The 53196-nt window shown below is 42.1% G+C and overlaps 4 protein-coding genes across 8 annotated transcripts in view; 2 read left to right on the forward strand and 2 right to left on the reverse strand.

Annotated features, from left to right (window-relative positions):
- Positions 1-16579: 16579 nt before the first annotated feature.
- LOC115162441 (gap junction beta-3 protein) lies at positions 16580-22467 on the forward strand. 2 transcript variants are annotated; one of them, XM_029713744.1, is made up of 2 exons: positions 16580-16658; positions 20250-22467. In XM_029713744.1, the coding sequence occupies exon 2, from the start codon at positions 20328-20330 to the stop codon at positions 21165-21167; it is 840 nt and encodes a 279-aa protein (XP_029569604.1). In that variant the 5' UTR covers positions 16580-16658; positions 20250-20327; the 3' UTR covers positions 21168-22467. The 2 variants fall into 2 exon arrangements, with proteins under 2 accessions (XP_029569604.1, XP_029569603.1); XM_029713743.1 differs by lacking the exon at positions 16580-16658 and adding an exon at positions 18791-19029.
- Positions 22468-25776: 3309 nt separating this feature from the next.
- Positions 25777-37524, reverse strand: LOC115162442 (hydroxymethylglutaryl-CoA lyase, mitochondrial). Its single transcript, XM_029713745.1, has 9 exons — positions 37373-37524; positions 36894-36983; positions 36573-36680; positions 30300-30395; positions 29957-30105; positions 29681-29744; positions 29323-29511; positions 27096-27221; positions 25777-26843 (listed from the first exon to the last, which is right to left on the reverse strand). Exons 1-9 carry the CDS (start codon positions 37469-37471, stop codon positions 26742-26744), a joined length of 1023 nt encoding a protein of 340 aa, XP_029569605.1. The 5' UTR covers positions 37472-37524; the 3' UTR covers positions 25777-26741.
- Positions 37525-47067: 9543 nt separating this feature from the next.
- Positions 47068-52429, reverse strand: LOC115162443 (UDP-glucose 4-epimerase). Of its 3 annotated transcripts, none has more exons than XM_029713748.1 (11): positions 52239-52429; positions 50000-50133; positions 49707-49825; positions 49428-49541; positions 48919-49095; positions 48663-48776; positions 48450-48516; positions 48189-48274; positions 47945-48022; positions 47618-47732; positions 47068-47447 (listed from the first exon to the last, which is right to left on the reverse strand). In XM_029713748.1, the coding sequence occupies exons 2-11, from the start codon at positions 50118-50120 to the stop codon at positions 47377-47379; spliced, it is 1062 nt and encodes a 353-aa protein (XP_029569608.1). In that variant the 5' UTR covers positions 50121-50133; positions 52239-52429; the 3' UTR covers positions 47068-47376. The 3 variants fall into 3 exon arrangements, with proteins under 3 accessions (XP_029569608.1, XP_029569607.1, XP_029569606.1); XM_029713747.1 differs by having other exon boundaries at positions 49707-49819; positions 52347-52402; XM_029713746.1 differs by having other exon boundaries at positions 49707-49822; positions 52347-52402.
- A 632-nt stretch (positions 52430-53061) lies between these two features.
- The window catches only part of LOC115162444 (kazal-type serine protease inhibitor domain-containing protein 1), a 2622-nt gene continuing 2487 nt past the window's right edge, over positions 53062-53196 (forward strand). Inside the window, exon 1 of one of the 2 annotated variants that reach the window (XM_029713751.1) lies at positions 53062-53196. This exon is cut by the window's right edge and continues 1316 nt beyond it. The gene's annotated coding sequence lies outside the window, so the exon portion shown is untranslated. The other variant, XM_029713750.1, reaches the window with a different exon arrangement.

Here is a 53196-nt window from a genome sequence, read left to right on the forward strand (position 1 = left end):
CATGACTAACCCACCGCCAAACCGGTCATGCTGGAGGATGTTGCAGGCAGCAGAACGTTCTCCACGGCGTCTCCAGACTCTGTCACGTCTGTCACATGTGCTCAGTGTGAACCTGCTTTCATCTGTGAAGAGCACAGGGCGCCAGTGGCGAATTTGCCAATCTTGGTGTTCTCTGGCAAATGCCAAACGTCCTGCACGGTGTTGGGCTGTAAGCACAACCCCCACCTGTGGACGTCGGGCCCTCATACCACACTCATGGAGTCTGTTTCTGACCGTTTGAGCAGACACATGCACATTTGTGGCCTGCTGGAGGTCATTTTGCAGTGCTCTGGCAGTGTTCCTCCTGCTCCTCCTTGCACAAAGGCGGAGGTAGCGGTCCTGCTGCTGGGTTGTTGCCCTCCTACGGCCTCCTCCACGTCTCCTGATGTACTGGCCTGTCTCCTGGTAGCGCCTCCATGCTCTGGACACTATGCTGACAGACACAGCAAACCTTCTTGCCACAGCTCGCATTGATGTGCCATCCTGGATGAGCTGCACTACCTGAGCCACTTGTGTGGGTTGTAGACTCCGTCTCATGCTACCACTAGAGTGAAAGCACCGCCAGCATTCAAAAGTTACCAAAACATCAGCCAGGAAGCATAGCAACTGAGAAGTGGTCTGTGTTCTCCACCTGCAGAACCACTCCTTTATTGGGGGTGTCTTGCTAATTGCCTATAATTTCCACCTGTTGTCTATTCCATTTGCACAACAGCATGTGAAATTTATTGTCAATCAGTGTTGCTTCCTAAGTGGACAGTTTGATTTCACAGAAGTGTGATTGACTTGGAGTTACATTGTGTTGTTTAAGTGTTCCCTTTATTTTTTTGAGCAGTATATAAGAGGACCTGTCCATTTGTCAGTGGTGTAAAAATACTTTAAAGTAATACTTAAGTAGTTTTTTGGGGTATCTATACATTAGTATTTATGTTTTGACTACTTGTACTTTTACCTCACTACATTCCTAAAGAAAATAATGTACTTTTTACTCCATCAATTTTCCATGACACCCAAAACTACTCGTTACATGTTGAATGATTTAGCAGGACAGAAAAATGGTCCAATTCACACACTTATCAAAAGAACATCCCTGGTCATCTCTACTACCTCTGATCTGGCGGACTCACTAAACACACGTTTCGTTTGTAAATTATGTCTGAGTGTTGGAGTGTGCAGCTGGGTATCCGTAAATAAAATAAAAGAAAATCGTGCTGTCTGGTTTCCTTAATATAAGGAATTAGAAATTATTTCTACTTTTACTTTTGATAAGTATATTTTAGCAATTACATTTACTTTTGATATTTAAGTATATTTAAAACCAAATACCTTTAGATTTTTACTCCCAAGTAGTATTTTACTGGGTGATTCACTTTTGCGTGAATCCTTTTCTATTTAGGTATCTTTACTTTTACTCAAGTATGACAACTGTGTACTTTTTCCACCACTGCCATTTGTATGGACAGAGGTTGGGTCCCCAGTTTAACACGTCAGCCAGAACTGTAGATCCACCCGGTGGAGGAATTTGACCATCTCTGGGACAGGTTCTGGGTTGGTGACTCCTCTGTTTACATGGAAATGAGAGAAAAGAAAAGGGATGATATGTGTAATAAAGGTGAACACAGGGCTGTGAGGTGAAATCAAACAAGTTACTCTCACTTGGTATTCCAGAAAGAGGCATTTAAGTTGTTCAATGATGTGTATGTTTTTGTCTTCTGGAATAGTCAACTAGGAATCAAGGACGGACCTTGTCTGTTGACACAGTTAATGTAATCTGCTTGTATCCTTTCTCTCTACTCAGCCTCTTGAATCAGGACTTGTGGGTCTACTGCGTAGACAAAGAAAACAACACACCTTTGCAGCAGCAAGACTGTACAGGATTCTCTGTTAGTTCTGCCCCAGCTCCTCCTCTTCTCTGTTAGTACTTGTCTTATAGGGCGGTGTACAGACACAGAACATTGTAGTAGTTTTCCTGTTCTATTCTCTCAGCGTGTGGAGACATGCGCTGCACAGCGGTTGAGTCATGGGCTGCATTCCATTAGGTGTGCCCGTCCAACTGCCTGGATCAGTTCTCATTAAACTGGAGCCAAAAAGGAACTTTCCACACCATCCCTGTCTCCTAGACCTAGTACATAAATTACAGTAAGTGTTGCCAGGGAAGATGTTGACGTGTCTTTTAAGAGGCCTATGACCATTGTAAAGATTCCTGAAGTGTGATATCTGGGAGGATCTTCTCTTACAATACCTGATGATGATTTTTAGCCTAGTGGTGAACAATTACCATCATGCCTCATTCTCAAAAGCTAGACAGAAGTCACATCCTTTGTCTATGTAGTTACATTGAGCCTAACTGGCATTGGCTGCATTTACACAGCCCAATTCTGATATTTGATTCCTTAATTGGTAATAAGCTCTTTTGACAATCATTTTGGCAGAATATCAGAATTGGTGTAAAACGCAGCCCTTGATTGAGCAACTAAAGGATTGCATTGATCTATTGGATGAGTCATTGGGAATAGCCTGTGGAATGTGAATAGAGGTAGAATACTTCTCCTTGGTGGATGAGAACACAAGACAGAGAAATGGAAAACAGCTCAAGGGCAGGAATGTATGTGGGGGAGATTGCCCGTTCACTGAGCTGAGACCTCTGATGCGCGGGCAAAGTGGATGAACAGTAAACACTAGTTGAGAGAGGTTTTATATGAAATGAAGAAAGTGTTTGATGTCATTGAAAGTTCACATCCCATGGACACATACCTGTGATCCCAGTGTGTTACAATCCCGCAGCATTGGTACGTATCAGCCTGTATGAAATATAAAATATGTCAATAGGTGTGTTTGTGTGTCTGTTTGAGAACATGCATGCTCAAATACATACTAGTCACACACGATAACGTGGAACTGTACGTTCATATTACATAAGCCTTCTTGCCTTTGTTATTGTGTCATGCGGTGGGGACATACAGTAACGTGATCGCGTTGAATAGAGGCAATCGTCCTCATAGAGCTGATATGTTCTGACATGTTTGGGGAATTATCACAAGTAGATATTTGATGTTCTTTTCCATACACCACACATCTGGGAGTTTTTCTTTGTTGCCCACAAATATTCTCCCAACAAAGATGTTCTTATGGCCATCTGAAAAGATACTGATACTCTTTGTCCTGGGAACATCAACACAGCCATCCAGTAAAAGACTCTGTGAACATCTTCTATGAAAGCTTATCTCCAAAGTTTGCTCATAAAAGTGGGTGGTTGCTGGTCGTATCAAGGAGAAATGAGCCTCAGTCCATTTCCTTGGAGATTTAGATTTGGGATGATCTCCAGAGTAAGCAAAGACCTAGTTCAGTCCATCCCTGGCCTCTCAATAACCATGAAGGATAAGAATAAGGGAATAAAGAGACAACAAAGGAAGGTCTCTGCATGTCAGTGCAACAAACAAAAGTAAAAAGAACATTTGTTCAATGAAAAGAGGGTAGAGAAACACAATGAAAAGTCAGGTAACTTAAAAAAACAGGTAATATAATAAGGAATTGCTGTGCCTTTATTAAAAAAGTTGAAAGGATGAATTCTCTTGCTGATTTGAAAGTGCCCCCCTCCCTCTCACCCAGTGCCTCCCCTTCCACTGGCCCACCTCTCCATTCAATAATAGAGAGTTGCCTTGCACCAGGTAAGCCTTTGATGCTTTCCACCAATCAGGTGTGAGGAACAGCAGCCAAACAAAAACTCGCATTCACCTCTGGGTGTGGTGGCCTCTTATGTTAGTGGAGGGCTGGAAGCATTCCGGAACAAGTTTCAACTGGAAGAAAGGAATGTGCATAGAAACACGAGCTGGAAATCAAGATCAACACACAAACGAAACATGCTCAATCTGCAGTTTCCTTATATCCATTTGTCCTGAGTTTAGTTAATGGAGAGATGGCCTACCAATAATATGATAACACCAATTTATTGTGTATGTAACTTAACATGTGTAGGTAGTATATATATATATATATATATATACACTACATAACCAAAAGTATGTGGACGCCTGCTAGTCCAACATCTTATTCCAAAATAATCAGGGGCATTAATATGGAGTTGGTCCTCCCTTTGTTGCTATAACAGCCTCCACTCTTCTGGGAAGGCTTTCCACTAGATGTTGTAACATTTCTGCAGGGACTTGTTTCCATTCAGCCACATCAGCATAAGTGAGGTCGGCATTGATGTTGGGTGATTAGGCCTGGCTCGCAGTCGGCGTTCCAATTCATCACAAAGGTGTTCGATGGGGTTGAGGTCAGGGCTCTGTGCAGGCCAGTCAAGGTCTTCCACACCGATCTCGACAAACCATTTCTGTATGGACCTCGCTTTGTGCATGAGGGCATTGTCATGCTGGAACAGGAAAGGGCCTTCCTCAAACTTTTGCCACAAAGTTGGAAGCACAGAATCGTCTAGAATGTCATTGTATGCTGTAGAGTTAAGATTTACCTTCACTGGAACTAAGGGGCCTAGTCCGAACCATGAAAAACAGCCCCAGACCATTATTCCTCCTCCACCAAACTTTACAGTTGACACTATGCATTGGGGCAGGTAGCGTTCTCTTGGCATCCGCCAAACCAAGATTAGTCCGTCAGACTGCCAGATGGTGAAGCGTGATTCATTACTCCAGAGAACACGTTTCCACTGCTCCAGAGTCCAAAGGTGGCGAGCATTACACCACTCCAGCCGACGCTTGGCATTGCGCACGGTGATCTTTTGTGCGGCTGCTCGGCCATGGAAACCCATTTCATGAAGCTCACGACGAACAGTTCTTGTGCTGACATTGCTTCCAGAGGTAGTTTAGAAATCGGTAGTGAGTGTTGCAACCGAGGTCAGACGATTTTTACTGCTTCGGCACTCGGCGGGCCCGTTCTGTGTGCTTGTGTGGCCTACCACTTTGCGGCTGAGCCGTTGTTGCTCCTAGACATTTCCACTTCACAATAACAGCACTTACAGTTGACGGGGGCAGCTCTAGCAGGGCATAAATCTGACAAACTGACTTGTTGAAAAGGTGACATCCTATGACGGTGCCACATTGAAAGTCACTGAAAATCACATCACATTTTATTTGTCACATGCGCTGAATACAACAGGTGTAGACCTTACAGTGAAATGCTTACTTACAAGCCCTTAACCAACAATGCAGATTTAAGAAAAAAAAGTGTTAAGAAAGTATTTACTAAAATAAACGGAAGTAAAAAAAAAATAAACGTAAAAAAAAAAATACATGCCGAAAAACATAATACGAAAATGTTTAAAATAACACATTATTAAGGAGCAACAATAAAATAACAGTAGCGAGGCTATATGCAGCGGGTACCAGTACAGAGTCAATGTGGTAATTGAGGTAAAATATACAGTAGGTAGAGATAAAGTGACTATGCAAGGATAATAAACCGAGAGTAGCAGCAACGTAAAAATGGGGTTGGGGTGGGGACAATGCAAATAGTCCGGGTAGCCATTTGATTAGCTGTTCAGGAGTCTTATGGCTTGGGGGTAGAAGCTGTTAAGAAGCCTTTTGGACCTAGACTTGGCGCTCCGGTACCGTTTTCCGTGCGGTAGCAGAGAGAACAGGCTATGTGTCACGTGTGCTCCCTCTTCGGCCTCTAGGTCACTTGGCTGCTCGTTATGGCGCACACCTGTCACCATCGTTACGCACACCTGCGCATCATCAGACTCACCTGGACTCCATCACTTTCCTGATTACCTTCCCTATATATGTCACTCCCTTTGGTTCCTTCCCCAGGCATCATTTTTTCTGTTTCAGTTTCATGTTTGTGCGTTGTTTGTGTTTCTTGTTTTGTATTATGTTTTAATTTATTTATTCAATGATTCACTCCCTGAACTTGCTTCCCGACTTACAGAATTACGCCTCACCAAAGAGAAGCATCAGGGATTTTTTTTTGGTTTTCGTGTTGGAGGGGATGTCGGGTCCGGGTGTCAGAACCGGAGCTACTGGGGAGGCCTAGGCCAGTTTGTCAGATTCCCATGACTCAGCGGGTTCGACGGGTTCCCCTGCCTTAGCTGGCTCGACGGATTTCTATACCTCAGTGGGATCGATAGGCTCCCATGTCTCAGCGGGCTCGACAGGCTGCCATGTCTCAGCGGGCTCGACAGGCTGCCATGCCTCAGCAGGCTCGACAGGCTCCCATGCCTCAGCTGGGTTCGGAAGGCTGCCAAGCCTCAGCTGGCTCAACAGGCTGCCATGCCTCAGCGGGCTCGACAGGCTGCCATGCCTCAGCTGGGTGAACAGGTTCCCGTGCCTCGACCGAGGTAACCGGGGAGGTCTCAGCCGACTCATCAGGCTCTCACGCCTCAGCCGGTTTGTCAGGTTCCCGCGCAACAGCAGGGGTGACCGGTCCACTCCTGATCCCCAGGATCGTCCCATTAAATCGTTCACTCCCTGAACTTGCTTCCCGACTCCCAGTCAGGATGCTCTCGATGGTGCAGCTGAGCAACGTTTTGAGGATCTGAGGACCCATGTCAAATCTTTTCAGTCTCCAGAGGGGGAATAGGTGTTGTTGTGCCCTCTTCACAACTCCCTATAGGCTGTCTCACCTTTGACAGTGATCAGGCCGACCACTGTTGTGTCGTCGGCAAACTTAATGATGGTGTTGGAGTCGTGCTTGGCCATGCAGTCATGGGTGAACAGGGAGTACAAGAGGGGACTGAGCACGCACCCTTGAGGGGCCCCCGTGTTAAGGATCAGCGTGGCAGGTGTGTTGTTACCTAGCCTTACCCTTGAATGTTAACCTATTTAACCTGTCTGGCGCATGTGGGACGAATTCGTCCCACCTACGTAACAGCCACTTCAATCCAGTGGCGCGATTTTTGAATCGTTTGAAATACTATTACTTCAATTTCTCAAACATATGACTATTTTACAGCTATTTAAAGACAAGAATCTCGTTAATCTAACCACACTGTCCGATTTCAAAAAGGCTTTACAACGAAAGCAAAACATTAGATTATGTCAGGAGAGTGCCCAGCCAGAAATAATCAGACACCCATTCTTCAAGCTAGCATATCATGTCACATAAACCCAAACCACAGCTAAATGCAGCACTAACCTTTTATGATCTTCATCAGATGACACACCTAGGACATTATGTTATACAATACATGCATGTCTGTTCAATCAAGTTCATATTTATATCAAAAAACAGCTTTTTACATTAGCATGTGACGTTCAGAAAAAGCATACCCCCCCGCAAACTTCCGGGGAATTTACTAACAGTTTGCTAAATTACTCACGATAAACGTTCACAAAAAGCATAACAATTATTTTAAGAATTATAGATACATTACTCCTCTATGCACTCGATATGTCCGATTTTAAAATAGCTTTTCGGATGAAGCACATTTTGCAATATTCTAAGTACATAGCCCGGCATCACGGGCTAGCTATTTAGACACCCGGCAAGATTAGCCTTCATCAAAATCACATTTCCTATAAGAAAAATGTTATTACCTTTCTTGTTCTTCGTCAGAATGCACTCCCAGGACTTCTACTTCAATAACAAATGTAGGTTTGGTCCCAAATAATCCATCGTTATGTTCCAACAGCGGCGTTTTGTTCGTGAGTTCTAGACACTATCAGAATACTAAATCACGGACACGAGCATGGCGCATGGCGTGACAAAAAATGTCTAAATATTCCATTACCGTACTTCGAAGCATGTCAACCGCTGTTTAAAACCAATTTTTATGCCATTTATCTCGTAGAAAAGCGATAATATTCCGACCGGGAATCTGCAATGAGCCTAAACAGCCGACTGAAATTTCTCCACGGGGGCGAATCGCGCACACGCCTCATTGCATTGACACCTAATGGGACACTTGGAAAAGGCGATAATGTGTTTCAGCCAGAGGCCGCCTCGTCATCATTCAGGTTTTTCCCGGGTTCTGAGAGCCTATTGGAGCCCTAGGAATTGTCACGTTACAGCTAAGATCCTTACTCTTCAATAAACAGATGCAAGACGCACGACTCCTTGTCAGACAGGCCACTTCCTGCATGAAACCTTGTCAGGTTTTTGCCTGCCATAGGAGTTCTGTTATACTCACAGACACCATTCAAACAGTTTTAGAAACTTTAGGGTGTTTTCTATCCAAACCTGAACAATAATATGCATATTCTAGCTTCTGAGTTGGTGTAGGAGGCAGTTAAAAATGGGAACATATTTTTTCCAAAATTCTCAATGCTGCCCCCTAGCCCCAACAGGTTAAAGGTGTTACTCACATCGGCTACGGAGAGCGTGATCACGCAGTCGTCCAGAACAGCTGATGCTCTCATGCATGCTTCAGTGTTGCTTGCCTCGATGCGAACATAAAGTTATTTAGCTCGCCTGGAAGGCTCATGTCACTGGGCAGCTCGTGGCTGTGCTTGCCTTTGTAGTCCGTAATAGTTTGCAAGCCCTGCCACATCCGAGCATTGAAGCCGGTGTAGAACGCTTCAATCTCAGTCCTGTATTGACACTTTTCCTGTTTGATGTTTCGTCGGCGGCCATAGCGGGATTTCTTATAAGCGTCCTGGTTAGAGTCCTGCTCCTTAAAAGCGGCAGCTCTACCATTTAGCTCAGTGCGGATGTTGCCTGTAATCCATGGCTTCTGGTTGGGGGTATGTAAGTATGGTCACTATGGGGACGACGTCGTCGATGCACTTAGTGATGAAACCAGTGACTGATGTGGTGTACTCCTCAATGCCATCGGAAGAATCTCGGAACATATTCCAGTCTGTGCGTGCAAAACAGTCCTGTAGCTTAGCATCTGCTTCATCTGACCACTTCCATATTGAGCGAGTCACTGGTACTTCTTGCTTTAGTTTTTGCTTGTAAGCAGGAATCAGGAGGATAGAATTATGGTCAGATTTGCCAAATGAAGGGCGAGGGAGAGCTTTGTACGCGTCTTTGTGTGTGGAGTAAAGGTGGTCCAGAGTTTTTTTTCCCCCTCTGGTTGCACATTTAACATGCTGGTAGAAATGAGGTAAAATGGATTTCAGTTTTCCTGCATTAAAGTCCCCGGCCACCAGGAGTGCCACCTCTGGATGAGCATTTTCTTGTTTGCTTATGGCCTTATACAGCTCATTGAGTGCCGTCTTAGTGCCAGCATCGGTTTGTGGTGATAAATAGACTAAGGGTGAATTTGTGTGTGTGAGAGATATATTATGTATAACCTAGCTAAAAGCAAGAGATCACTATGTACACAGGTAAGATCAGGGATATTGCCTCTGTGTATTGAAACAGGTAAGATCAGGGATATTGCCTCTGCGTATTGAAACAGGTCAGATCAGGGATATTGCCTCTGCGTATTGAAACAGGTCAGATCAGGGATATTGCCTCTGCGTATTGAAACAGGTCAGATCAGGAATATTGCCTCTGCGTATTGAAACAGGTCAGATCAGGGATATTGGGATATTGTCTCTGTGTATTGAAACAGGTCAGATCAGGAATATTGCCTCTGCGTATTGAAACAGGTCAGATCAGGGATATTGCCTCTGCGTATTGAAACAGGTCAGATCAGGTATATTGCCTCTGCGTATTGAAACAGGTCAGATCAGGGATATTGCCTCTGTGTATTGAAACAGGTCAGATCAGGGATATTGCCTCTGCGTATTGAAACAGGTCAGATCAGGGATATTGCCTCTGCGTATTGAAACAGGTCAGATCAGGGATATTGCCTCTGCGTATTGAAACAGGTCAGATCAGGGATATTGCCTCTGCATATTGAAACAGGTCAGATCAGGGATATTGCCTCTGCGTATTGAAACAGGTCAGATCAGGGATATTGCCTCTGCGTATTGAAACAGGTCAGATCAGGGATATTGCCTCTGCGTATTGAAACAGGTCAGATCAGGGATATTGTCTCTACGTATTGAAACAGGTCAGTATTGTGGTGAAAAAGACTATGTAACGATTGTGACCTCGAAGAAATAGAGAATGAAACTCATTTTATCCTCTATTGCCTTTTCTACCACGATATACGCTTGCTCTTATTCCAGAAAGCACACCAGATATACCCTGGCAATATGTGGCTGAGTGATGAGGAGAAATTAAAATGTGTTTTTTGTCCATTGTGTATTTCCGTTTGCGGAATATTTAGATAAAGCCTGGGATAAAAGAAAAAGGGCGACCTATAATTCAATTGTAAAAATATTTAGCTTCTATGTGGTAAATGGTATGTGTGTGTATGCTGTTACGAACCGGCTCAGAGTTCGCAACAAAAGGGAGACAACGTGGAGACAAGGAGTGTCAAAATATATATTTATTAAATAAAGTAACTAAATAATTAACCATGGTGTGTGTAATCAGTAATCAGTAGTGTAAGTGAGTGTTTTGCATACCTGAATGTAATAATGCAGAGTGTTGAAGGGTGCCAAAGCAAACAACCAAAAAGCCACAACTAGCACAACCAAAAACAACAAGATGTCTGCATGGAGAGAGTCTCCCCAATGACTGTGGAAGAGGTCTGTTTATCCTGGGACACAGCCGGGCCCAGGTGCTTCCCATTTAGCTGACGACCCTTCCAACTCCGCCCACCGGCATCCTAATAAGGAACAAGAGCAAAGAAAGAAAATACGGCAGACAGAGTGGGAGGGTCGTCACAATGCATATTATTTTACTGCTCTAGGGATGTGATTATTGTTTGGATAACCTTATTTACTATTATTTATTGATTTTTACCTTACTTTTTTTTTTTTTACTCTTTATGCGATGCGCAATGCAGAGAACACCGGAAGAAGAATTATAAATTAATTACCATAGTGAATTATTGGAATGTTTGTTTGTGTCAATTAATCCCATAAGGGATGGGTTGCCAATTGGCGATTTGACACAAACAATAAAATGTTATTTAATTTCATAAAAAATAAAAAAATTCAAATAGCTATGAAAAATATAAATAAACTCACTTGGTAAATAGTGTGGTCTACAGCTTATCATGAGATACTCTACCTCAGGCGAGCAAAACCTTAATATTAGATTTCGTGTACCAGCTGTCATTGAAAAGTAGACACAGACCGCCACCCCTTGTCTTGCTGGAGGCAGCTGTTCTATCTTACCGATACACGTAAATCCCAGCCAGCTGTTTGTTATCCACGTCGTCATTCAACCACGACTCGGTGAAACATAAGATATTACAGTTTTTAATGTCCTGTTGTTAGGATAGTCTTGATCGGAGCTCATCCATTTTGTTACCCAATGATTGCACGTTGGCTAATAGGACTGATGGTAGAGGGGAATTACTCACTCGCAGTCGGAACATTACAAGGCACCCTGACCTACGTCCTCTATCTCGTCTCTTCTTCATGCGAATTACAGGGATTTGCGCCTTGTCGGTGTCTGAAGTAAATAATTTGCGTCCGACTCGTTAAAGAAAAAAATCTTCGTCCAGTATGAGGTGAGTAATCACTGTCCTGATATCAAGAAGCTCTTTTCGGTCATTTTGTACAAAATAAGTTACAAATAACGTGAAAAAACACACACAATAGCACAATTGGTTAGGAGCTGTGTGCTCGACTTTAAATCTGTCGTTCTGCCCCTGAACAAGGCAGTTAACCCACGTTTACTTCATTTGTAAATGATGTCTCAATGTTGGAGTGTGCCCCTGGCTTTCCGTAAATTTAAAAAACAAGAAAATGGTGTCATCTGGTTTCTTTAATATATGGAATTTGAAATTATTATGTATATTTTACCAATTACATTTACTTTCGATACTTAAGTATATTTTAAACCAAATACTTTTAGACTTTCACTCAAGTAGTATTTTACTGGGTGACTTTTACTTTTACTTGAGTCATTTCCTATTAAGGTATCTTTACTTACTCAAGTATGACAGTTGGTTACTTTTTCCACCACTGCCTAGCACCAGGTGAGCCTTTGATGCTTTCCACCAATCAGGTGTAAGAAACAGCAGCTGAACAAAAACTCATATTCATCTCTGGGTGTGGCGGTCTCTTATGTTAGTGGAGGGTTGGAAGCATTCTGGAACAAGTTTCAACTGGAAGAAAGAACTGTGCATAGAAACAAGAGATAGAAATTAACATCAACACAAACAAAACATGCTCAAACAATCTGCTGTTTCCTTATCTCCGTTTGTCCTGAGTTTAGTTAATGGAGAAGAGATGGCCTTTCAATAATATGCTAAGACCTACTTATTGTGTATGTAACTTAACATGTGTGAGTAGTGTATATAAACTCAGCAACAACAAAAAAACGTCCCTTTTTCAGGACCCTGTCTTTCGAAGATAATTTGAAAAAAATCCAAATAACTTCACAGATCTTCATTGTAAAGGGTTTAAACACTGGCTTGTTCAACCAACGATAAACAATTAATGAACATGCACCTGTGGAACAGTCGTTAAGACACTAACAGCTTACAGACGGCAGGCAATTAAGGTCACATTATGAAAACTTAGGACACTAAAGAGGCCTTTCTACTGACTCTGAAAAACACCAAAAGAAAGATGCCCAGGGTCCCTGCTCATCTGTGTGAACATGCCTTAGGCATGCTGCAAGGAGGCATGAGGACTGCTGATGTGGCCAGGGCAATAAATTGCAATGTCCGTACTGTGAGACGCCTACGACAGCGCTACAGGGAGACAGGACGGACAGCTGATCGTCCTCGCTGTGGCAGACCACGTGTAACAACACCTGCACAGGATTGGTACATCCGAACATCACACCTGCGGGACAGGTACAGGATGGCAACAACACCTGCCCGAGTTACACCAGGAATGCACAATCCCTCCACCAGTGCTCAGACTGTCCGCAATAGGCTGAGAGAGGCTGGACTGAGGACTTGTAGACCTGCTGTAAGGCAGGTCCTCACCAGACATCACAAGCAACAACGATGCCTATTGGCACAAACCCACCGTCGCTGGACTAGACAGGACTGGCAAAAAGTGCTCTTCTCTGACGAGTCGCGGTTTTGTCTCACCAGGGGTGATGGTCGTATTCACGTTTATCGTCTAAGGAATGAGCGTTACACCGAGGCCTGTACTCTGGAGCGGCGATTGATTTGGAGGTGGAGGGTCTGTCATGGTCTGGGGCGGTGTGTCACAGCATCATCGGACTGAGCTTGTTGTCATTGCAGGCAATCTCAACGCTGTGCGTTACAGGGAAGACATCCTCCTCCCTCATGTGGTACCCTTCCTGAAGGCTCATCCTGACATCCCTCCAGCATGACAATGCCACCAGCCATACTGCTCGTGATTTCCTGCAAGACAGGAATGTCAGTGTTCTGCCATGGCCAGCGAAGAGCCCGGATCTCAATCCCATTGAGCACGTCTGGGACCTGTTGGATCGGAGGGTGAGGGCTAGGGCCATTCCCCGCAGAAAGGTCCAGGAACTTGCAGGTGCCTTGGTGGAAGAGTGGGGTAACATCTCACAGCAAGAACTGGCAAATCTGGTGCAGTCCATGAGGAGGAGATGCACTGCAGTACTTAATGCAGCTGGTGGCCACACCAGATACCAGAGGTGTGGACTCGAGTCACATGACTTGGACTCGAGTCAGACTCGAGTCACAAATATGATGACTTGCAACTCGACTTTGATACCAATGACTCGTGACTTGACTTGATGATACTATTGATGCTGTTTAATCTTGGGTAACGCTGCTTTGAGGGTGGCTGTTGTCGATGTGTTCCTGGTTCAAGCCCAGGTAGGAGCGAGGAGAGGGACGGAAGCTATACTGTTACACTGGCAATACTAATGTGCCTATAAGAACATCCAATAGTCAAAGGTATATGAAATACAAATCGTATAGAGAGAAATAGTCCTATAATTCCTATAATAACTACAACCTAAAACTTCTTACCTGGGAATATTGAAGACTCATGTTAAAAGGAACCACCAGCTTTCATATGTTCTCATGTTCTGAGCAAGGAACTTAAACGTTAGCTTTCTTACATGGCACATGTTGCACTTTTACTTTCTTCTCCAACACTTTGTTTTTGCATTATTTAAACCAAATTGAACATGTTTCATTATTTATTTGAGGCTAAATAGATTTTATTGATGTATTATATTAAGTTAAAATAAGTGTTCATTCACTATTGTTGTAATTGTCATTATTACAAATACATTTTTAAAAAATCGGACGATTAATCAGTATCGACTTTTTTTGGTCCTCCAATAATCGGTATCAGTATCGGCGTTGAAAAATCATAATCGGTCGACCTCTAAAGATGATACCCAAAATTATTATTTTCGGTATCAACAAAAAACGGATTGCAACTTGCAAAACATGCGGGAAGAAAATTACAGATGGAGGCGCAACAATTTCCAACTTTGTTCGACATTTGATGCTGCACAAAGAACGGTAAGTTGTGGCTAATATAGCCGACAGCTATGTATTTTATTACTTTACTGGTGTATCATGTAGGCTAATGTAACGTTAAATCAATGAGCTTCCACACAGTCAGTCAGTGCGAAACGTGATCATTGCTCCCAAGATTGAGCTACAACTGGCTAGGCAGCTGGTAGCCTAAATCCTGCCTGATGTTACTGCTGTTCCTAAAACCATTGACGTTTATTTGGAAAGTAATACATATATAGATATTTTTAAAAGCATTCATGATTTTCGTAAATGTAATATACTATTACTCTTGTTAATAATATGAAATGGTATTACATTTGGTGAAGAGCACATGACTTGTTTAGGACTCGTAACTCAAAGTTTAGGACTTGAGACTTGACTTGATACTTGACGGTCTTGACTTGAGACTTGACTCGGACTTGCCTGTCTTGACTTGGGACTAGACTTGGGACTTGAGTGCTAAGACTTGAAACTTACTTGTGACTTGTAAAACAATGACTTGGTCCCACATCTGCCAGATACTGACTGTTAGTTTTGATTTTGTCCCCCCCTTTGTGCAGGGACACATTATTCCATTTCTGTTAGTCACATGTCTGTGGAACTTGTTCAGTTTATGTCTCTGTTGTTGAATCTTGTTATGTTCATACAAATATTTACACATGTTAAGTTTGCTGAAAATAAACACAGTTGACAGTGAGAGGACGTTTCTTTTTTTCTTTTTTATATATATATATATTCAGTAGGTGTATTTATTTGTGTTTTACATTTGAATTAAAAGTGTGATAGTGTTGATAATGAATTAATGAATTAGCTAATTTGTTGTTTTACATATACAGTATATGAAGGAGAAAATCACATTTCATCGTGTCACTGTGGGTTAGTCCAAGTTGAACCAAAGTTACCAAACCACATCAGTCCCAGTACTAGACAGTCCCAGTACTAGACAGTCCCAGTACTAGACAGTCCCAGTACTAGACAGTCCCAGTACTAGACAGTCCCAGCACTACGGGATGCCTAAACTGTGCAGGAAGTGTGGCCAATGTCATCTGGCTGCAGACTGCACAGCCATCTTCTGCAGAATCTGTAAAGGAGACCATCCCACCTCGGACTGGACTTCCACACAACCCTGAAACCTGTGCAGGAAAGGGGGCCACTTCTTTGAAAACCTTCCCCAATTCCTACGCCGGCAGGGCAAGTGCCAACACCAACAACACCGACCCCACCAAAAACACCAATCCCACCAACCCCCTACCAATCCCACCAAAACCTTTCCCCATACTACTCCCTACCTACCCTCCACTCTTTACTAACCGTGATCCCACACAGCCAAGCAGCCAGCCTCAGTCCCCCATGACCCTCCGAATCACCTTCAGCCCTTCTATCACCCTTTATCCCATCATCCAGTCAGTACAGGGGGCCACCAGGCAGCCAGTGGGGAGGCATGTCAAGACCCATTGACAGCCAAGAACCACCCAACAACACCAATGACCCGCTAGAGGCCCTCATGCACATCTACAACGAAATGATCAACCGCAGACCCGGACCCCCCTTTTTTCATTTATATATATTTTTTATGTTGATCTTGATGATATTTGATTTGCCTTTTTGATTTGATTTGCCTAATTTTGCTTTGATTTATTTACTTATTGATTTAATTGTTTATTATTATATATATATATATTTTTTTTTTGTTTAGTTTATATTGAGTTACAGTACGTACAACCTAATAAAATGACCTTTAATGGTTGAGTGGCTAGCCATATGCTTTTGATCTGTTTAGTCACGGTGAGTCTAGAAGCCTTTGTTAAGGCTAAAGTGCAAGTGATATAACACCAAAAATCCTTTGTTAGGCTGTAATACATATATATATATAATTACACTTAACAAAAACATGCAACATACAACAATTTCAAAGAATTTACTGAGTTACAGTTCATATAAGGAAATCAGTCAATTGAAATTAATTCATTAGGCCCCCCCATTTATGGATTTCACATGACCGGGAATATGGATATACATCTGTTGGTCACAGATACCTTAAAAAAAGGTGTGCCTTAGATCAGAAAAACAGTCAGTATCTTGTGACTCATGACTCATTTGTGACTCATTTGCCTCATGCAGCGCGACACATCTCCTTCGCATAGAGTAGATCAGGCTGTTGATTGTGGCCTGTGGAATGTTGTCCAATACCTCTTCAATGGCTGTGCGAAGTTGCTGGATATTGGGAGGAGTTGGAACATGCTGTCGTACATGTCGAGCCATCCCAAATATGTTCAGTGGGTGATGTCTGGTGAGTATGCAGGCCATGGAAAAACTGGGACAATTTCAGGTTCCAGGAATTGTGTACAGATCCTTGCTGTGCATTATCATGCTGAAACATGAGGTGAAGGTGGCGGATGAATGGCAAGACAATGGGCCTCAGGATCTCACCACGGTATCTCTGTGCATTCAAATTGCCATAGATAAAATGCAATTGTGTTTGTTGTCCGTAGCTTATGCCTGCCCATACCATAACCCCACTGCCACCATGGGGCACTCATCGCAACATTGACGTAAGCAAACCGCTCGCCAACGCAACGCCATACACGCTGTCTGCCAACTGCACAGTATAGATGAAACCAGGATTCATCCGTGAAGAGCACACTTCTCCAGCGTGCCAGTGGCCATCGAAGGTGAGCATTTTCCCACTGAAGTCGGATACGATGTCGAAATGCAGTCAGGTCAAGACACTGGTGAGGACGACAAGCACGCAGATGAGCTTCCCTGAGATGGTTTCTGACAGTTTGTGCAGAAATTCTTCGGTTGTGCAAAGCCATAGTGTCATGAGCTGTCTGGGTGGTTGGTATAAGATGATCCTGCAGATGAAGAAGCTGGATGTCGAGGTCCTGTGCCGTCGTGGTCTGTGAGGCCGGTTGGAAGTACTGCCAAATTCTCTAAAACGTTGTTGGAGGCGGCTTATGATAGAGAAATTAACAAATGAACATTCAATTATCTGGTAACTATTCTGGTGGACATTCCTGCAGTCAGCATGCCAAATGCATGCTCCCTCAAAACTTGAGACATCTGTGGCATTGTGTTGTGTGACAAAACTGCACATTTTAGAGTAGCCTTTTATTGTCCCCAGCACAAGGTGCACCTGTGTAATGATCATGCTGTTTAATCAGCTTCTTGATATTCCACACCTGTCAGGTGAATGGATTATGTTAGCAAAGTAGAAATGCTCACTAACATGGATGTAAACAAATCTGTGCACAAAATTGGAGAGAAATCAGCTTTTTGTGTGAATGGAAAATGTATAGGGTATTTTATTTCAGCTCATGAAACATGGGACCAACACTTTACATGTTGTGATTATATTTTTGTTTAGTATACATATTCACTATTAGCAATTGCTGAATATTTGTTTCTGTATATTTAATGCAGCATACTGTAAATTATGGTGCATCGTGGAAAAATATTCTGTAAGGGAAAATAATCACTGGCTCATTAACATATTTTGAGGTGTGTCTTCTAAGAGCCTATAGTTGTTGCACCCGTTAGTGAGGAATCCTGTACTGATTTAAGTTATATGTGGTACTACTTCCCCTACCAAATAGATGTATATAAGGGACAGATCAGAGTGGAAGCTGATGTTAAACCTGTAATGGTTGACTATTTAACCAAATCTGTTATGCCCTGTAATTATAGCCAGTTAGGAAGCCTTTGTTTAGGCCTCTAGAAGTGCAAGTGATATAAAACACCAAGTATTCATTAATATGCTATAATATACAAATGCCTATCAGCCAACTTGCTTGCGCCAGTCCCTCGTAATTACAGTAAAGTACTGTAAAAATTACTTTCTTACCGTTTCTTTGTCACTTTTACAGTATTGTACTGTCTTTCATTGCTTTGACATTATAGTAATCTACAGGAAGCAGTCATCCAATTACCGTGAATATTTCAGTAATGTATTAGCATTATCCAGAGATAGTCAGAAATATACCATAAGATATCTTGTTGTAATTACAATTATTTTGAATACCAGTATATCCTTAACTACAACAAGATTTTCAGTAACGATTATACAGAAAAGTTTTACTTGCTATGACTAGGATGTTTTTTTTTAGTATCAATCTTTGTTGAATGCACCAACTGTAAATTGTTAAGGACAAGAGTGCCCGTTAAATGACCAAAATGTAAATGAAACTATAAAAATTAAAACTTGCAAAAAACACGGTAATATGTCACTGGGTAATTTCAGTAATATGCTGTAATTGTAATTGGTCTGTAAATTAGATTACAGTAACTGACGTGGTACTGTAAATTAGATTACATGAACATTTTTAGTACCATAAAATGTATTACAGTAGCTGTACTGTAAAATCAATTACAGTAACTTACTGGCCAATTGCTTGCCAGTGAGTTACTGTACATTTTACAGGAAATGTTTTACAGTGTGGTGTAGGCCCATTCCAGGAAAAAAACATCTGGGCCTCAATTGGTAGGCTACAAGTTTCTTTTTTAAACCCCACCCACAGACAAACACCAAAGACACATCAAGCATGACAACAGCATTCTATCTGTTGAGCGGGGCTAATCTATGGGTAAAACGAATTAACTACAGAAAACAGAAGAAAACTGATTATGAACTGAAGCACAAACAATGGATTGACATTTGTTAAGTAAGTGAAAAGAAGGCTATCTATTTTTATGAACGTATCTGTTCCTTACTTTGAGGATGAGTTGAAGTGAGCATGGTGTAAAAAGGTATTTGATTGTCTTACTCCGCTGATGTTGAATTGCAGCCTAAAGTTTTTGCGTAACCAGATAGCCCATTTCATTTACTCTGTTACGACAAAAGTCTGAGATTTACTCTGTTCCGACATATCATAAAGTTTATAGGTTACTCAGCCACCTGAATATGCACAATAAGAAGAGCAGGTAAAAAGTATTCTACTTTCAACTGTATCCATTCCTTTCTTAGGGATAATTTTTGAACAGTTCACATTGGCTTTATACCAAAATGTAAAATGTATGAGCAGACATAAACAACGAGGGAACAAAGAACAGTTAAAAATGATGGACATTGATTTCCTTCCCTGTACAGCCACACAGTAAAACTCTGATTTAATTGGAAAATTATGTTTATCCAATATATCACAGACAACCCAACTTATAGCCTAGTCAGTGTGTGGTAAAGTGAGTCATTTCAAGGCCTACTATAGTAGCATATGCCTTCATTTGTATGCCCACCTGGCCCTAACCCACTGTTCCCCGGGCGCCGAAGACATGGATGTAGATTAAGGCAGCCCCCCCCACGCCCCCGCACCTCTAATTCAGAGGGGTTGGGTTAAATAGTGCGGAAGACACATTTCAGTTGAAGGCATTCAGTTGTACAACTGACTAAGTATCCCTCTTTCCCTTTCCCCAATTCTCATCTACTGTCATCAGTTTTTAAAATGCATTAATTGCCACATTTACTTTATATGAAGGTTGTGTAAACCTTAGATATTAAGAGTAAATATTCAATATTACAAGGAGAAATAAACTATTCTAAAGCGATATTTGTTGACAAAGTTGACTATATGAATATGTGGGATATGTGGAAGTAAACTGATGAAAAAATTGATTGTAAAAGGGAAACAAAATGGCAGTCAATGTAGAACACCTAAGTTCTCAAATAAGAAATAATGTACTTCTGGTTGCTATAAAATGCTGTAGATTGAGGTCTACACATAAAGGTAGGCCAACACCCAAAAAGCTGAAAAGCTCCTCTTGTTTGCGTGGATTGTATCATACCATTTTGAACACTTCCAAGGAAGGGCATTGTGCAATTAATTCATACCAGGATCCAAGTTACATTGATGCCTTCTCTCAACCATCTTCTCTTTTATCTACTCAGGTTGCTCCAGTGATCCATAGTAATCGAACCAAAGGGGGCAAGTTCTGAAAAAGAGACTGTCAACATCCAGCCTCAACCATGGATTGGAAGACCTTCCAAGCCCTCCTGAGTGGGGTGAATAAGTACTCCACGGCATTTGGTCGTATCTGGCTCTCTGTGGTGTTTGTGTTCAGGGTGATGGTGTACGTGGTGGCGGCGGAGCGTGTGTGGAGCGATGATCAGAAGGACTTTGACTGCAACACCAAGCAACCCGGCTGTGCCAATGTCTGCTACGACCACTACTTCCCCATCTCCCACATTCGCCTGTGGGCCCTGCAGCTCATCTTTGTCACTTGTCCTTCCTTCATGGTGATGATGCATGTGGCGTATCGCGATGAACGCGAACGGAAGAATGCCAAGCACGGCAACAAGGACAAGCTGTACGAGAACACAGGGAAAAGGCACGGCGGCCTCTGGTGGACCTACCTGCTTAGTCTCTTCGTCAAGACGGGCATCGAGATCTCCTTCCTCTACATCCTCCACAAAATCTACGACAGCTTCTACCTGCCCCGGCTGGTCAAGTGTGAGGTCAGCCCCTGCCCCAATCAGGTGGACTGCTACATCGGCCACCCCACAGAGAAGAAAGTTTTCACCTACTTCATGGTGGGCGCCTCGGCCCTCTGCATTGTGCTCAACGTCTGTGAGATCATATACCTTGTCTCCAAGCGGATCGCTCACATAACACAAAATACGAGGAGAAAACAGAGGAACATGGCCCTGAATGAACGGTACAGCAAGAAGAATTCCTGCAGCGACTGCACTCTGCCCATGTTTCAGCTGGAGAAACAACCCTTCGGATCCCAGTTCCCAGGCCACCTTCAAGCCCCTTTACCGGCTCACATGTGTTTGTCTGCCCCTAACCTGTCCTCTGCAGCATAGGATGCCTGAACTATCCCAAGATTCAACCTATGGATGCCTATGGAGCCAGGTCTCACCTTATTGATCAAGCCTGCTCATGCTTGTCCTCCTTTAAGACTCTGTATGAGAGACAGGTTTTTCTCTAAGACTCTACTGTCCGATTACTGCCCTATACTGCCATGGAGCAAGGCTTTGTTCTGATGTTCCATGATCCTGGGGCTAGACAACCCTGATCTTCAGCCACACCCCATTTTATACAACTCAACTCCCACTGCCAGACTGAATTAAAAAAATGTATAATTGTCTACTGTAACATCTTACAAATCTTTTCCAGTTAGTCTCACTTTGTTTTCACATTACTTTGGGGTTTCTTGCCATGGGTAAAGGTGCCCGCATACTAGATTTGGTTTGTTCATAGCAGAACTCGACTAGGCGAAGCGAACGTCTGTGTTCGCATACTCTCTAAAGACCTTCGCTTGAAAAACAAGAAAAAAGCAGCAATATTACTGTTGTTTGTCCCTCGTCAGCCACCGTAGCAACAACATAGCCAGTAACACATCCTCAAAATAGTCCAAATTAATCTAAGATAAATCAAGAAATCTGTAATACATTTTTTACCGAGGATGTCTGTCGTGCAATTTTATCTAGCTAAGATGTTTGGTGCAAGTGAAAAAGTTAAAAAAATTGCTTGAAAACTAGTAGTGAATTAGCTGTTAAAATACCCTGTTTTATGACCTCAATATGAGGACAACAGTATGATAACAAATCTCTTTGCTTTGAACTTGATAGTAGTACTGCAAGATAAGTCTAAAATGGACAGTGGCTTCCCACTACTTGACGCTCTAATAATTTATTTTGTTTTATTTACTGCATTTATTCTAATAGAAGCTCCTCTATCATTATTACGGATGTTTTTTTATTTTTTACTTACTCTATTGCAAGACTACATTAGCATAGTTCCACTTAGATTTATGTTGCAAAGCTACAACAGATTGCCTGTGTTTTAACATGCTTGTAAACCAACCTTCCTCATCCAAGGTTTATGTTGATTCAAATGAGGGACAAGGAACGCTGCTATTTAATTGATCAAGTCCACTTATGCAAGTAAACCCTGGCATCTTGGATAGCTGGAGCACATGAAAGCAAAGAAGAACAGGGTTGACATAAAGTAGATAAAATCTCAGCCTTAGTGTTCCTCATGGAACATTGGTGTGGATACCTGATAGCCTCACATTGTCAGGAGCAGAACCCTCACAATCAGCATCAAACTTCCATTTTGTACATTATTATTTTGATAAATAAAATGTTTACATTTCATTTACTTCAGTCTCATTCATGTTACAGTAGTTATTTGGCATTCCTGTTGACTTATTTTTTCTGGATTCTAGACAAGTACTTGACTTTTGGCCCCATTCAGGTGACCCTGACTGACTAGATCAGAACATCTCTAGTCAGGACATTAAAACAGACCCATGTGACATACAGGACCACAGACAGCAGTCCAGCGCAAAGACATCCTCTTATAACCATGTAATACAGTATGTCGTATTGATGTAGGCCTACACACGTACAGTCAGTGAAAGGATGTATCTAACACTAAATATTGCTTTAGTGTTCATTTTCAATTAGATGTTGGAATTTCTCTGTTTATGTTCAAGTCATCAACTCATTGGCCCATATCTGCCAGCTAAGGACAACATCTACTTTACCGTTTCCTGTTCTGCATTCTCCCAATCAATGATGACAATTACAAAAATGGACCAATAAACATTCAAATGACTGAGTCAGATCAAGATGATAATTGTTTTACCATCTGCCTATTTCCTCATTGTGGCGCAGAAACATTTGTTGAGATTCTCTGGGAATCTGTGTTAGCAAGCTAAAGGAATCTGCATAGCAGGTCCAGCTTGTCATTCAGGTTTCTCTTTGCATTAGGACAAGGAGTGTTTGTTTCTGCGCCACAATGAGGAAATAGGCAGATGGTAAAACAATAATCGTCTAGATCTGACTCAGTCATTTGACTGGAACATGTTCTGGGATTCTTCCGATGGCATTGAGGAGTACACCACATCAGTCACTGGCTTTATCAATAAGTGCATCGAGGACGTTGTCCCTACAGTGACTGTACGTACATACCCCAACCAGAAGCCATGGATTACAGGCAACGTTCGCAGTGAGCTAAAGGGTAGAGCTGCCGCTTTCAAGGTGCGGGACTCTAACCCGGAAGCTTACAAGAAATCCTGCTATGCCCTGCAACGAACCATCAAACAGGCAAAGCGTCAATAAAGGGCTAAGATTGAATCATACTACACCGGCTCCAACGCTTGTCTTATGTGGCAGGGCTTGCAAACTATTACAGACTACAAAGGGAAGCACAGCTGAGAGCTGCCCAGTGACACGAGCCTACCAGACGAGCTAAATCACTTCTATGCTCGCTTCGAGGCAAGCAACACTGAGGCATGCATGAGAGCATCAACTGTTCCGGACGACTGTGTGATCACGCTCTCCGTAGCCAACTTGAGTAAGACCTTGAAACAGGTCAACATTACCAGGACGTGTGCTCCGGGCATGTGCTGACCAACTGGCAGGTGTCTTCACTGACATTTTCAACATGTCCCTGATTGAGTCTGTAATACCAACATGTTTCAAGCAGACCACCATAGTCCCTGTGCCCAAGAACACAAAGGCAACCTGCCTAAATGACTACAGACCCGTAGCACTCACGTCCGTAGCCATGAAATGCTTTGAAAGGTTGGTAATGGCTCACATCAACACCATTATCCCAGAAACCCTAGACCCACTCCAATTTGCATACCGCCCAAACAGATCCACAGATGATGCAATCTTTATTGCACTCCACACTGCCCTTTCCCACCTGGACAGAAGGAACACTTATGTGAGAATGCTATTCATTGACTACAGCTCAGCGTTCAACACCATAGTACCCTCAAAGCTCATCACTAAGCTAAGGATCCTGGGACTAAACACCTCCCTCTGCAACTGGATCCTGGACTTCCTGACGGGCTGCCCCCAGGTGGTGAGGGTAAGTAGCAACACATCTGCCACGCTGATCCTCAACACTGGAGCTCCACAGGGGTGCGTGCTCAGTCCCCTCCTGTACTCCCTGTTCACCCACGACTGCATGGCCAGGCACGACTCCAACACCATCATTAAGTTTGCAGACGACACAACAGTGGTAGGCCTGATCACAGACAATGACGAGACAGCCTATAGGGAGGAGGTCAGAGACCTGGCTGTGTGGTGCCAGAGTAACAACCTATCCCTTAACGTAGCCAAGACTAAGGAGATGATTGTGGACTACAGGAAAAGGAGGACCAAGCACGCCCCCATTCTCATCGACGGGGCTGTAGTGGAGCAGGTTGAGAGCTTCAAGTTCCTCGGTGTCCACATCAACAACAAACTAGAATGGTGCAAACACACCAAGACAGTCGTGAAGAGGGCACGACAAAGCCTATTTCCCCTCAGGAAACTAAAAAGATTTGGCATGGGTCCTGAGATCCTCAAAAGGTTCTACAGCTGCAACATTGAGAGCATCCTGACTGGTTAAATCACTGCCTGGTATGGCAATTGCTCGGCCTCTGTCCGCAAGGCACTACAAAGAGTAGTGCGTACGGCCCAGTACATCACTGGGGCTAATCTGCCTGCCATCCAGGACCTCTACACCAGGCGGTGTCAGAGGAAGGCCCTAAAAATCTCTACTACCGCATGGCAAGTGGTACCGGAGTGCCAATTCTAGGACAAAAAGGCTTCTCAACAGTTTTTACCCCCAAGCCATAAAACTCCTGAACAGGTAATCAAATGGCTACCCAGACTATTTGCATTGTGTGCCCCCCCCAACCCTCTTTTTACGCTGCTGCTTCTCTCTGTTTATCATATATGCATAGTCACTTTAACTATACATTCATGTATATACTACCTCAATTGGCCCGACCACCCAGTGCTCCCGCACATTGGCTAACCGGGCTATCTGCATTGTGTCCCGCCACCCGCCAACCCCTCTTTTACGCTACTGCTACTCTCTGTTCATCATATATGCATAGTCACTTTAACCATATCTACATATACATACTACCTCAATCAGCCTGACTAACCGGTGTCTGTATGTAGCCTCGCTACTTTTATAGCCTCGCTACTGTATATAGCCTGTCTTTTTACTGTTGTTTTATTTCTTTACTTACCTATTGTTCACCTAACACCTTTTTTGCACTATTGGTTAGCGCCTGTAAGTAAGCATTTCACTGTATTTGGCACACGTGACAAATAAACTTTGATTTGATTTGCATCACTTGCTTTCAAGTAAAATTGCAAAATCACAACCTCTCAGACTATATCTCAACCATTAGGGACATACACAAATCCAATGGTTTACAAATATCTCAATGTTACCACCTTTGGTTTTGTAGTGCCTATGAATGAATGTCAAATCCTCAACTAGTCTACTGTTATATAATCACCAGATCCCTAGGTGTCATTTCTTCATCCTAGTGTGATGGGGAGTGTTGTGCTGGTAGACATTTTGGCTACACTGTAGTTGTGTCACAGACACTGGCTGTGTAAATGCACTAGGTTATGTAACCTGTTTTATTAAATATGCATAACACATTCATTAAACATTTTAGTATTTATTTTTTGAAAATACAGCAAAAAAATTTGCTTCCTTATATGAGAGAAACTTTTCAAATTGCTTTAATTCAGAAGTGTAACCTTTTACAATAAATATTTACATTCAATGAGACACCAAAACCAAGAATTAAACAGAAAAATAAAAACAGTTCCACTCAAACTGCAGGAATGGCAGACTTTAATTGTCCTAATATGGTTGGCTTGCAAATCCTAAGTGGTTTTCAAGTAAGGATAGTTGGAAGTTTGCTTAAATGGAAATAAACATGACAACAGAATGACTAAATCCTGTGACTTCCTGTCCCATAATAGAAAACAAGATGGTCAATTTGTTGATTCTTATCAATACATGTATTTTCTATTCCACTCTACAAACATCAAGATCTGTTTAGGATACCTACTGCAATACACTGGCAGGACCCATCCCTTTGCCACTGTTACGACAACTGGCTAAACATCAGGATCGACAAATAAGGACAAGGCTGCTTGTACACCAAGCAATTGAAGTACAAGTCAGGCAATCCCTTCATTTAACTTTGTTGTTCATTTAACTTTAAACTATATTAAAACAGCATACTTTATTCTGAATAACGTTTCCATCCATGACTAGTGTATTTGCAATAATCATGTAACACACAAAGGTAGCGGGCAAGGCACCAGGTTTATGTAGGACATGATGAGAATGATAAGGCACCATTTGAGCAAGGCTTTCCAACTATTTCGATTTCTTCATTTATAAGTGAGGTAATTGACTTATATCAAATAATGGAACACACACAGTTCTTACAACCGTTCTTATCTACAGCTAAATCAAAGTATATTACACCATGGTGGCACAGGTGTGTGTTGCCTTAGTAATGCCTTTTAGCCTTGTCTGTAGGCATCCCTCGTGACATCCCTCTTCTAGGCCTTTGTGGAGCCAGGTTCAGAGTTTGCAGGTGGCCTGGGCCAGGTTCAGAGTTTGCAGGTGGCCTGGGCCACTTTCGAGCTGGTCTTTTTGTTCAGGGAACGACAGATAAAAGCTCCAGCATCCATCAGCTTTGGCAGGTCCACTCCCTGAGACAGAGGGAGAGGAAGGACAGAGTCACACACAAACAGGGAACTCATTGTGTGCATTGACCAGTTTAAAAAAAGATAACTGGTTCTCCTACAGATCAAAACCCTTTGTGTCGAAGTAAACCCTGATGACAATGATGCTTTCGATACAGTTAGAGTAGAACACTATCTCGTAACAGTTTGCCAGATTCCATTGAACTGAGAGAGGAAGTGGGAGACCGGTAAAAAGAGAGGGAAGAGGTGAATTCTCACCGTCTGAATGCCAAGTCCGTGCAGCATGTACACCACATCTTCTGTGGCCACATTCCCAGAAGCCCCTTGTGCATATGGACACCCGCCAAGGCCAGCCACTGACGAGTCCACAACACTGATGCCCATCTGCAAAAAGCATCTTCATCAAATGCATGCCAGTAGAATTCCAGTACTATTCATACAGCAATCAGAGGAGTCCTCTATATTGCACTCAGCTTCAGGTCTATGGTCAGAGTCGATATTCACGTCATAACAAGGAATTCCCCACGACCACACCCAGAAATTGTGGAAAACATACCCCCATTGTAAAAGAGCCAACTTCATTGCAGATTTTTTTGTTATTTGTTGTTCAATGTACAGTGCATGTAACCAGGAAAGAAAATCCAGACCTACGGTTTGCAATGCTCCCAAATAGGGAAATAGAGCCAGCGAGAAGAGCCCTGTGGCTTCAGGCTATATTCGGGTTGGGAGAGTAGGAAATGTAGGGACCCGGTGTCCAAGTAGGCTACACGTACACTACTGGTTAAAAGTTTTAAAACACCTACTCATTCAAGGGTTTTTATTTATTTTTACTATTTTCTACATTGTAGAATAATAGTGAAGACATCAAAACTCTGAAATAACACATATGGAATAATGTAGTAACCAAAAAATTGTTAAACAAATCAAAATATATTTTATATTTGAGATTCTTCAAAGTAGCCACCCTTTGCCTTGATGACAGCTTTGCACACTCTTGGCATTCTCTCAACCAGCTTCATGAGGAAGTCACCTGGAATTCAATTAACAGGTGTGCCTTCAAATTTGTGGAATTTCTTTCCTTCTTAATGCATTTGAGCCAATCAGTTGTGTTCTGACAAGGTAGGGGTTGTATACAGAAGATAGCCCTATTTAGTAAAATACCAAGTCCATATTATGTCAAGGACAGATCAAATAAGCAAAGAGAAATGACAGTCCATTATTTCATAAAGACATGAAGGTCAGTCTATATGGAACATTTCAAGAACTTTGAAAGTTTCTTCAAGTGCTGTTATAAAAACCATCAAGCGCTCTGACGAAACTGGCTCTCATGAGGACCGCCACGGGAATGCCAGACCCAGAGTTACCTCTGCTGCAGAGGATAAGTTCATTAGAGTTACCAGTCTCAGAAATTGCAGCCCAAATAAATGCTTCAGTTAAAGTAACACACATCAACATCAACTGTTCATAGGAGACTGTGTGAATCAGGCCTTCATGGTCAAATTGCTGCAAATAAACCACTACAAAAGGACACCAATAAGAAGAGACTTGCTTGGGCCAAGAAACACGAGCAATGGACATTAGACCGGTGGAAATCTGTCCTTTGGTCTGGAGTCCAAATTGGAGATTTTAGATTCCAACCTCTGTGTCTTTGTGAGACGCGGTGTGGGTGAACGGATGCTCTCCGCATGTGTATTTCCCACCATAAAGCATGGAGAAGGTGGTGTTATGGTGGGGTGCTTTACTGGTGACACTGTCTGTGATTTATTTAGTATTCAAAGCAAATCAAATCAATCAAATCAAATTTGTTTATATAGCCCGTACTTACATCAGCTGATATCTCAAAGTGCTGTACAGAAACCCAGCCTAAAACCCCAAACAGCAAGCAATGCATGTGAAAGAAGCACGGTGGCTAGGAAAAACTCCCTAGGAAAAACTCCCTAGAAAGGCCAAAAACCTAGGAAGAAACCTAAAGAGGAACCAGGCTATGAGGGGTGGCCTCATAAAACCCTTGAATGAGTAGGTGTTCTAAAACTCTTGACAGGTAGTGTAGTTATGTGTGTGGAAAACATTTCATCACAGGTAAGACATTTAACTTAAGTATAGTCTGTAACTCTACTCACTCTTGTCTATTTGTTTGTGTTGTTGGGCTTGGCTAGCTTAATGTTCTTGTTGGTAGCAAGCTAGCACCTGCGTGGCTGCTACGCCATCATTAAAAGGGGCATAAGAGAAGCCCTACAACATTACGTTTTTCTAAGACGTGAGAACGCTCTAGAGCAGGCAATGTTGAAAAGTAATCTTTAGACATGTCGTACCTTTCTTAAATGTAGTTTTGCAATTGACTAAAACAAGCAGAAAACAAGAAAATTACCTTTGAAAAAAGTCACATTTTTTTGCTGTGAGCCAATGGGGTAAACACGGGTTGGTATCCCCCAAGGCGAGCGGGGCCACGATGTTCTATCTAATGCCAACTGGAACTATACAGTACCTGCAGGGCAATGAGAATGTTGGCCAGGGCCTGACCGTAGGTGTCATGGCAGTGGACTGCCAGAGCGTTGACGGGCACCTCCCTGCTCACCGCCTGCAGCATCTCAGTCATGCCACCTGGTGTGCCCACGCCTATGGTGTCACCCAGAGATATCTCATAGCAACCCATGGAGTACAGACGCTTGGCTACCTGCATTAAAGATTTAGTTACAAGTGAAATCCTCAAGCAGGTTTAAAGTTCTATAACAATGTTCAATTAAATCTATTTGGAGGATAATGACATTTATAAAGGGAAGATGAGATATTTCTCAGTGAAAAGGGAAAGAATGCTGGGCTTGGTCTGAGTCAGAGGAACTCACCTGAGCCACTTTGTCTGGTGACACCTTGCCCTCATATGGGCATCCCAGCACACATGACACATACCTGAGGGAACAGAGCAAGGACATGAGACTGATACCCTGAAGTCAAACAACCTGACGTCTTAAGAGGAATGTGGCCAACCCTACAGAACTACAGAATGTGACCAACCCTACAGAACTACAGAATGTGACCAACCCTACAGATTTTCTCCATTGACAATCATTGCTCCTAATTTTCTACCTCAGCTTCTTCGTCCGTCTGTCAGTCCGTCTTACCCTCTGACTGGCACGCCGGCCTCTTTGGCTGCTTTGGTGACCTCCTCAAAGCGCTGCAGGCTCTCATCCACAGAGCAGTTTATGTTCTTCTTACTGAACAGCTCTGAGGCTGCACCAAATATGGCCACCTCTGCTGCTCCTGCCTTCACCTGGGAAAACAAACAGCAACACACTTGCTCAATACCTACAGTATAAAATAGGACACTGATTTTACAACAGTGTATGATGACACTTAATGGAATTCATTAGTTATTCTAACTTCTTGCTTTTTAAGTAATTTGTGTATAGATATGATATTGAGGTGACATAAGCAGAGTGGCATGGAGCCCAGGTAGGAACTTACAGCTGCCAGGAAGCCCTTGAGGTTGGGGGTCAGAACAGGGTAGGATACACCTGGCCTTCTGTGGATCCCCATCATCACCTCCACCTGGTCTGCCATCTGCCAATCAGGGGGGAAAAGACACCAAAGATGATGGATAAATGAAGATGTCCCACTCAGGCCATTTACCATCTAAAACAAATTGTAAGTTCTGTCTGCTTAACGGGGTAGCTCTCCCATAGACACCAATGCATCGGCAGCTGGGTCTGGTCTGCTTAGTTCATTGACTGTATATGAACTCGAAGAAATGATGGAGTGTGATGTCTCGCTTCCTCTTCCGTCTCTGAGGACACATCACAAACGATGCAATGGAGACGTCGCTAAGCCCCGTCACCCTTGGTTATTGTTACAACCTTGGACAACATTTTTCCGGGAAGTCAAATACATCCACTGGCAAAATCCCCTCACAATGATCTCAAACTGTGTTTCTAATACACAATTAAACACACTATTTGGTATTTATTAAGGATCCCCACTCTTCCTGGGGTCCAGCAACATTAAGGCAGTTATTTACAATTTGAAATATTACATGACATTACATTTCATAACACTTTACCCAATACATTTAGTGTGTTCCCTCAGGCCACTTGCTAATCAGGAAACTCTTAGAGTATGTTGTGGAGGACTGTCATTACAATTGCTTCACGGGAACCTGGTAAAATGATGTTTGTAGTGTAGCAAACCACTGAATGGCTCTGAATTCACTGTCATCATGTAGTCAAAGCTACAACCACTTTTGGAACTAACAGCAGATGGGAGTTGTATTCATTACAACTTGGCTAAACATACATTTTGAGAAAATAAGTTATAAAGTGGCTAGCTAGTGTTAGCAACATTTGGTGCTCAATGAGACTGAGAGCTAGCTAAGCAGCTGAGCTAGCAAACAAAGTAACAAATGTATAATTTAGGTTTAGAAAAATACTCCAACAGGCTGTGCATTTCAGGAATCACATTAGCAAGTACTCCTGGTGCACTGCTCAATTACTTAACCATTTACACATTAATTTAAAAAGAAAAATCTCAGTTTACATGCAATTTAAACGTGAGCTTGGCTCAGGTTAGCTAGCTAAGTTATATTCATAATATAGCCAACTCATCTGCTGTCGACATCAGGATATGAACTGAGTGCACTAGTTACAGTGCCTTCAGAATGTATTCATACCCCTTGACCTTTTCCACAATGTTGTGTTGTAGCCTGAATTCAAAATTGATAAAATAGTTTTCTACACACAATACTCCATAATGACAAAGTAAAAACATGTTTTTCAAAATGTTTGCAAATGTACTGAAAATAAAATACAGAAATATATAATTTACATTAGTATTCACACCCGAGTCAATACATTGTAGAAGCACCTTTGGCAGCGATTACAGCTTTAAGTCGTCTTGGGTATGTCTGTATCACCTTTGCACATCGGGATTTAGGATTTATTTTTTATTTTCTCCCGTTCTTCCTGGCAGATTTTTTCAAGCTCTGTTAAGTTAGATGGGAAGCAGCGGTGAACAACAACATTCAAGTCTTTCCATGTGATTCAAGTCTGGGCTTTAGCTGGGCCACTCAAGGACTTTCACATTGTTGTTCTGAAGCCATTCCAGCATTGCTTTGGGTGTATGCTTGGGGTCATTGTCCCCATTCTAATGTCATTTGGACTCTGAAGCAGGTTCTCATTGAGGATTTGCCTGTATTTGGACCATTCATTGTTCTGTCTATTCATGCAAGTCTCCTAGTACCTGCCACTGAAAAGCATCCCCATAGCATACTGCCACCACCATGCTTCACGGCAGGGGTGGTGTTAGACAGGTGATGAGCTGTGCCTGGTTCTCCAGACATAGTGCTTTGCATTCAGGCCAAAAGAGTAAAACTTTTGTCTCATCAGACCAGAATATTTCACCTTATTCTCGCAGTCTTTCACATTCCATTTTGCAAACTTCAGGCATGCTGTCATGTGCCTTTTTCTCAGGAGTGGCTTCTATCTGCCCACTCTCCCATAAAGCCTAGATTGGTGAAGTGAGGTAGAGACTTGTCCCTCTGGCAGTTTCTCCAATCTCAGCCAAGGAACCCTGTAGTTCTGTCAAGTGGTCATTGGGTTCTTGGTCACCTCCCTGACCAAGGTCCTTCTTGCCCAGTTTGTTCAGACGGCAATCTCTAGGCAAAGTCAGAGTAGTTGCATATTTATTCAATTTCCTAATGGTGGAGACCACTGTGCTCTTGGACATCTTCAACACTATAAACTTCCCCAGATATGTGCCTCAACACAATTCTATCGCAGAGATCTACAGACAGTTCCTTGGACTTCATGGTATAGCTTCTGCTCTGACATGCACTGTGAACAATTTATTTCTAAATCATGTCCAAACAATTGAAATGGCCACAGGTGGACTCCAAGTTGTAGTGACCTCTCAAGGATGATCAAAAGAAATTGGATGCACCTGAACTCAATTTGGAGTGTCATAGTAAAAGGGGTGTGAAAATTACCACCAGGGATACACGAAGTCAATATTAAATGAATCATTCTTTATTATCTGCAAGCTGGGGAGGTTCCAAAAATGTAACGCATCAAGTAGTACACGTCTGTCAGGACCTCCCTCGGGGCAGTCTCGTTAGTTCTTCTTGTGTAAATATTTTCTGTCTGGATTTTAATGATTTGCCAATCTGCTTACAATATGCATGATTTATATTATTCATTATTAACTTTTGGTTCATGCATGTGACCAACAAATACCACATGAGGCTTCTTTTCCAAGCTGAGACCTTGAAACTGAGATACCCCTTTACGCTCTCAAAACAATATTCTGGGCGTACTGCCAAATTGCTTATACTGATAGTGAGGATTCCTCCCAAGCACAATCAATCAGTCACTTGCATGAATCCAGTCGAATTGGTTATTAGAAAAGCACAAACATAACACTTTCCTTCACAACGTAAATGAGTTATTTCTGTATTTCATTTTCAATAAATTTGAAAAGATGTTTTCACTGTCATTATGGGATATTGTGTGTAGATAGGTGAGGGAAAAAATATATTTAAAACATTTTTAATTCAGGCTATAACAACAAAATGTGGAATAAGTCAAGGGGTATGAATACTTTCTAAAGGCACTGTAGCTCGAAAAGTGGTTAGTAGCTTTGACTGCGTGCTGACAGTGCATTTAGACCCATCCAGTGGTTAGGCACACTTCAAACTTCCTTTTACCAGGTTCCTGTGAAGCAATTGTAATGACAGTCTACCACAACACACGTGAGAGTCTCCTGAACCGCAAGAGTTTAATAATGTTTCATCTGTATGTTCTATAAAGGAAAAATGGGTGTCAAATGAAGCTTTACCGTTTGCTCTGTAATATAAGCAGTATTTTGATTTCAATAATTTTCTTACAAATAATCAATATTGAAATATATAAACATGAATATTGAAAATATAAAAATTTGATTTGTCTAATTTCTCAATATGTTGAACATAATTTACTGTACAGGCATATCAAAGTTCTAGAGTAGGATATCTGCTAGTTTGAGTTATGTTCCAATTTGAAGCATTACCAACAGAGTGAATGTGAAAATGGATTAAAATTGGTCACCCTCTGCTGGTGATTTGCAGGATGGGCAATGATTACAATCCAACAGAATACCACCCTGCATCCCACTGCTGGATTATCTCTGAAGCTAAGTAGGGTTGGTCCTGCTGAGACCAGATTCTAAGACCAGATTCTCCTGGAAGTGGTGTTGGAGGGCCAGTAGGAGACACTCTTTCCTCTGGTCTAAAATAAAATATCCCAATGCCCCAGGGTAGTGATTGGGGACATTGCCTTGTGTAGGGTGCCGTCTTTCAGATGGGACATTAAACTGGGGTCCTGACTCTCTGTGCTCACGAAAGATCCCATGGCACTTACTGTAAGAGCAGGGGTGTTAACACTGGTGTCCTGGCTAAATTTCCAATCTGGCCCTCATACCATCATGGCCACCTAATCATTCCCAGCTTACAATTGGCTCATTCATCCCCCCTCCTCTCCCCTGTAACTATTCCCCAGGTCGTTGCTGTAAATGAGCAACTTACCTGGTAAAATAAGATAGAGATTTATATATATATATATATATATATATATATATATATATATATATATATATATATATATATATATATATTTTTTTTAAATACAAGTAAAAGAGGGGCTGTGGTTGCCTACTATACCAATTTCTCTGTAGAAAAATGGCCAATAACTCTAAAACTACCCGAGATCCCACTCTGGAACTTTGATATGCCCGTAGAGTATATTATGTTCAACAATATATCGCTATACACTGCTCAAAAAAATAAAGGGAACACTTAAACAACACAATGTAACTCCAAGTCAATCACACTTCTGTGAAATCAAACTGTCCAATTAGGAAGCAACACTGATTGCCAATACATTTCACATGCTGTTGTGCAAATGGAATAGACAACAGGTGGAAATTATAGGCAATTAGCAAGACACCCCCAATAAAGGAGTGGTTCTGCAGGTGGGGACCACAGACCACATCTCAGTTCCTATGCTTCCTGGCTGATGTTTTGGTCACTTTTGAATGCTGCCGGTGCTTTCACTCTAGTGGTAGCATGAGACGGAGTCTACAACCCACACAAGTGGCTCAGGTAGTGCAGCTCATCCAGGATGGCACATCAATGCGAGCTGTGGCAAGAAGGTTTGCTGTGTCTGTCAGCATAGTGTCCAGAGCATGGAGGCGCTACCAGGAGACAGGCCAGTACATCAGGAGACGTGGAGGAGGCCGTAAGAGGGCAACAACCCAGCAGCAGGACCGCTACCTCCGCCTTTGTGCAAGGAGGAGCAGGAGGAACACTGCCAGAGCCCTGCAAAATGACCTCCAGCAGGCCACAAATGTGCATGTGTCTGCTCAAACGGTCAGAAACAGACTCCATGAGGGTGGTATGAGGGCCCGACGTCCACAGGTGGGGGTTGTGCTTACAGCCCAACACCGTGCAGGACGTTTGGCATTTGCCAGAGAACACCAAGATTGGCAAATTCGCCACTGGCGCCCTGTGCTCTTCACAGATGAAAGCAGGTTCACACTGAGCACGTGACAGATGTGACAGAGTCTGGAGACGCCGTGGAGAACGTTCTGCTGCCTGCAACATCCTCCAGCATGACCGATTTGGCAGTGGGTCAGTCATGGTGTGGGGTGGCATTTCTTTAGGGGGCCGCACAGCCCTCCATGTGCTCGCCAGAGGTAGCCTGACTGCCATTAGGTATCGAGATGAGATCCTCAGACCTCTTGTGAGACCATATGCTGGCGCGGTTGGCCCTGGGTTCCTCCTAATGCAAGACAATGCTAGACCTCATGTGGCTGGAGTGTGTCAGCAGTTCCTGCAAGAGGAAGGCATTGATGCTATGGACTGGCCCGCCCATTCCCCAGACCTGAATCCAATTGAGCACATCTGGGACATCATGTCTCGCTCCACCCACCAACGCCACGTTGCACCACAGACTGTCCAGGAGTTGGCGGATGCTTTAGTCCAGGTCTGGGAGGAGATCCCTCAGGAGACCATCCGCCACCTCATCAGGAGCATGCCCAGGCGTTGTAGGGAGGTCATACAGGCACGTGGAGGCCACACACACACACACACTACTGAGCCTCATTTTGACTTGTTTTAAGGACATTACATCAAAGTTGGATCAGCCTGTAGTGTGGTTTTCCACTTTAATTTTGAGTGTGACTCCAAATCCAGACCTCCATGGGTTGATAAATTGGATTTCCATTGATTATTTCTGTGTGATTTTGTTGTCAGCACATTCAACTATGTAAAGAAAAAAGTATTTAATAAGATTATTTCATTCATTCAGATCTAGGATATGTTATTTTAGTGTTCCCTTTATTTTTTTGAGCAGTGTATAACAATAGACATGTTTTATATTTTCTATAATTATGTTTATATTTTCAATATTCATATATGAACGTAATAAAATTGTTATTGAAATCAAAATAGTACCCATAATACAGAGCAAGTAGTAAAGCTTCATATCAAACACATTTTCCCTCTGTAGCACATACAGATGAAACATTATGGAGTCTTAAAGGAGGCCTGGGTAAGGCCAAAATGTAAAATGGTTTAACTTCAATTAATTATTTCTCTATTCAAGATACGAATGTCAAATATATGTCCACAATCCTTCCAAAGGACCCTTCTATGGCATTCAATTTCATTCAAATTCCCCAAATCATGGTCCCAAATCACTCTAGTAAACTCACCTGTGGAACCCATTTCGGGGAGACAAAGCTTGTGGCTTCGATGACAGAAAGACCCGCCTCTGAGAGCATGTCAATCAGGTGAATCTTAACTTCAGAAGGAACGACAGTCTGACAGGGCCAACAGGAGAGAGATTTGAGTTATGACAATAACATCTGCAACCGGTGGCTTTTGACCCAGTTCCCCATAACTGGAAGGACTAACTTTTTCCTAATGAGTTTGAGTGACACGCCCACCCACTCAATCCAATGGACCACCAAAAATATGTAATTCACTGGTGGACTGATTTAAAAGTATCACATCTTAATAAAGTGGAATATTACCTTCTCATTTTGCAGGCCATCCCTGGGTCCCACCTCCACTATCTTTACCCTCTCTGGGAGAGTTTTCCCTGCAGATGCGCCATCCTGAACCTGTCAACAGAGCGTTGTGAGACAGTGCACGTAGTTACAAGCAAACACACACACACACACACACACACACACACACACACACACACACACACACAAGAACCACACACGCTCCGATTAAGGCAAACCATATCGCATTATGGCTATGACATTGACGGTTATACCAAAATATAGTATCACACACATTTTACAAGCGGCCTTCAGCATCAATTCTAATAAAAATAGCTAGCTAACCTAGTATCAATGATACTGGTACTGTTGTCGCTAACTAGCAAACGTAGGCTAACAACAGGCGCTTCTGTTTAAAGGGCACTCATTTGCAATCAAATGTAGTCAAAAAAGCAAGCCACTACATTGAGGAGACATTGAAAAAGAAAAACATATGGACTTACCAATTTTGCCACTGCTGCTGGACGACTCAAGGATAAACATTGGTGACCCATTCTAGAACCAAAACAGCTTCTGTTGACAAATCTCATGACAGCCGCCATTTTTGTCCAACATTAGCGTTCACGTCAATTTCTTCTTCTTCTTCTCTGGTATCATGGCGTTCGCACATTTTGTTTGTGCAAGCTGCCACCTACTGTGCGGTAGCGTGAGTTCAATCACGTTACATTTGTGATACAAAAATATAAAGGAAGGGGGAGAAAATACAAAATTGCACAACCAACCAACCCTACACCTATATACCACAATATAATAAAAATCTAAGTCTCAAAATATCTTAGAACTCTTCTGCAGTCAAATCTCATACACCCAGGTACTTCTCTGCAGCTGCCACCTACACTCATTAAAAACCCACTGCCCCATTCCACTACTTTGACCCTATCTTCTCCTGAACCATGCCAACGGCCTGGGAGGACGGGACACCACTACTCAACACAACACACCCTGTAACTCTTCTGAAGTCAAATTTCGTATACCCAAATACTTCTCTGCAGCTGCCACCACATCTATTTTCTGTGATTTACAGTGCGTTCCATTTCTGCAGCACAGAAGATAACCATTACTATGAACGCTAAGAAGCCAACCTTACTGAAGCATATATCACTCGTTGGCTTATCCCTCTGTACTCGCACCAATCTACTCTCACGATCCCTCACCCTTGACCCCATCCTCCTCTACTTTCTTCACTGCCTCAGCATATGACACCTTCTGCACTACTCTGACTCTGGGCACTTCAATCTACCTCTCTCACACCGGACACTTCCAATCCCCAACAACATGGGCACCCCTACCGTTGACGCACACAACTTTATCCACTGAAACTACACAATCATCTGTCCCATGCCTATGGGGAGTGATTCAGGACAGAATTCAGCCTAGTGAAGCTACTGATACCTCTCACCAAGTCCCCTAACATCTTCCTAGCGCAATAAGATACTGCCACCAATTAACATAGATTGTCAATGGAGAAGTTTTTTTTTCTATGGCGTCAAACCGCTGACACGTTCATGTCATGTTCATGTCACGTGACACATCATATAGACGTTTCTTATGAAAGATCTTGCCTTGAACGCCTTAAAAACGTCTACATGACATCTACGTGTACATCATGCTTTCACGTTGTGTACATGCGATACTTATGTGTCACATATTAGTTTATGTGTAAGTTTCGTTTTTATTAAAGATCCACCAAATATGCATATCACCTCTATATAAAAGAATATATATGGCTAGTTGATTTGCAGCCAGCTCTCCTTCTCCGTGGCTGACGTGAGTAAGACATTTAAACGTGTTAACTCTAGCAAGGCTGCCGGCCTAAACGGCATCCCTAGCCGTGTACTCAGAGCATGCGCAGACCAGCTGGCTGGTGTGTTTACGGACATATTCAATCTCTCCCTATCCCAGTCTGCTGTCCCCACATGCTTCATGATGGCCACCATTGTTCCTCTACCCAAGAAGGCATAGGTAACTGAACTGAATGACTATATCCACGTAGGACTCACTTCTGTCATCATGAAGTGCTTTGAGAGAATAGTCTAGAAACATATCACCTCATATCACTTCCACCTCCACCTGCCACCCTAGACCCACTGCAATTAGCATACCGCCCCAATAGGTCCACAGACGATGCAATCGCCGTCACACTGCACACTGCTCTATTCCATCTTGACAAGAGGAATACCTATGTAAGAATACTGTTCTTTGATTACAGCTGAGCATTCGACACCATAGTACCCTCCAAGCTCATCATTAAGCTTGAGAGCCTGGATCTCAACACCGCCCTGTGCGATTGGGTACTGGACTTCCTGACGGGCCGCCCCCAGGTGGTGAAGGTAGGAAACAGCATCTCCGCTTCGCTGATCCTCAACACTGGGGCCCCACAACGGTGCATGATCAGCCCCCTCCTGTACTCCCTGTTCACCCATGACTGTGTGGCCATGCTGCCTCCAACTCAATCATCAAGTTTGCAAACGACACAACAGTAGTAGGCTTGATCACCACCAACAACGAGACAGTCTATACACCGCGCTACCATCCAGAAGGCGAGGTCAGTACAGGTGCATCATAGCTGGGACCGAGAGACTGAAAAATAGTTTCTATCTCAAGGCCATCAGACTGTTCAACAGCCATCACTAACACAGAGAGGCTGCTGCCAACATACAGACTTTTAATAATTGGCCACTCTAACAAATGGATCACTAGTCACTTTATTAATGCCACTTTAATAATAATGTTTACATATCTTGCATTACTCATCCCATATGTATACTGTATGTTATACCATCTATTGCATCTTGCTTATGCCGCTCGGTCATATCTCATCCAGATATCTATATGTACTGTATATCTTCTTATTCCATCCCTTCAGATTTGTGTGTACTAGGTAGTTGTTGTGGAATTGTTAGATTAATTGTTGATTTTGCTGCACTGTCGGAATAAGAAGCACAAGCATTTCGCTACACTCGCAATAACATCTGCTAATCATGTGACCAATAAAATTTGATTTGATTTGATTACTGTGTAGGTATGCCTATTTCTCAAATCAATATGGGCAAGAGGGCTTCTTTGTTGGAGGGAGCCCTATTCAGAAAGAAGATGTAGCCTATGTCTCTAGCACAGAGTTCAAACAACTGGGAACTCGGAACTCTGCAATCTCTGAATTCCGACTTCGGTGCATTCAAGACAACTGGGAACTCGGAACTCTGCAATCTCTGAATTCAGACTTCAGTGCGTTCAAGACAACTGGGAACTAAAAACAAATATAAACGTTTGAACGGTCATCCAAACTCGGGCATCTTTCTGACGTCATTTCCCCCCCAGAGTTCCCAGTTTACCACAAGTTTACCTGTTTAACAGACACAATCACTGTCACCATGCAATCCTTAGGTTAGCAATTTCTGTGGAGATGTCTTATGGTTAAAAGCAGGGCAGGGCAAAAAGCATAGGCTACCCCTTGTTAGCTTAGTCTTAGAAAAAACAACAGTCCAGATTATATAAAGCGATCTAGGCTATAACAATGATTAACTCCATGATTATTTATGCATAGTTTACTAGACTATTGAAGGTCTTGCCCAGCCTCAACAAGGGTTCTTGGTAGGCATATGGGCTTATGAAAACATTTACTTTGAAATGTAATGCAAGTGTCATTATCCCAAGATAAATATGGTCATTTTAAATGCTCAGCAATTTAGAATATTAGTGGTAGGCTATGTCTATAACAAAAGACCAAAAAGATAGAAGCAGTATAGAAGCAGTATTGTTCTATTCATAAAGCAAAGAGCTTAACAGATAAACACATTTGTATCTCTCAGGAGAATCGCATTGAATCAGGCTATTCATTTCAGTGCAGATGCGTTTTTACGCATTACCTTAGCTTAAACTGAACCGAAAACACGCCAGCCTATTGATTTAGCCCACTATCGCCTACAGATTAGATACAGACGAAGGCCTATATTTAATCCGGACAAACAATAGCCTTTGACTTCTTGCCATATGTGTTCCAATTAGGCTAAATGTAGTCCTATTCATAAGGCTGGAATGTTTTCAGATTAATTTGCATAGGTTAACCATTGTGATTAATCCGTTCACCCACTTTGCATCTCACAAAGACATGGAGGTTGAAACCAAAAATCTCACATTTTGACTCATCAGACCAAAGGACAGATTTCCACCGGTCTAATGTCCATTGCTTGTTGTTTCTTGGCCCAATAAAGTCTCTCCTTCTTATTGGTGTCCTTTAGTAGTGTTTTTTTGCAGCAATTCGACCAGGATTTATTTAGAATTCACCACCAGTAAATGTTCACCGTTAATTCCCATATTTTATCATCTTCAATGTTGATTTACGGCAATTTCTGTACATGCAATTCGAAATGCTACACAAAACAACAAGTTTTGTTTTATTTCATAACATTGACGAATTCTGTCAATTTCTTCATTGTTTTGTCAGTTTCTTCATGGTCTTTTGTTTGCGTGTGAGCGTGTCTGTTTTGTAGAAGTAAGCTACTTTGCCTGCTCGCAAATGTGTGCTAAAAGTGGGGATGTTTCATCGCATTTCTGATTATCTTAACTCACCACCAGAAAACCATGGAACCATCAATACAATATAGGCCTACACTCTTAGGAAAAAAAGGTGCTATCTAGAACCTAAAAGGATTCTTCCACTGTCCCTATAGGAGAACCCTTTGAAGAACCCTTTTTGGTTCCAGGTAGAATCCTTTTGGGTTCCATTCCACAGAGGGTTCTACATGGAACCCAAAAGGGTTCTTACTGGAACCAAAAATACTTCTACCTGGAACCAAAAAGGGTTCTCCTTTGATGAGAGCCAAAGAACCCTGTTGGAACCTCTTTTTCAAGAGTGTACACAACAAGTTCCACCTGTACTCAACAAACATCTGCCTGGTATTCCAGATAACACGCAACATAGCACGTCAACCTCTGCTCAGACTTAAATAGCAGTTCCAAGAACTTCCACCAGGGTTGACTGTAGCACCCTCAAATGGACAAAAAGGACACACAAGAGGGCACCCCACATTCATTTTAGATCCCAAGGTGTCTTTATTTTCATATGCTCTCACTCACATCACTTTGCCATCTTCCATGTATGGCATTTCAACACTGACACAGAGGGGCACATCACACTCATGTATTTTCTTGGAAGTCCATCCATAACTACACACACGCACACACACACACACACACACACACACACACACACACACACACACACACACACACACACACACACACACACACACACACACACACACACCTGTAGCATCTTGTTTACATTTCTCACATTTTAGGCGTCCAACTGAGGCCTTGGTTGAATCGTGTTGCACTGAGATAGGCACAGAGGTATGTACAGCCCTTTTCTGTGTGGCTGCAAATGAGTTGAACAGGAGAAGAAGAGGTGGTTGCTTGTAGAGGGAGAGTGGTGGGTGGCTCATGACATCATCTTGAATAAAAGAAAGACTGATTTAGAAATTAGTTCGACATTGTCATAGTTCAACAGCTGAATAGACTTCATTAACATGGTCCCAGAGAAAGCAAGATATTCCGTTTTCACTGAATGAAGTAGCTACCCTACCCATCCCGCATATACAATTTCATTCTTCAAATAAATTTATTATACTATAGTACATTCAATGACTCTATTATGTAGACTATAGGCTACTCCTGTATCTACCTTGTACAATGCTGTAATCATTGAATGAAGTAGCGTACCCATCCACATTTACAACTGAATTGATCAATTAGATAAATAATGCTAACACATACAGTTACATTATTGTTGAATAGGCTACTCCTGTATCCACACTATAATAGGATACCGTTATGATACTGCCGTGATTTTAGGTCTTCAATCGAAGTGGTATGTTGTATCTCGTTTCCGTCCTTCATGTAAAAGTAGTTAGGCATCCCCCATTCAATTAAGTCCAGGTGTGAATGTCCCATAGCTCCAGCACACAATGGCATGTAGGGGTAGTGTATTACAATGTAAAATGTGTGCATGTCCTATAGCACCCCGTTTGTATATTTTAATTTACAATTGAATGAATCCATTAAATAAATAATACCATACATCAAATTACGTTATCATTGTATACTAGCCTACTCCTCTATCGACACAGTAAATAATATTGCCTACGTGCCTTCGATTATACGTTGTCAACTCAGCAAAAAGTAATTATTTTCAAATAAACCATATTTGCCTTACCAACACATTAGGCCTAAATATTTAACAACAATATCAGAACTTAAATATACTCACTCCTCAATAGGATCAAGGACATCTTGTGAAAATCGCGCCTTTCTCTTGTTGTATATGGTGTACCATTTCCTTGCCATAGCTTTTCCTGTTAAAAAAACAAACCAATTAATGTCTGTGTTGCTAGCGAGCTCTCAAATACCGTGTCCGTTTTTGGTTTTAGAAGTGTGTGTGTGTGTGGGGGGGAGGTGGTCATAACCTTGCAGGGGGTCTTGCGGGGGTCTGGGCATCTAAAGCTAATTTCCTGCATTTCTACAAAATCTAATATGGAGATTCTATGGCTGTGTGCTCAATTTCATACACCTGTCAGCAACGGGTGTGGCTGAAATAGCCGAATCCACTATTTTGAATAGGTGTCTACATACTTTTGTATATATATATATATATATATATATATATATATTGTATATCCCCTGATTTGGGAATGTTTTCAATACAGACTCCCTTTGTCGTACAGTATTCCACATAAAGCATCTAGACCTTATGAAAGTTGCACAGTATACTCTACATTTTGTAATAACTCAAATCTAGTGATACATAGCTTGACATTTCTGCCATCCATTGTGACATTGTGGGAGGATATCCAACCTTCCAATGAATGGCAATGCATTCCTTAGCTGCTATGAATGCTAGGTTACACAGTTTCTTCTGATAACAGTCTCCAGTATCAACATTTCCAAGCAAACAAAAACGGAGAAGGTAGAGTCTGTAGACATGCTGAGATAAAATAACATACTCTTCGCCAAAATTCAGCCAGCCTTGACAATAGCATAACATATGCAAATATGTCCCCTTTTGTGTTTTACACCTCCAGCAGAGGAATTGCATTTCTGAGTGCATGATATTCAGTTTCACTGGCATATACTATGTTCAATGGATGGTCTTAAACTGCAGTAATTTATGTCTGAGATGATATGAACATGACTTTAAACATATGTGTATCCATTCATCATCATCAATAGCTTATATCAGGTCTTCCTCACATTTTTGTTTTATATATTTTGTGTCATCAGGAAAAGCCTCTATCAACCCTTGATACAGTTAGGAAATCAACTTTAGAGGTTTGTCAGACTGCATTAAAATAGTTTCAATCTGTGCAGCTTCTGGCTTGTCCAGTGTTTGCGGCACAGAGAGAATGTGTTACATCTGCAAAAGTTCACTTTTAGCGCCGTCACGCACTGGTCTTCCCTGGTTGCCTGACCTTGCTGTGACCCCTTTCACCATCTGATCCTGCTCAGATGAGGCAAGACACATAATTACCTTGGTGTACATTTATACATTATATTACTTATTATTACTTACATTAGGATTACTTTATCCTATCCCAGGTATTCCTTAAAGAGGTGGGGTTTCAGGTGTCTCCGGAAGGTGGTGATTGACTCCGCTGTCCTGGCATCGTGAGGGAGCTTGTTCCACCATTGGGATGCCAGAGCAGTGAACAGTTTTGACTGGGCTGAGCGGGAACTGTGGTTCCGCAGAGGTAGGGGGGCCAGCCGGCCAGAGGTGGATGAACGCAGTGCCCTTGTTTGGGTGTAGGGACTGATCAGAGCCTGAAGGTACGGAGGTGCCGTTCCCCTCACAGCTCCGTAGGCAAGCACCATGGTCTTGTAGCAGATGCGAGCTTCAACTGGAAGCCAGTGGAGTGTGCGGAGGAGCGGGGTGACGTGAGAGAACTTGGGAAGGTTGAACACCAGACGGGCTGCGGCGTTCTGGATGAGTTGTAGGGGTTTAATGGCACAGGCAGGGAGCCCCGCCAACAGCGAGTAGGGAAACTGACAGATCAAAAACGTTACATATACTGACTCAAATAAAAACTCACATTGCGCTCTCAAAAAACGTCAGAATATCAGTCTTCAATCGTTTGGTCGCTGGTTTCATCATTTGATTCAGGTCTAGTGTGATTGAGGCAAAAGTAATAGCTAATGTTAGACAACTTTTGGCTAGCTCTAATGGTACATTAACTGGCGAAAACGAGACAAGTTAATTTACTTCTATTGAGACGGGACAAAACAAAGGCTACAAAACATTTCCATACATACAACAGCTGTTATATATTGCTACCTGACAGATAGCTAGAGGCTAGAGCTGAACAGGCTGTGGTAGCTACTAAATTCAGACAAAACTTCAGTTGAGAAGCGATGAAACATTAGCTAACGTTACACGTCACTTACACTACTAGCTCAGCACTGGGAATAAATGCTTTTTTTCTATTAAGTCAAACAGCAGTTACTTTGCCAGCTACATCAGTCAAATAAAGAGTAGCCAGTTTCTTCTCTGCTTGCTGTTACAACTCGGAGAAAAAGCACAACACACACAGACAACAGCTGCCTCTGTTCACACGCTCTGTGGTGTTCACGTGGTCCTAAATCCAGCCGTCTTAAACCACCAAACAGTCCACCTGACCGCTCTGAGGGGTCCGCATGGTCCTAAACCACACCAATACCGCTTTTTGTATCACAGTGCAATGATAAAACTGGGGGGGGACAAAAATGCAATTCCAGAGTGTGTGGGGGTCATGTCCTCCCATCCCCAGTGACACTAAACTTAACCACTTTGCATTTTTACTTGATTGAGGTAGGGACATATTAGGATCCTGGATAGCACGGACCCTCTGGGAAATCCTATGAACTGGTCTAGTCAACTGAAAGTCATGGACACAAACCCTATTGGTTGTCTGACGTAGTGGGAACTGGTAACAACACAGTCTGTGATTGGCTAACAATGTTTAGATCTGTATACAGCGAGATAAGATAACGTACTATTCCATGAGGTGTTGAGGAAAAGCCAGATTAGGAATGTCTCATCCTATGTTCAAGAATGGCCTTTTTCCCTTTATTCAGATTACACCTGCTCACTTTCAGTTGTTTGAAAAGGAAATAATCTCCAAAATATCGTTATTTTTTAAACACGCCTTAGAAAGTTGGTTGCAATTTCAGTTTAATCCACCTGAAAAGACTGAACAAATAATACAACAAATATTGTGGTTAAACTCAAATATACTAATTGATTAAAAAAAAACTATTTTTCGAAGAAATTAAAAAAAAAAAAAAGGTATAACTTTTGTGAATGATATCATAAATAGGACTGGTGGCGTTATGTCACACATGCAGCATGGGGAAAACGGTACGAATATAAACTATGCACTTTAGGATGTTTATTAATACGCAGGCGTCACACAGACGTTAGGAAGGCATTGGTATCACCTCATGTCAGCCGGACATTCAATAGTAGACGACAGCCACATGGTGGTATTGTTGCCTTGGCTTACTTTTGGCCTGAATCACTCCCCATACCCTATAGCCTGCTTACACGTGCCCGGTCTCTGCCAATGCTCTACCACGACAAAGGTATCGATATTCTACGGTGACCTGGTTCGCCCGGTTCCCGATATGCTCTATTCGCCCCCATCTCCTTCATCATTGCCATTTAAAATATATATATATTGGGCAATTTACTTTCTTTTACTTGTTTGGGTTACACATTCACTTCCTGCTCAGCCCTAAAGACCGAAACCATTTTGTTAGACGATAAAAAAAAGGCAGTGCTGAGCGCCCGAAGACCAAGGAGGCACTTACAGTACAAGTGCCCCCTTTTAGAGACTATACTCACCTTTTTTAGGGCTTGACATTTGGAAGTATTGAAATAATAACATTCGTAAGATTAGGCCAACCTGATCCTCCTAATTTTTGTCAAAAAAACTAAAACAATTTGAACTAATTGTTCCAAAAACATAGCCTTCCCACATTTATATTGTAGTACTGTAGCTACTACTCATAGTTATATGGTTAACTCAAACAATCAAGCACCACAGCATCTCTTACCAGGGTCAATGAAAAATGATTGATGTGACGAATGAAATCAAAACACAAAATATTTTCTTTGTTTAGAAAATTTATTTATTTATTTCCCCATTTTTATGGCTATTGACTCAACTATTATATCATTAGAGAAAATGTCTACGACAATACATACAAATGACAAGACATGGTATTTTTCACCTAAGCATTAGAGAAGTACCTGTATGGAATCAACAACATAATATTAAATCATTATGAAAAATAAATCATTCAATTTGTCTTGAGGTCTCTTCATGTGCGAATGCGAAAGAAAAATGAGGCACTTTATGATTTGCTTTGGCCCAGTAACATAGGAAGAAGTGAAGAAGATGAGCATTGAGTGACATCATATTGAGAACGGGCTGTTTTTAGTGAATCCGGTGGGGTTTTTGGACTGCCAGCGCCACAGGTCCTCACCTTTTGGAGACAACCAGAGGCATGACATTATGAGAATAAACATTTGCTCTTTATAATCAAGATTGTGCATTGAACTGAGGCCTGGAGCTGTCGTGTTGACAAATGATGTACAGACTCAGAGTAACAATGAAAGTAAAAGGGTAGTAGTAGTTCAATAAAGGTGTACTTACACATTCTCTCCAGGTCAAAGTCAGCTTTCCAGCCCAGCTCTTTCTCAGCCAGAAGGGGGTCAGCATAGCAGGATGCTACATCTCCTCCTCGCCGAGGGGCGATCAGGTACATGATCTGTGGCAAAGAAAATCATTACAGTACAACCACCCTCACGTGAAATGGTTTGGTCTGAAATTAGCCGTCAGACAGGTATTACTTGAAGTAGCTGCTTTCTACACATGTAGTTCTAAAAAATTATACCATTCCCTATAATCAAGAGGAAATAAATCTAGGAATACTGATGGATGAAGGCTCTGAAGTTTTTAAAAGAGTCTCAAGTCACTCACTTCCTTCCCTGAGGCCTTCTCCATAGCCTTCACCATCTGGAGCACAGAGTAACCTGTTCCTGTTCCTAAATTATACACCTAGAGAGTGAGATACAGGGAGGGAGAGAGAGGGGGGAAATGTCACATTTCTATATGAAAATGGCCAAGACCTGAGAAATTGTGAATGAATGAGGAAAGACAGGGAAAAAAAAAATCACTCAGGTAATAGTGTGTTCAGGTAATTCAGGCAGCTGGTAAACTGTACCTTGCACCCACAATTGTCCTTCAGTTTCTTGAGGGCAGCTATGTGTCCTTTGGCCAAATCCACAACATGGATGTAATCTCGCACTCCTAAAGAGAGAAAGAGGAGAAGGATTATTCAGAATTGGATGCATTTCACCCAAAAAATGATGATTTGACATTTACCATCAGACGGTTATGATTTTGATTTAATTCTATTCAGTGTTGTTTTCAATCAATGTCAATCAACCCACTTTTGTTTAAGCATAAAGTCAGTCATCATTACCTGTTCCATCAATAGTATCGTAGTCATTCCCAAACACATTGAGGTGTTTTCTTCTCCCAATGGCCACCTGGGTTAGCGACGAGAGAGCCACAGCACATAAAGTGAAGTCAATTACAATACTACATCCCGGTGACAAGAACAGAGATTAGAAAAGGAATAACTCAAAGTGGTATATTGCGTCATTCAAGGTGGATAAACATTGTTTGTGGTTACCTGGGCGACATAGGGCAGCAGGTTGTTGGGGATGCCCTGAGGGTCTTCTCCGATGAGCCCAGAGGAGTGAGCCCCGATGGGGTTAAAATAGCGCAGCAGCACCACATTCCAGTCCTGTGAATACATACAGTAGTATCGTTGTACACATTGGTACACACTGTTTTTCAGGACATCTATCATGCATGGGACGTATGTGACAGATGGTCAGGGTGTGTGTGATGTTGAATAGAGGACCTGGGGTAGGTAGGTACAGTACCTTCTCTGCCTTACACTGGTCCATAATCATCTCCTCTATGAAGTACTTGGTCTTGCCGTAGGGGTTGGTGCACCCCCCAACAGGGTGCTGTTCATCTATGGGAAGCCGCTGGGGGTCTCCATACACCGTGGCTGAGCTGCTGAAGACCAGATTGCGCACGCCATGAGTCTGCATCACCTGGGAGGCATGCAGATGCACACACACACACACACACACACACACACACACACACACGAACAGACAGCAGCCCTTGAGACAGCAATCTAAGGCACACACACGCTTAAGCATACAGACTAACATCAGGAAGCGGGTTGAGATTATTGCAAGCAACACAAACTAGTAGCGGGTCAAAAGTAAAAGACAAGTACAGTGCTACAAAGTCATAAAATCAACCCACAAGCACTCATGCACTTTGGTAGCAGTTCTAGGCAAGCAGCAGTGAATGCCATTACATAATAGGTCACTTCAAATAATGCAAGGCAAGTTAAGATTGAGGTGTTCTCGCTTACCTCAAGCAAGTTCATGGTTGCAGTGAGGTTGACCCGATAGTACCTCAATGGCTGCTCAACTGACTCACCCACTGCTTTTAGACCAGCAAAGTGCATTACAGCACTGAATGAATGCTGTTAGGACATGAAGACAGAGACAAACGTAAAGTAAAAACCAAAACAAAGACAAAGGTCTTGAGCAAGAATGCTAATGACTCCATGACCTGAAGAGGAAAACCTCTGGGGTCTAGTTAAAGCCCGTGAACACTGTTCAGCAGGGATACATGTGTAGTTTTAAACCTGTTTGAAGAGCTTCTCCAGGCCTGTGCGGTCCAGCAGGTCCAGCTCATAGAACTCAATGCTGGTGTCCAGAATTTTCTCTATCCTCTGCAGGCTCTCAGGGACATCCCTTTCTCCTCCAAAAAAACAAAAAGGATGTGGAACAATGATCAACACACATACACAAACACACCTTTACTGTAACTGTTATCAGCATCACACACAAAACAAACAGTAACCGTCAAACAGATAGAGTGTCATAGGCTGTATTAGCCTACTCGCTAAGCGACACTGGGCAAACTAAGGACATTTACCTTGGACAGCATTGCTGAAGTTATCTATGACCACAGGGCAGAATCCTGCCTCAATCAGTTCCACCACACAGTGGCTGCCGATGTAGCCTCCTCCCCCAGTCACCAGGACCTTCTGTGCCATCGTGACCGCCTGCCTTACAAAGACAAAACACATCACACACCAGCAACACACTACACACAACAATCATTAGTGCACACAGCAACATTCTAGAGAAGTGCTCGGTCTCAGATCTACCTTAGATCAATGCCTGGCTTTAATGAGACTGTCACACTATTTCAGGACAGCCCAGGTTACCTTTTGTCTTAGAGATAACAACCCATAAAACCTGGAGTGCTTGTAAAGCTAGAAAATAAAATGGCAAGAGGTATGTAGTTCAACTATTCAATTTCAGTGCCCCAGCCCACCCACAGTCCAACGTCACCACTTAGTGCACCTGTACGACCAGGAAACAGATGATGAAAAGGTAACATACAGTGCCTTCAGAAAGTATTCAAACCCCTTGACCTTTTCCACATGTTGTTGTGTTACAGCCTGAATTTAAAATTGATTACATTTAGATTTTGTGTCACTGATCTACACATAATACCCCATAATGTCAAATTGGAATTTTGTTGGTAGAACATTTTCTAAATTAATAAAATATTAAAAGTTGAACTGTCAAGTCAATAAGTATTTAACCCCTTTGTTATCGCAAGCCTAAATAAGTTCAGGAGTAAAAATGTAAGAAAATCGCATAATAAGTTGTATGGACTCATTCCATGTTCAATAATAGTGGTTAACATGATTTGTAAATAACTACCCCATCTCTGTACCCCACACATACAGATAATTGTAAGGTCCCTCAATCGAGTAGTGAATTTCAAGCACAGATTCAACCACAAAGACCAGGGAGGTTTTTCAATGTCTCGCAAAGAAAGGCACCTATTGGTAATGTGGAAACATTTTAAATAAAGCACACTATGAATATCTCTTTGAGCATGGAGACGATATTAATTATGCTTTGGATGGTGTATCAATATACCCAGTCAATACAAAGATACATGCGTCCTTCCTAACTAAATTGCAGGAGAGGAAGGAAACTGCTCAGGGATTTCACCATGAGGCCAATGTTGATTTAAAAAAACAGTTACAGAGATGAATGGTTGGGACAGGAGAAAACTGAGGATGGATCAACAACATTATAGTTACTCCACAATACTAACGTAAATGACAGAGTGAAAAGAAGGAAGCCTGCACAGAATAAAAATATTCCAAAACATGCATCCTGTTTGCAACAAGGCACTTAAGTAATACTGCAAAAACATGTGGCAAAGAAATACACTTTTTTTCGTGAATACTAAGCGTTATGTTTGGGACAAAGCTACCAACACATCACTGAGTACCACTCTTCATATTTTCAAGCATGGTGGTGACTGCATCATGTTATGGGTATACTTTTCATCGGTAAGGACTAGGGAGTTTTTTTTAGGACAAAAATAAATGGAATACAGCAATAAGCACAGGCAAAATCCTAGAGGAAAACCTGGTTGTGCCTGCTTTCCAACAGACACTGGGAGACAAAGTCACCTTTCAGCAGAACAATAACCTAAAACACAAGGCCAAATCTACCCTGGAGTTGCTTACCAAGACGACATTAAATGTTACTGAGTGGCCTAGTTTTGAATCATTTTTTAAAGAATAATGGGCAAATATTGTACAATCCAGGTGTGCAAAGCTCTTAGAAACGCACCCAAAAAGACTCACAGCTGTAATCATCCCCAAAGATGCTTCTACAAAGTATTGACTCAGGGGTTTGAATACTTATGTAAATGAGTTCTCTATTTCATTTTCAATACATTTGAATACTTTCTGAAGGCACTGTAGGTGCAGTGAAGAAAGTGTCTCTGCCAGATCATATTATACTGCAGTTGCAATTAACTCCATGACATAACCTGAATATGACTGAGCCCAGGAAGAACCTTTTTTTCAAGACATCAGCAAAATATTCAATTCTAAAATGCAATTGAACTGCTATATTATGCGTGACAATCCTGCCTGTAAATCATCAGCCACTAGTGTCTGAAGTCTATAAAACAACTTAAATCGGCAGTAAAACAAGAACATTATTGATGTGGTAAAGTTAGCAAGACATTCACATGAAACTATTCTGATTGAGTAATTGCAGCTAAGCTGTCACCACTGGATGAATGTTACCACTGTCATTCACCCAGAAGATCATACATGAATGAAAATACTTACTTGAACGTCTTTTACAGGAATTGTCTTCGCGGGAAAGATGACGTCGGAAGAATATAGTACAGATAGAGTGTGTGTCAATGACTGCCAATAAAAAAATGAAGATATCACCTGAAATAAGTCTCCCTTGTCCAGTGCAGTTGTTTGGACATATTTCTTGCTTCCTGTTCAGATACGTGGACCACGCGTAAGTCAGAACAATCAAATACTACATCCGGTAGCGTATGCGCGTTTCTTTCAAATTAAAAGCCAATTTAAAAGCCTTTTTCCTGACTTTTTAAGCAGATATAATTAATGCAGTAAGAGCTTGATTTGTGTTAGAGACCTAAGATGTTATAATTGTATTATCAGAAAAGATCATATTTGACTTTCTATTTATCAGTGAGGACTTTTATTTTTGTAGCGTCACTCAGTTCAGTTGGAAAATCTACGGACCACTTGCGCTGACTTGGTACGTGGACGGCGTCAAACAACGAAGCCTCACATGCTCTGACGACAGAATTCACCGGATGTAACCATGCCTTTGATTATTTAGAGAGTACCGTAATTGTGGTGGAAATTAGCTTGTGCATTGGCCATTGGAGGAACAGAAACTACAGAGTTTGAAAAAAATATATTACCCTGACACAGAAAATGTACAAGCATCGTAAACATATTTTTTGTGGCAGGAGGAAGTAATGAATCATCATTATGAACAGATATTTAAAAACATAAAAAATACAAACTTCCATTCTAATTTGGACATGATTCAAGCCATCCTCTTATCCGAGATGATTTTATATTGTTGCGAACGAAACCCCCAAACTCTCAAGGCAGAACAATATAGTTTCTTTGTATCTCAGCTTGAAACAATTTGTTTACCAAATAATAATAAAAAACATGTGTTTCAAAAATGCACAATACAACTGAGAGATATTAAATAACATTCTTTCATGTGTCATCCCAAAATGCAGACAGATTC

This window comes from Salmo trutta, chromosome 25 (assembly GCF_901001165.1).
Source record: "Salmo trutta chromosome 25, fSalTru1.1, whole genome shotgun sequence".
Lineage (NCBI taxonomy): Eukaryota > Metazoa > Chordata > Actinopteri > Salmoniformes > Salmonidae > Salmo > Salmo trutta.

What these genes read in the sequence shown, in the direction of transcription:
- LOC115162441 (XM_029713744.1), top strand. Translation starts at nt 20,328, where the DNA reads ATGGATTGGAAGACCTTCCAAGCCCTCCTGAGTGGGGTGAATAAGTAC.
- LOC115162442 (XM_029713745.1), bottom strand. Translation starts at nt 37,471, where the DNA reads ATGGCGGCTGTCATGAGATTTGTCAACAGAAGCTGTTTTGGTTCTAGA. An exon ending in CAGCAGCAGTGGCAAAATTG is followed by an intron (nt 36,984 to 37,372) that starts GTAAGTCCATAT and finishes CTCTGTTGACAG; the next exon opens with GTTCAGGATGGCGCATCTGC. An exon ending in ACGGACTTGGCATTCAGACG is followed by an intron (nt 26,844 to 27,095) that starts GTGAGAATTCAC and finishes CCTCTGTCTCAG; the next exon opens with GGAGTGGACCTGCCAAAGCT.
- LOC115162443 (XM_029713746.1), bottom strand. Translation starts at nt 52,387, where the DNA reads ATGTCCAAACAACTGCACTGGACAAGGGAGACTTATTTCAG. An exon ending in TGCTGCCCTATGTCGCCCAG is followed by an intron (nt 48,517 to 48,662) that starts GTAACCACAAAC and finishes TCGCTAACCCAG; the next exon opens with GTGGCCATTGGGAGAAGAAA. An exon ending in CTTTGACCTGGAGAGAATGT is followed by an intron (nt 47,448 to 47,617) that starts GTAAGTACACCT and finishes TGTCTCCAAAAG; the next exon opens with GTGAGGACCTGTGGCGCTGG.